Source organism: Syngnathus floridae, chromosome 9 (genome assembly GCF_059516105.1).
Source record: "Syngnathus floridae isolate MCC-2025c chromosome 9, RoL_Sflo_1.0, whole genome shotgun sequence".
Classification (NCBI taxonomy): Eukaryota; Metazoa; Chordata; class Actinopteri; order Syngnathiformes; family Syngnathidae; genus Syngnathus; species Syngnathus floridae.
In genome coordinates this window covers 11,842,103-11,913,560 of record NC_142421.1, presented here as the reverse complement: position 1 = coordinate 11,913,560, position 71,458 = coordinate 11,842,103, and the positions used below count along the sequence as shown (strand labels likewise).

Here is a 71,458-nt window from a genome sequence, read left to right as displayed (position 1 = left end):
ACATCCAGAACTGACTGGAACACTTTAGTTAGAAAAGCTTGTTTGGTTTTGGGGACTAACTTCACATGATTTCACTCTACAGGTCTTGAGTCTGTCATTTGTGGTGTCTGTATGATGTTGGTAAGTTATTTGTGGTTTTAATTCCAGGTGACAGGCTCTCAGGCTCCTGTTGACGGTGCGCTGCCTGAACCAGCCAGAACTTGGCAGGACTTTGACCCTGATGATAACATCAAACAAGATGCCAGCCAACAGGTAACATTCAGTTAGACTTTGTTGTAAGAACTAAACTTTGTAGACCTTTTCTTGTTCTCTTAGTTTACAGCTTTTAGTTGGAAAGCTGTTCTTTAGTCAGAAGGTACCTTAAACAGCATTCAGCCAACCATTGGATCACACGGTTTTAGTGGTTCTCCTCATAGAGCCCAAACGAACCAGTGGCACACACACCTATAGATGGCTTGTTGAAACATGCGCCCATGGGTGTCCAACCAAGCCAATCATTCACACACACATAACAGATTTCTGATGGCTACTTGTGAGGCCCTCCGTATGGATCTAAAGTTGTCTTGGTTATTCCAACCAAGCCAATCATTCACACACACATAATAACAGATTTCTGATGGCTACTTGTGGGGCCCTCCGTATGGATCGAAGGTTGTCTCATGTTTTTAGATCATATTTTGGTTATGGACATTATGGAGGCTGATTATATTACAGCTATAGTTCCACACATCCTCAACAGCTAAAAGGCTGAAGTGTCATGCTTAATGATGCTCCACTACATCCATAAAGATGCTGTTATAGGACCTGATTAGACATCCAGAACTGACTGAAACACTTTAGTTAGAAAAGCTTGTTTGGTTTTGGGGACTAACTTCACATGATTTAACTCTACAGGTCTTGAGTCTGTCATTTGTGGTGTCTGTATGATGTTGGTAAGTTATTTGTGGTTTTAATTCCAGGTGACAGGCTCTCAGGCTCCTGTTGACGGTGCGCTGCCTGAACCAGGCAGAACTTGGCAGGACTCTGACCCTGATGATAACATCAAACAAGATGCCAGCCAACAGGTAACATTCAGTTAGACTTTGTTGTAAGAAATAAACTTTGTAGACCTTTTCTTGTTCTCTTAGTTTACAGCTTTTAGTTGGAAAGCTGTTCTTTAGTCAGAAGGTACGTTAAACAGCATTCAGCCAACCATTGGATCGCACGGTTTTTGTGGTTCTCCTCATAGAGCCCAAACGAACCAGTGGCACACACACCCATAGATGGATTGTTGAAACATGCGCCCATGGGTGTCCAACCAAGCCAATCATTCACACACACGTAACAGATTTCTGATGGCTACTTGTGGGGCCCTCCGTATGGATCTAAAGTTGTCTTGGTTATTCCAACCAAGCCAATCATTCACACACACATAATAACAGATTTCTGATGGCTACTTGTGGGGCCCTCCGTATGGATCGAAGGTTGTCTCATGTTTTTAGATCATATTTTGATTATGGACATCATGGAGGCTGATTATATTACAGCTATAGTTCCACACATCCTCAACAGTTAAACGGCTAAAGTGTCATGCTGAAGGATGCTCCACTACATCCATAAAGATGCTGTTATAGGACCTTATTAGACATCCAGAACTGACTGGAACACTTCAGTTAGAAAAGCTTGTTTGGTTTGGGGGACTAACTTCACATGATTTAACTCTACAGGTCTTGAGTCTGTCATTTGTGGTGTCTGTATGATGTTGGTAAGTTATTTGTGGTTTTAATTCCAGGTGACAGGCTCTCAGGCTCCTGTTGACGGTGCGCTGCCTGAACCAGGCAGAACTTGGCAGGACTCTGACCCTGATGATAACATCAAACAAGATGCCAGCCAACAGGTAACATTCAGTTAGACTTTGTTGTAAGAAATAAACTTTGTAGACCTTTTCTTGTTCTCTTAGTTTACAGCTTTTAGTTGGAAAGCTGTTCTTTAGTCAGAAGGTACCTTAAACAGCATTCAGCCAACCATTGGATCTCACGGTTTTAGTGGTTCTCCTCATAGAGCCCAAACGAACCAGTGGCACACACACCCATAGATGGATTGTTGAAACATGCGCCCATGGGTGTCCAACCAAGCCAATCATTCACACACACATAACAGATTTCTGATGGCTACTTGTGGGGCCCTCCGTATGGATCTAAAGTTGTCTTGGTTATTCCAACCAAGCCAATCATTCACACACACATAATAACAGATTTCTGATGGCTACTTGTGGGGCCCTCCGTATGGATCGAAGGTTGTCTCATGTTTTTAGATCATATTTTGGTTATGGACATTATGGAGGCTGATTATATTACAGCTATAGTTCCACACATCCTCAACAGCTAAACAGCTAAAGTGTCATGCTGAAGGATGCTCCACTACATCCATAAAGATGCTGTTATAAGACCTTATTAGACATCCAGAACTGACTGGAACACTTTAGTTAGAAAAGCTTGTTTGGTTTTGGGGACTAACTTCACATGATTTAACTCTACAGGTCTTCAGTCTGTCATTTGTGGTGTCTGTATGATGTTGGTAAGTTATTTGTGGTTTTAATTCCAGGTGACAGGCTCTCAGGCTCCTGTTGACGGTGCGCTGCCTGAACCAGCCAGAACTTGGCAGGACTCTGACCCTAATGATAACATCAAACAAGATGCCAGCCAACAGGTAACATTCAGTTAGACTTTGTTGTAAGAAATAAACTTCGTAGACCTTTTCTTGTTCTTTTAGTTGGAAAGCTGTTCTTTAGTCAGAAGGTACCTTAAACAGCATTCAGCCAACCATTGGATCACACGGTTTTAGTGGTTCTCCTCATAGAGCCCAAACGAACCAGTGGCACACACACCCATAGATGGCTTGTTGAAACATGCGCCCATGGGTGTCCAACCAAGCCAATCATTCACACACACATAACAGATTTCTGATGGCTACTTGTGAGGCCCTCCGTATGGATCTAAAGTTGTCTTGGTTATTCCAACCAAGCCAATCATTCACACACACATAATGACAGATTTCTGATGGCTACTTGTGGGGCCCTCCGTATGGATCGAAGGTTGTCTCATGTTTTTAGATCATATTTTGATCATGGACATTATGGAGGCTGATTTATATTACAGCTATAGTTCCACACATCCTCAACAGTTAAACGGCTAAAGTGTCATGCTGAAGGATGCTCCACTACATCCATAAAGATGCTGTTATAGGACCTGATTAGACATCCAGAACTGACTGGAACACTTTAGTTAGAAAAGCTTGTTTGGTTTTGGGGACTAACTTCACATGATTTAACTCTACAGGTCTTGAGTCTGTCATTTGTGGTGTCTGTATGATGTTGGTAAGTTATTTGTGGTTTTAATTCCAGGTGACAGGCTCTCAGGCTCCTGTTGACGGTGCGCTGCCTGAACCAGCCAGAACTTGGCAGGACTCTGACCCTGATGATAACATCAAACAAGATGCCAGCCAACAGGTAACATTCAGTTAGACTTTGTTGTAAGAAATAAACTTTGTAGACCTTTTCTTGTTCTCTTAGTTTACAGCTTTTAGTTGGAAAGCTGTTCTTTAGTCAGAAGGTACCTTAAACAGCATTCAGCCAACCATTGGATCACACGGTTTTAGTGGTTCTCCTCATAGAGCCCAAACGAACCAGTGGCACACACACCCATAGATGGATTGTTGAAACATGCGCCCATGGGTGTCCAACCAAACCAATCATTCACACACACATAACAGATTTCTGATGGCTACTTGTGGGGCCCTCCGTATGGATCTAAAGTTGTCTTGGTTATTCCAACCAAGCCAATCATTCACACACACATAATAACAGATTTCTGATGGCTACTTGTGGGGCCCTCCGTATGGATCGAAGGTTGTCTCATGTTTTTAGATCATATTTTGGTTATGGACATTATGGAGGCTGATTACGTATATTACAGCTATAGTTCCACACATCCGCAACAGCTAAACAGCTAAAGTGTCATGCTGAAGGATGCTCCACTACATCCATAAAGATGCTGTTATAGGACCTTATTAGACATCCAGAACTGACTGGAACACTTTAGTTAGAAAAGCTTGTTTGGTTTTGGGGACTAACTTCACATGATTTAACTCTACAGGTCTTCAGTCTGTCATTTGTGGTGTCTGTATGATGTTGGTAAGTTATTTGTGGTTTTAATTCCAGGTGACAGGCTCTCAGGCTCCTGTTGACGGTGCGCTGCCTGAACCAGCCAGAACTTGGCAGGACTCTGACCCTAATGATAACATCAAACAAGATGCCAGCCAACAGGTAACATTCAGTTAGACTTTGTTGTAAGAAATAAACTTCGTAGACCTTTTCTTGTTCTTTTAGTTGGAAAGCTGTTCTTTAGTCAGAAGGTACCTTAAACAGCATTCAGGCAACCATTGGATCACACGGTTTTAGTGGTTCTCCTCATAGAGCCCAAACGAACCAGTGGCACACACACCCATAGATGGATTGTTGAAACATGCGCCCATGGGTGTCCAACCAAGCCAATCATTCACACACACATAACAGATTTCTGATGGCTACTTGTGGGGCCCTCCGTATGGATCTAAAGTTGTCTTGGTTATTCCAACCAAGCCAATCATTCACACACACATAATAGATTTCTGATGGCTACTTGTGGGGCCCTCCGTATGGATCGAAGGTTGTCTCATGTTTTTAGATCATATTTTGGTTATGGACATTATGGAGGCTGATTATATTACAGCTATAGTTCCACACATCCTCAACAGCTAAACAGCTAAAGTGTCATGCTGAAGGATGCTCCACTACATCCATAAAGATGCTGTTATAGGACCTTATTAGACATCCAGAACTGACTGGAACACTTTAGTTAGAAAAGCTTGTTTGGTTTTGGGGACTAACTTCACATGATTTAACTCTACAGGTCTTCAGTCTGTCATTTGTGGTGTCTGTATGATGTTGGTAAGTTATTTGTGGTTTTAATTCCAGGTGACAGGCTCTCAGGCTCCTGTTGACGGTGCGCTGCCTGAACCAGCCAGAACTTGGCAGGACTCTGACCCTAATGATAACATCAAACAAGATGCCAGCCAACAGGTAACATTCAGTTAGACTTTGTTGTAAGAAATAAACTTCGTAGACCTTTTCTTGTTCTTTTAGTTGGAAAGCTGTTCTTTAGTCAGAAGGTACCTTAAACAGCATTCAGCCAACCATTGGATCACACGGTTTTAGTGGTTCTCCTCATAGAGCCCAAACGAACCAGTGGCACACACACCCATAGATGGATTGTTGAAACATGCGCCCATGGGTGTCCAACCAAGCCAATCATGCACACACACATAACAGATTTCTGATGGCTACTTGTGGGGCCCTCCGTATGGATCTAAAGTTGTCTTGGTTATTCCAACCAAGCCAATCATTCACACACACATAATAACAGATTTCTGATGGCTACTTGTGGGGCCCTCCGTATGGATCGAAGGTTGTCTCATGTTTTTAGATCATATTTTGGTTATGGACATTATGGAGGCTGATTATATTACAGCTATAGTTCCACACATCCTCAACAGCTAAATGGCTGAAGTGTCATGCTTAATGATGCTCCACTACATCCATAAAGATGCTGTCATAGGACCTGATTAGACATCCAGTACTGACTGGAACACTTTAGTTAGAAAAGCTTGTTTGGTTTTGGGGACTAACTTCACATGATTTAACTCTACAGGTCTTGAGTCTGTCATTTGTGGTGTCTGTATGATGTTGGTAAGTTATTTGTGGTTTTAATTCCAGGTGACAGGCTCTCAGGCTCCTGTTGATGGTGTGCTGCCTGAACCAGCCAGAACTTGGCAGGACTCTGACCCTGATGATAACATCAAACAAGATGCCAGCCAACAGGTACCATTCAGTTAGACTTTGCTGTAAGAAATAAACTTTGTAGACCTTTTCTTGTTCTCTTAGTTTACAGCTTTTATTTGGAAAGCTGTTCTTTAGTCAGAAGGTACCTTAAACAGCATTCAGCCAACCATTGGATCACACGGTTTTAGTGGTTCTCCTCATAGGGCCCAAACGAACCAGTGGCGCACACACTTATAGATGGATTGTTGAAACATGCGTCCATGGGGGTCCAACCAAGCCAATCATTCAAACACACACATAATAGATTTCTTAAATATGGCTACTTATGCGGCCCTCCGTATGGATTTAAGGTTGTCATGGTTATTCCAACAAAGCCAATCATTCACACACACATAACAGATTTCTGAAATATGGTTTCTTGTGGCTTCTTTGTTGTAAATTTTGGAGCCTTTTCCATGTTTTATATGTAAAATTTCCTGTGCATTGAATGTGATATAAGGTTTTGGCATATTTCAGAGGATGTGTACAGCACCGGTCATCTACCAGTTAAGATATTGGACAGAAATTTTAATTATTTTGAGCAAAGAAATTCTAGTCTTTATATTAATACAGCATATAAGAGTAGCTTGCAGAAACTAACAACACATTTCTTTTAATTCCCTCCATAGAGCTATCAATTACCAAAGGAGTTTCTCAAAGTGGACTACTCAGACAGTGATGATACTGACAATGATTCCCAAAAGGACTGCTCTGTACCTCTGCAAATCAATCTGCTCAAAACAAGAGTATATTAAATTTGACCAAGCATTCTTATACAGGTGCAGTTAATTTTTGTTTTAGAATATTGCTATACTGTATGTATTTTTTCTGTACTTTAAAATCATCATTTCAGATGGGCTGATCCCAGAAGTCATAGAAGTGACCTCTTGTACCTCCGCATCTCGTGGCCCAAGTAATGAAAAGTCTGCCAAAAAGAGAGGTGAGTTGAGAGTAATCCTTTTCAATATATAACTTTATCACAGTTGCTTTTAAATTGCCCAATTGTTACTACTGTATCAGTATCTAATTATCCTCACATATGCTGCTTACTAAGATTTAGATGACCCAAGCAAGATATATTAAACACCACTTGACTTTTTTTCTTAGACATGTAAGGTCTAAACTTTTGAATTTTGTTATAAAATGAAAATTGACCCATCCTTTCTCATGTGAGCTACAGGTCATTGCTAACCTTGATTATATGTGAGATGTTTGTTTACATCTATTTTTAAATAGGGGTAATGTATACATGACAAATTTAATTTTTTACACACTATATATTTCCAAATTTACTTTTATCATCTTTGTTTGTCTATGTGTAGCACGTTATCAAAGCAAATTCCCCATACATGTAAAACACTGTCTGAAAAAAGTTTTTCACAGATTTTTATTTTTTATTTTCCCTGATTTTGCAACAACTTGTATCTGTTCTTAATGGTTTTGTCAGAGAAATGGTGCATCCCAATGTGCTGCCATGGTGGAGTTTGACTGCCTGTGCAACCTCTGTAGGGTCCAGGAATTGCTTCATCTACCAGCAGTGACATTCTGATCAAATGCAAAACTGCTTAAAAGTAGTCAAGAAAATGAGAGACCTCTTTCCCCCACCACCAAAACTGGGGCCATTCTAATGTTACCCTTTTGTGCATCTATTTTTAATTTTGTTAATATCAAAACAGCTGACACTGAAGACCACCTAGCAACTTAAATGACCGGATTAATATCTCAGATATTAACTGATTTACTTATGTCTATTGTAGGCTCATCACTGTTGACAAAGATAGTTGACGTTATAAAATATCTCATTTAAATTATATTGTCGGATAATTGTACATAAAGTGAATGTATTCTTTATGCAATTTTGTTCTAATTAAATTGTAAACTAAAAAGTGCTCTTCTTATGCCCTTAGGTAACGGAAAAGTTGTGAAAAGAAGCTGGACCCCAGAGGAATGTGCTGCAGTAAATAAACATTCAAGGAAGTATATATTGACAAATCAGGTTCCTGGTAAGCTTGACTGCGAGAAATGCATTGCTGCAGAACCACAAGCACTGAGCTGTTAAGTACTTTGTCAAAAAGAGAATAACCACCATGAGGAGAAAATATGAGTGAAACAGCTTCCCTTAACAGAGATAGAAACACATGGCTGGTTCTGTTTCACCATTTGTTCACTATTTGTTTGTGATTTTTTTTATGCTCCACTTCTCCTGTTCATAAATGTTAGATTAAATAAGTTCCTTTATTCATTGGCTACATTTGTAATGTGTCCATTTAAAATTTTGACTCAAGACAATTATTACTTGTAAATCCTGTGTACTTTATAGTTAGCTAAAATGCAGAATTTAAATATTATTTTAAAATGTACCAATATGACTGAACAAATTGAAGAATATTAAGACTGTGACCAAGGAAAATGGACCAGAATCTGAATAAAGACTTTAGAATGTATTTTAGAATGCACATTTCAATGTATATCTAGTATATTTAGCCAGATGAAAGTATTCACACTAACAAAATTTTTAGGTTTTCTGAAATGATCAAGTCCACACAAATGCATGTTTGGGTTAGATTAGGGTTGGGGTTGAACTTGATAGATCCTCTTTATAAAGGCAGACCTAACAAGTCTTAAATCTTAACAGCAAGCTCTATAACTGGCTAAAAAAATAATGTGTGTATAGGTGGACCTCTTAAGGTTGAAATATTAAAAGCGAGCCCCATAACTGACTAAAAATCTTATGTGTGTAAATGTGGACCCCGCAAAGCCGGAATGTTAGAAACAGGCCCCTCATGTGACTGAAAAACTGACATGAAAAAAAAAGTTTCGAATTGTGTTCATTGAAAGTGATTTTTAATATCAAGATTTTTTTTGGGACTTGCCTGATTTTTTTCATAGTTCTTGGACCACTAGAAAGGGTGGACCCCACTACTCAGTAAAGTACTTTGGGTCCTGCAGAGGGAGGTTAACAAGGATGTGTGTGTGTGTGTGTGTGTGTGTGTGTGTGTGTGTGTGTGTGTGTGTGTGTGTGTCTATTAATGAGTATTAATTGACTGAATCAGTTTTTATATTTTTAAAATTACTAAATTGGAGAAAAAGAAATTATGCAACAACACATTAAAACGTATGTTCGTTACTATTTCTTGTTTTGATCTTGAGTTGAAAATATATTCCAACTGGTATTAAATTTTGGGATTATATCAATATTATTGATTGTAAAAAAAAAAATAGTAGTATCAATTACTTTTTTAAACAAAAATTCACAATATTTGCAACAATATATTTCCTATATATTCAAAGGACTAAAAATAACTTTTCTTCAATTTTAAATTTATGGTCTTTTATCCAGAAAATAATCTGTGGATATTGTGTCCAAGATCTCATGCATCACTTTATTCTTCCAATTTCTACATTAGTAACCGGTTCAAATATTGAAAAATTCCCTTAATCTCAAGCACTTCTCCTCCCTTCCCCTCCTGTTCTGAATCCACCATCCAAGTTGTTTCCTTCTCTTTTTGCAGTTAGACTTCATCTTGGCTTGTTTATCGATCGTCATGGTCGTCCCCTTTTTGCCGCCGTCGCTTAACAACCCTAACCAGGCTTTTGGCGACGTCGGGCCCACAGAGTGTCCAACACGGTCGCAGTGAGTCGTGCTTCTATTCTAAAGCGATTTGCTCGTTCGTCTTGGGTTACCGGACAAACAAACTTTTGGCCGGCAGAAAATCCATTAGCGCTATCGATCAACACAGGCGCACGCATTAATGTGCCCACACACTTTATTACAAACAGATGTCCAGAAAGGTGCACCAAGTGATGGCCACGCTCGGCTGGATCATTCTATTAGTTATGCTAATAAATACAGATTTTCAAATTCTTCAACAGCCCACACAACGTCAAAGTGTCTCAATATCGTCCCCTGAAATTCTATTTCACGTAGAATTGTGAGATGAAAACATGTTTTTAAATTTTTAGTAGACAAAATGCTTAGTCATTATCAACTTGATCAAGTTGATAATGTGTGTTGGGACGTTAAAAAGCCTCACGATAGGTGTCTGGCGTGTCAAATTGACCTGTGTTAAGATTGAAACAAAAAGCTATGACAAAATTAGCTTTGTTTTCTTTTTACCTTTTTTTTTTCAAGGTTACACATGTAGTGGGTCTCCCATCTCTATTTTTGATGTACCAAAGAAACAAACAGGATAGGTTTTATTTTATGACATAAAATAAATAATTTTTAAGGTCTTTATAACAACACACTAAACAATTGGAATTTGAAATATCACCAATCGCCATGAACATTGTTCAAAATTGTGAAGTAAATGAAAAATGAAATGGAAGAATTCTTAAAATATTGTCACGTAATTGCTTTAGATTTTGCTACTTTTATCACTTTATGGTCAGTATACTCTATTTAATATACTATGTAGATTTTAAAATATTAAAAAAGAACAACAACATATCCAGGCTTTTTTTTCCCCATTGCTGTTTTAATTTGACCTGCAACGTAAGCTTGGGAATATTTCTGTGTATTTCTGCTGACACCCGGGGTACAGCATATGTAATCATTAACATGACTATCATAAAATGATGTAACTGTAACCATATGCCCTGTGCCTATATTAATCATCATTCATTGGGAGTTGGGGACAGTTCTTAATCTAGCAAAAGAGAAAAAGAAAATGGGCCTTAGTAGAGAACCTTGTGGTACACCGCTGTGTGGCAAGTTATTGCATTAGAATTTCACCCCTAATGTAAAGAAAACGAGAGAGCAAATGTCGTTTGACAAACGCTGTGTGCCAATGACACACGGTGGCACCTTTCCACCACCTCTTTTGCGCCACCCGCGGTCGCGACGGCTGCGCGTTAGCACCTCATCATTAGCATTCTTCTCCGCATAGTAGCGCGAGCTCCTCCGACTTATCGGGTTTCGGTCCTCAGGCGTGCGGCAACCCGACACCAGCCGGCTCCAACCCCTAACACAATTTCTGCACAAGGCCTCCCAACAACGCATAGTTGGGATAAAAATATTTGACGTCGGTTGGGCACAAGCGAGGGCATGTGATCGGTGTCGGCCAATCGGAGGCGTGTTGGGTGGGAGGTCTTGAGTGTTGGGTTACCTGTATGTGTGTTAAAGTGTTATTTATATCTGGAGTGAAAGTGTCAAAGCAAGAAGGTCAGGACTTTTGCTGTGTGTCTCACTGCAGCACCTTGTTAAATCTGTGCTCAGGAGTGGAGTTATTATTGCATTTGCACATTTCTGCCAGGAGGGGCAGCACTGTCACCTCGCCAAATCTTTGGTCAAACTCTGACCTTATGGAGTTGAGCTATTGAATTGTTTGTCGGCCCCCTGAAAATTGACTCTGCAATGGCCGCTTCAAAAGCCAAGTGGCAGACTTTTTTATCTTTTCAGCCATTCTTGCTTATTGTGCGTGTCGACCAATGATGCATGTTTCCTAGCTTTTGTAGGAAGATTAGAACTCAATTTTAACCAACAGCTTTTGAGAACGGTCCTTTCTATTGGGCACCACAACAGGTGCGCAATCCGCTACAGCCAGCAAATGAGCGCTGACTCGTCGCTTACGCGCCGCGCTGTTACTATTTCGAGACACAGTTCACACTGGCGGTCAGGCCTCCGCAATGGAAGAGCCACATGTTGCTTTGCCATTTAGAACGGCAGAAAATCTGGAATTGCATTCACAATCACAAGCGCTCAAAGTATTTGCATATTCCTGCCAAAAAGTGACAGCAGGAAATGGTTAACATGCATCGTGTTGGCCGCCGTTCATCCTCAATGGCACATGACCGCAATTGTGCCCTCTTCCCGAGTGATCAGACACTGCAACGTGTTTTTATGGGCTGTCGGGAGAGCAAGTGAGGCTGCAGATGTAGAAAAAGCAGACGGACGAGGCGGGAGGACTGAAGAGAGATGGAGTGGGCGGACTGGAAAGGCTCCCTCGAGAGTCGTCCTGGTCCGCAACTCCTTGACGGCGGCGCGACCGTATATAAATGCTCAGACCTGAAAGCAACGCTGCGGGGTCAGAGGTTAACGTCACGGGAAAGCCCCATTGTGCGCTTGGTTAGGCACGGGACAATTACAAGGAGAAATTCACAAATCTAGTACAGTGGGCCGGATAGCAACATTTGAAGTGAGTCGCCCCGACGTATCTCCTTTCACTAGCTGTCATTTATACAAGCGGGCCGAGTCCCTTTAGGAGCCCCGAGCAGACTTCAAACAAAGCCCAGTGGGGAGAGCAAGAAAAGACGCTTCTGAGGCAAACAACGGGATGGTTGAACGAGCAGGCAGATGAACCGACACGGGATGTGGGAACCTTCCGCTTGACTTTCGTCTTGGCAGCTCCTTTGCGTCGAACAATCGCTACTATGTCAACGAGATTTTCAAAAGCCATCGTGTGGAAATCAAGACGGGCATGATTTGATGAATGAATGGAGAAACAATTGAGTGAAATCCGGTAAACGTGCTTTTGGACGTCCCGGACGAGAGCCCGTCTGGCATTTTTAGGACGATGAATACAAAGTGCCATCTTCACTTTGTGACTTTCCTTCTGCAACTGTCAGCGCATTCACTCAGCCGCTTGCGTTCTCTGGGGGAGCGCCTCACTTGCGGTCGTAATCGGCTGAATTTATAAACATGGCGGTTCCCGACCGGACTCTGTCCCGAAACGTTCATTTCATTTGGAGATAAATAAACCGGTGGCAGCGCTTGGCTGCTTGCAGCGTTTGCAAATGGAAGCGCGTCTGAAAAAACACACAGGCACAAACAGCACACACACACGTCCAAGTGAGCGTGGCATTTGATTTGACGCAAAAACAAACACACACACACACTCGCCTAAATGGCTCATGTCAATGTCAAGAGTGAAGTGTAAAGAAAATTCAGTCACACGTCAATGCACACGCAGGAAAAATAGACTCACGCCTGTCACGTCTGTTTCAAGTGCGGCCAACATGCGTGGCCGCAAGTCGCACTTTCCAACATGGAAGGTAAACACTAGAAATTGCCCACTGCGCCAAAAGTTTATTTTTAGTTGAATTCAAAGAGCAACTGAAATAAGTCGTGTGCGATATTGACCTTTTTTTGCGCTTGTCACAGAAAATGTGAACGTTGAAATCGTGCGTGTCGGTGTTCAATGAAAAGCGTGGAACTTGCTCCAGATCGCTTTGTCTGAGCTTGATTTCACGAAGATATGTGTTCAAATTATTTTTGCAGTGTGCTTCAATTTTGACTTATTTTGGGGGTGGGGGGGACATTGCCAGAAATTTGTCAGCAATTACAAAGAGTAAAGCTCCCCGACACGACGGGCTCTCTGCTTTCTGTCTGTCCTCACTTGCACTTTTGTGTACATGCAAGCGAGCCAAAAGCAAACGCAAGCAAGCAAAGCAATCAAAGAGTGACGGTGGCCGAGCCGAGCTGAGGCCTCTTGTGTGTTTGTGCCTCGTTATGCAGATGAGCCACAACCCGATAGCCCGCGCGAGCAAAACCCCACTGCGGCCCCAAGCGGTGTATTGATGAACTATGGAGCCATTGATTAAATCATCCATTGCCTATTCAATTCTAAAAGGATTCTTTCGTACCAGCTGTAGAAGCGCGTGAACGGTGATGATTTATTTTCCGTTCAATTTCACCCGCTCGCTCTCGGATGGTCATCTGAGCGGCGCGCTTCTCTGCGAATCGAAAGCGTGACAACCGTGCGCGTCTGTTTCGAAGCCTCGCGTATCCCGATTCCATCCGCTGCGAATTCTAATGAAATGTTTACACCAGTCGGCCCATTCCCTTCCCAGACCAATCTAATTGATTTGAGTGGATTATTTTCATCAGTGGCCATCCCTCCCTTAAGACCCCGCGCCGCAGCATGTAAAAAAATATGGCGGCAGAAGGTTTGCCAAAAGGCAGCTTGGCTTAGATGAGCGGCGGCCGGGTCGGGCTGGGCCGGGGGCACGAGCTGCGTAATTCGATCTACGAGACCCTCTCGCTCGCCTCCGTGACTTACAATTTAAGCCTCTTCCAACCAAATCAAAGTGGCACTTATGAAAAATGATGTTTTGGGGCTTGGGCTAAGAAGGAAAACAACAATTAACGGCGCAAGCTTTCTCTTTTTCACCCTGTCGGCCTTGGAGCCACCGTGAGTGTGTACGTGAGCACGTGTGTGCGTTTGCCTCGATAGCTCGGGGAAGTATCTGTTTACTTTGTGATTACAGACAATTTGAGTGTCGCGGCCTAGTAAATTCAAACCATTCACTTGGCCATATTGGCTCAGACAGCATCATCAAGCCCACAATGTGGCACACGCACACATAGAGGGAGCTTCACCCACCCCCCACCCCGTGCATTGGCCAGCTTCCCCTCCAAGGCAAATAAACGTTCACATGTAATTAGGGCCAATTGTGTATATTTTCACGTCCATTTCCTGGACGAGCACGGGCCCCTCTTAAGAGCGCTGCAAGTGCGCCCTTGATGAGCCCGCGCGCGCTCGGCTGAAAGAACGCCATTTATTGGTTCAAAGGGTGAAAGGCGACGGCAACATAAGTCGTTCTGTCCCGGGCCGGGCTGGGCCGAGGCGCCGCGTGTTTGGTCTGCGCGGGAACACGGGCGGCCCATCACCAAAACATGATCAGAAAGTCAATATTATGGCTGTGAAGAAGGCCAAAGTGCTGAAATGACGGCGGCAGCACTACAGGGATGAAGCATTTTCAAAAATCGACTCAATTGTTCATTTCAAATTCTAGTGAAATTTATCAGGACAGTAGAAAGTCGTTTCAAATCCTTTTCAGGCCACTTTCCAGGAAAACAAAACTAAGCAGCCATGTTTGTATCTTCAAATTATAACAGATAAAAATATTAAGGACGGTACAATCCATACCATTGACGAAGCGTTTTATTTATTTAGTTATTTATTTATTTATTTATTTATTTTTTAACTAAACATAAAACTGGATAAACGTTATCCATCAACATACTAAGTGTTAAAAATGCTCTTGCAAGACCAGTTGCCATCTTTATGCAAAGTGCATCATTGGCGTTATCACTCAAAAAAGTGTTGCTTTTAAAATTGCCATCAGTCAAGTAACCTGGCTACTTTTTCAAAGTAACTTTGGCAACACCGACTGCCACATTGCTTCGCTGCACCTAGCGTTCTTTTGGCCATTTGCGCTCTTGCTTGTTCCAAACGTGTCTTTTGGGAAGGCTGACGGAAAAGTTCAACCTTTGTCTCATCATTTTGAACATTTTGTTTCCGTCTGTCTGTCCTTGTTGATTGGCAGCGCGGCCCAAGCGTGTTTGACTGCCTTTCACGGCTGTGTTTACGTCCTGTGTGTGTACGCGTGCGTACGTGTGTGTGTGTGTGTGTGTGTGTGTGTGTGTGTGTGTGCGCATGTGTGTGTGTGTGTGTGTGTGTGTGTGTATGTGTGTGGTGGCAAAGTGGAGCGAGATCTGGATAGTGTCAATGTTGCCAGAAAGGGATGTGAGTAATTACCAAGACTCCAAACATGACTTTGGCCCGTTTCAAATGATATGACATTCTCCACCCCCAAAACAACTACAACCTGTCAAAAACACATCATCATTCTTCAAGTCATCATCAGTGCTAAAATGATTACCTCTCCCAAACCGGCCGTGTTTACATTTATTTGATATGTAACCGATTTACACCAAACGAGAGAAAGAAATTAAGTTTAAAGGTCTGTCGCAGCACGTGAATCTCATTCATGAGCGTCCACTGCAATTTTTCAGTTGAATTTTGACAGCAATGTATTTGGACGGCTCGGTGGCTCGAACCAAATTCATTGCAGCAAAGCTGTTGACGATCCAACTCCTCCGTCGGCACATTTGTGCGGCCTCACCGTGCAGCACGAAGCGATCCACCTGACCAAAGCAGCAAAAGCAGCAACAGCAGCCGAGCGTATTAGCTCTAATAACGCTCATTACGCCACAACAATGTCCAGAGCGCTTGTCAACCTGATGATTAATGGCTACCTTTCCTTCTTTTTTTTTTTTTGATTCAAGCTGCCTATAAGTGAAGGAGGCGCATAATTGAGGATTATTCACACACTCAAACTTGCGTATTGTCGTGTTCATTTCAAGTTTAGGTTGACTTTGCAGTTATATTTATATTAAGCCTTCCAATCAAATGAAAGACGTCCTTTCCCGGCATTCCCGCGATGTAACGTTATGACTCATAAATTAATAAAAGCAATGTGATTGACACCTAAACCCCCTCATGCTGCGCACACAAAAATGCTGTTTTTTTTTTTTATAAAATGATATAAAATGATTCGAAAGCCTGCTTCACAAAATAATTTGGAACAAAAACAAAAAAATATATACATATATGTTCATATTAAGCCTTCCAATCAAATGAAAGACGTCCTTTCCCGGCATTCCCGCGATGTAACGTTATGACTCATAAATTAATAAAAGCAATGTGATTGAGACACCTAAACCTCCTCATGCTGCGCACACAAAAATGTATAAAAAAGTAGTAAAAGTATAAAATGATTTGAAAGCCAGCTTCACAAAATAATATGGAACAAAAACAAAAATATATACATATATGTTACTTTATCATTGTGAGGTTTGTCTCTAACTTGTGGGGCCATTTGCCAAATATTTTTTTTGGAAAGCTGTGTACGTGTTGAATGTGTCTTCATATTGAAAGGTGTGTGCGTGAAGCCCCCAAATGTGCCTGCAACAAATTCTCGATCTTCTGCTCCGGGCCCGATGCATTTTCGTTGCTTGTCAGTCATCATGTGGAGCCAGTTTACCTCACACAGCCATACCACACACACGCACGCACGCACGCACGCACACACACACTCACACACACGTTTTGAGTGGCAGTTGGTGCGGCCTGCGCTCGGGGTCATGACCCTGTCCATCTGTTCCTGATCGCAAACCGACTTTGAGAGGCGCTCCCATAGTGGCGGCTCGTAAACACCCCAAAAAAAGATGTGGGCGGAAAAATAAGTGTTTGGATTTTTTGGGTTAAACACTTTGCCAGTGTGAAAGTTGACTGCAAGGGGCTCCCGGCGGGACACATGCGGGTTTGGTGGTGGTGGAGGGGTATGTTGGAGGGGACATTGAACTATATTGAAATAAGTGAGGGCTGTTGCTAATATTTTGACCAACGGTTATATTTTAAGCTTATTGTGTAGCTTGTGGGGCGTTCCTAATAAATCTACTTTGAATTTGTCTTTTTTTTTCTAATAATATGCGTATTTGACTTTTTGTCAGGCAGGCAAGCAAGCAAGTTCAGCCCTTTGCAAGCGTGCCGGAGGCTTTTGCCGCCTTATTGCCACCGAGGCGCGCTAATAGAGTGCGCTAATGAATTTAGTCCCCGTCGTCAAAGCACTTTTTAATCAAGCGTCTCACTTATTGCCTGCAGCGTCAACGCCGGCGTCTCTGAAATGCCCAATTAGGCCCCGATGGCATTACGCCGTCACATTAGCAGTCAAGCCCCAAATCAAACAATAATGACTTTGCATTGTTTTCAATTTAGACACGTTGACACCACATTCATACAAAATGTTTATTTTAGGCAATCTGACTTTCTTTCTGTTAATCCCTGCCTGAGTTTAAAAGCATACAAACGGATTACAGTGCATGTCGAGAGGTGGAGAAGGAGGCTTTTGACTGTGTCAATAAATGATGAAATGCACCGAATGCTTTTTTGGGAAAGGAAATGGAATGATTTCATTTTCCGTGCGTTTGCGGGAACACTGCGTGTGCGCCGAGAAGAGAGGAGAGGAGAGGAGGTTGGTTAGATGGAGTCGATGCCGCTCATTCACACCGGGCAGCAAACGAGCCGCTTCCTCGTTGAATTCAAGCCCTGAACTGAAAAAAAGAATCTTTCAAGCGTACTCGTCATCACAAGTCTCCTCTTTTGCTCTTTTGTCACAATCCTGACAAACACTCCTGTCAGTGTGATGATGTGCAGGTGAACCTACTGTTGTGGCCAGGCGCGTGCGTGTATACAGTAGAGACGAGAACCCCTCACTCCCCCCCGCGGGGCCGAGTGTCAGGATTGTTTTGCTGAGCAAGTGTCACACTGTTTGGATCATCTCTCAGTGTTCCCTGGGGGGCGTATCTGGTCGGGACCTCCACAGGTGTCCAAACAGCAGCTAATGGAAGGTCCGCTACGGGCCTCGGCCGCCGCTTAATGGAGACGAGCCGTAAACACTGACGGCCTTTTGCAAATCTCCTGCAGCTCGTCTGCTGTGCGCTTGATGAATCCTCCCGACCTTTGACCCATCCGTGACGGAAATGGACTCTGTATATTTTGGGAATGTATCTTTGTCAAAGTTGAAATATTCTCGTTTTATTTTATAATTGTTGAATATTGGTCGTTTTTTTGTTGGTCAGATATGATGTTTACGGCAATAATTTTCTGGCTGTGTTTTTGATTTCTTACTGTTAATGCAATGATCATAATTCAAAATTAGAATAAAATAAAATTCTACTCCGTGTCCTGGCATAGATGGGTCTTTGATCATGATAATTGAACTTTCTTTATATTTGAGCTAATTAGGTCAGAATTACAAATTCCTTCAGCAATTTTTGGAGGAGGGAGGGAGAGACCCCAAACAAAATGACTTCTGTTTGGTCGCTTGCGCGTGCCGGCGCATCGGAGCCACGAGCTCGCGCCGGTCACGTCTGCTCGCACAAACCTCGTTTGTGAAGCCCGCTTCGGAAAGTGTGAGCCACGGGCTCGGGCGCTGGCCTCCGTTTGCCGGCTCGGCGCGTTTGATTTGTTTGACAGGGGAGAAAATGAGAACATCACAACACGACGGGGAAAGAAATGCGACGACGGGGCAAGGGGTCACGCGCAAGTGCCGTCTGAGCACCGCTTGTTTACCCCGGCGCCTCGTTGGCGACTCATCTCCTGGGACGACGCAGCACGCTAATGCTTTGTCTACATTGTTGCAGCTTTGTTTCCATCGCTGCGGGCTTTCCTGTGCTAAGCAGTGCTCCGTCCCGCCCGCGTCTATTTATTTATCTTCTCCCTTGTTGAGATTGTCTTCTCCGAGCCGCGGGTTATTTTGTTGTCCCGAAACGCGCCTCGATGTTGGGCCTGCGCACGTGAGCGCACTTTGTAGCATAAACGTCCCGGTCGGAGCTGATGGTTCACTTGAAGGCAGTAAAACACACGCTGGCCCCCAATGCGCCACAATTTGCCAGATGAGGGAGGAAGCTCTACAACGATCCATCTCAAATCTCACCAATTCAGTCTAGATTCCCTTAAGAGATGTTTCCATCACAACAAAATCCATAACAAATTTTGAACTTGTACAGAAGGCAATGTTGCCCAATATGAGCACCAAACTTTGAGAACCTTTTAGTCAATCATCACAAAAATGGAAAAGCGACAGTAAAATAGGCCAAAATTCCCTTGCCTTCACTCTGCTAAGCCAAACAAACGGCCACGACGGGCGAATATTGTTTTAGGCTGCTGTTTGCATTGGAGTGGCGGCTCATCACTCATCGGCGCTCGGCCGGATGACCTTCAAAGCGTTTAATTGGCCTGGCGGCGAAAAACGCAACAGATACATTCGCCCGCGTCACCGGGTTATTTGCCGAGGCATAACCGTGCCCGCTCACACAGAAACCATTTCATGATTTTTTTTAAATGTTTTATTTATCTAAGGGAATGCCGAGCTATATTATTAATGAATAAATCGTCGGAGGCCCACAAGTTGCCATTTCTGCCCGCTCAGCGCGCGGCGTCTTTATTGGAGCAGGCAGCGCCGGCTAATATATCAGACGCAGATGGAAGGAGCGCCCCGTGCTTGAGTGTCGGCCGCGGCCCCCGAGCCAGAAGCGAACTTAAGTCGCGCAGGAGCGAAAAAGCAGACAACACTGATGCTTTTGTGCGGCTGACACATTGAGGATGGAGCCAACAGGCCATCGCATCGCGTGGAAAAAAACGCCAGCCGGCCGGACAGCCGGACGGCCATTGGCAGTGAGGCAAGTCGTCACGTACAAATACTTTGCAACTCCACCGAGTGGACTTGAATGGAGCCCAGCCGTACCTTGCAAGACTTTGGATTTATTCCGTGGCCCAGCTTGTGACTCACTTTACTCTCGAATCAAAAGTCCCCATTGAAATATAAACATTTGCTCAAAGTCCATCAAAAGAAAAATAATGCCGTTTGTATGATCAGGCTCAGCTGGTTTGCAGAATAGCTTCAAAAACAATTCTCATCTGATAACCAGAGTTTTTCTTTGGTCCGGGGCATGAGTACTTATGCCACCTCTGGCTTTGGGAAAGACGACGAGAAACACATCAAATTGGGTAAAATGGATGCGGAGCCTCTCGGCGAACAGCGTGTCGATTTTCCTGTCGATGGCTGATGCATTAGTGCGCCGCTTTGGGTTCGGACAGACGCGCTTTTTCTCGATACAACGCCAGACCCCCTTGAGTATGGCCTCCCCCCCTCCTCATTAATCATGTAACCTGATGAGGTCTGGAGGTGGGAGACCTGCCTGCGCTCCTCGTGTCCTTCCATTTCGCAGCAAAAAGTCGACACGTGCAGCGGCTCATTCTTCATGTTGCCATTTGTACTTTTGTATTGAGCAAACTGAGCTTCCCAGCAGGGACATTATCATGATCGTCATTATGTTGAAAGAAAAGGGGGTAGTGGGGGGAGGGGGGGGCATCACGGCAATCAAGCAAGCGTGCACAAGCTGGAAGGAAAGTGCCCTCCCAGCAGAAGCTGTCGTTTGCGGTCGTGGCCCTGCGGCTTGTCCGCCGCCGCCGTTCAGAAGAAGCGAGGCGTCGACACGTGCGTGTTTTGACTCGGGCTAATTTCAGGGCGCTAGTGAGGACGCCGGCTGTGAAAAACGGCCCGACAGAACGCCTTTGAATGTCAAAGCGCTCCGCTAAAGAACAATCGGCTCTTCATGGCCAGAGTGTCGGCTGCAATCATCGATTTGTTCGGACGCCCGCGGTCGCCGAGCTCGGCACATTATCTTGTAACACCGCACACACACGCGCATACACGCACCTTCTCGTACTTTTATTGCTGCCACGACCGATGATTTCACGACACTTAGCAAAAATAAACATTTCATTAGGCTGCGCTGGGCCAGGTCACAGAAGCGTCTTTATTTGGGATGAGTGTCAAATGTTCCGCTGTGATTTCACACGTGGACGTCACCTGATGCCTGCTGCTTGTTTTGAAAAGTGCCTTCAGGAATAAACACACAAAGTCCTCCCCGCGCATGAAGTCAGCGAGCGCCGTAAATATGTCCCACAACAGCTCGCTCCAAACACACTGCACTTGTTGTCCAGGGAGATTTGCAAATCACCCAAAAAGCAAATTCCACTGCCCTGTTACGGTCCCATAAAGTTGTCCGAGAGCCCGTTTACTGGGCTGCCATCAAACAACACTCGCACGCATGTCCATCTTCAAGTTCAGAAAATCTAGGCCAGGGCGAAGAGTGAAACATTAAATGTTTAAAAAGTACTTTGACTACGGCAGGAAGTCCTGCTTGACAAGATGAAGATAGCGATGCTAACCTTCCACGTGCGCTAATGAGTTCCCCATCGCAGTGAGGGAGGACTCCTTCATGGCCTTAAGTGGCTCCGCAATGTAAACAATCCACAAGCACTTGAGTTCAAGAGGTGCACACTACAAGCAAAGCTTTTCATTAGCATACGGAAGTAAACAAAAATAAATGTTGTCACTAGCATGCTAGCCAGCTCGTCAGCTAACAGGATGAGGGTGGCAAGGATTTGTTGCTGTTGTTGTTGTTTGAAGCAAAACCACCACTTGATTTACATGTGACGCCAATCCCCCGCATGCTTTATTAAAGACTCCAAAATAAAACAATGTTGTTCGCAGAAGTAGTAAATGTACAAGTGAGCATTTTTACAGATGAATTTCAGCGGTTAGTCTTTCCATTTCTCAAAGCTCAGTGAAATATTTGTGTTTTTTATGCTCCAAAATGTTCGTATAAAATGAAAAACAAATGGCGGCGGTCAAGACTTCTATCCATCCATTACAAGCAATAGCTAAAAGTCAGAATGCACTCGCCTCCACCCCACATGATTGACTGTCGGCCCATCTCCGAACTGTCATCACTCCATCAGGATCGGACCAACTCCATCTTTTCAACAAGTCACATTTGAGTACCCTACGCCTCCGACCCGCATCCTAGCAACACACACGTACGCGCGCAGTCTCAAGTTTGAGGGCCAGCTCGCAAATTCCTGAGGGCTATCGGGTTTCCGGTTGCCTTGGCGACTGAGCGCAGAGGCACATCCATTAATCATTGAGAAGCGTTCACTCCAGAGCGGAGGTCAGACTGATTGCTGGATAGGGTATCATGTGAACACGCACGCACACACACACACAGTCCATACTTGCGTCTTTGTGAGGACAGTTCATTTAGCCAAATCAATAAAATCCCTCTTCCTTAAAATGAACTTCAGCCTGATTCTAAACTATACCCATCTTACAGCAATTGCCCCTCTTCTTCATACATTTGGAGGAAGGATGAGGAGACAAAAGCATTTTGTCATATAATAATACCCAAGCTAAGCTAATTTAGACCTAAATCTGATTCTTAAGGTAAGCTGCCCTCGTGTGCAAGCAGTCTCTTGAATTGTTCATGTTTGTACTTGTGCAAGACAGAATCTTACAAAGAAAAAAAACAATCAAGATCGTCTGAATCCAATTCAATGACAACAATCGCTCATGTTGTGTTTTTCAAAAGAAAAACATTCAGGTTGTTGTTTTCTGTTTATTTGATGAATCTTAACGACTTTTCTGCAGACAAATGGATCCCCGGCGAGGCTAAATTTGAAGCTAAACCTGAATAAAATCTTCACCTGTCCTACGCGTGACAACAATCTCCTGGATTGTGTCATGGTTACCACACGGCAGCAAATTTGCTTGAGTTTTGGCCCTCAAACATCTCTCCCCGAATGTCATCCAGGCATCGGGACGGCGGCCGCGATGGCCACGTTGGTGTCATGTGACGTGGCCGCATGGAGCCAAAAGGATTAAGAGATTGAAGCGCCGCATTTATTTTTCAGGGCCGCGGGTGAAACCCGAGACTCGCGCAGGTGTCTGGGAAAAGCCAGGGAGAAAAAGACCAGACAGATGCCGAGCGAGTAAATCAAAATGAATGCCCGCCCCCCTACCCCACACGGCTGGGCTCTGGTTTTTACGAGCGACTCAAAACACTTTGCTTTGTGAGATGATTATCGCACTGGAATGGCAACCGCCGTGCGGCAGGTGATTGCGCCGCCGAGGTTATCAGTTGGGAGGTTGAGAAGGCCCAAAGTGGAAGCGGACCACAATAATCTCCCTGCCTTTGATCCGCAGTACACATCAGTGTCCAACTGAATTGGACCCAAACCAACACTTGCAACAGTTCAGGCCTTCCCTTGTGTCGATTTTCCCCTATCAAGATTGTCCTCCATCTTTGTGAACGACTCGCTGTTCTGTAAATGTGACGGAAACGCCCACAGTTCTGCTCTCTCCAATCTTCTTGGACTCTGACTTGGATGAAGTCCGGAAGGAGCTTTTTCTTGGAGTTTTCGAAGGCGGCAAATTTGGATGAGAAGCACTGAAGCCAAAATGCAACTTTGCGAGGTAGCATTAGCACCGCGTGTGTTTCTGCTCTGACGAGTCCTGTGGCGGAGGAGCGGCCCTCCTGATTTTAGTCTGTATGAGAAGAAAGTCACTTTCCAGGCGGTCATGTCCCGTAGCAACACGGTGAGTAGACACCATTGGCTGCTTTGACTTGGAATTTGTTGAACCTAACCCTGCTTTAAATTGGAATTCTTTGAACCTCACACGCTTTGTGTTGCAGTCCCGAATGCGCCGCCCTCTGTGCACTTCCGCCAATTCTCCATCACATGTCCTCAAAGTTTTTTTGTTTTTTTTTGTTTTGTTTTTTTTACTTTTACTTGGCAACCCTCCTGATGTTACAAAAAAAGTGAAGACAGTGTGAATAGACTGTTTACGTTTGTGCCGATGCAGACAATTTGAAAAGAGGCAAAATGAACAATTTATGATGCCGTAAACAACTGGAAGTCCTTTTTAATAACTGTTAAGAAATGATTTTCAGATAGTTGATATAATAGCATCCATTACATTCTGCTTTAAGCAGTTTAAATTCTCTATCTCTCTCTCTCTCTCTCTCACACACACATGCACACACACACACACACACACACACACACACACTTAGACCGAGTGAAACAAGATCGTGCACATCCATCATGAATGTAGTTTGTCTGGAGAGATTTAGTGTGTCCCTGAGAAACTTGATGTCAAAGGCAGCAAATAAGCGTGACTATGAAATGGGGATTTGCTTGAAGCTCCACACACGCACACACCTGCGCACACACAAGCACACACATGATGTATTGCAATGGCCACTGCAGCGGTGAGCAGGCTCCCAAAGGTGCCCCCCAAATTTACTGGCCCTTGCAGCCACTTGAAACGCGCTTCATAAATTAGCAGCGTGACCACTTTATTGTTTGGTGGAAGAAAAAACGTTGACGGAATTGTCCTTTTGTCTCGCTCGCACGGTCAAGATACTGCACAGCCTTGAGATACAAGTTGCATTTGCTCAGAACTGAAAGCATCTCTCACCATTGAAATGAATGGCAATTCCAACAATTCGTTTCAACCTCCCCAAAAAGCCATCAAAAAATGTTTGTCATGTGTTTTTTAATCACGAAAATAGCACTCGAGAATGTTACACTTCCTTCAAGCATATTGCTCACAACATTCAACAAAATGTTTTTGTGTTGATGCAATCTCGTAGCGCTCACACGTTTGCCGCCTCTTCTGCATGAGGTTCTTGTAGCCCTTTTTTTTTTTATCAGTAATCAAATACGTTCAGTGCAGCTACACGGCTAAACCTTACAAAATGTGTATGCACACACCAAAGATGGCGTTAGATGAGACTTATGTATTGAGCAAACTGAGCTTCCCAGCAGGTGGTCCGCCGAATGTTATCTTAATGACCTCTGTCCTGTGACACACGCATATGTGCACGCACACACGCACGCACGCACACACAGAAAATATGATATATGAAAATTAAAAAAAATCGTATAGTTTGCGTAATGTTATACTAATATTGCCTCAGTTGCTAGGCCACGCCCCTCAAAGGCCCAAATGCAGCACAGAATACTAATTAGACTTTAGAAGTTCTTTACATTTACATATGTTTTTATTCAATACAGAGCTATTTTTACTTTGAGGCATTTTTATTCATCTCAGTGGGTAAAAATTATGATGATGATGATTACTGTTTGCAGAATGAATGAATCTCATAAGCCATAGTCCCTCTAAATCAGGGGTGTCAAACTAATTTTTTTCGCGGGCTGCATTGTAGACATAGCTTCTTTTGGAGGGCCATTATGACTATCAATCCAAATAAATGTATGAGCACCTCATATTCTATACAGTAAAAGCTACAAAACAAACTGACAACTTGTTTTCAAATCAGACAAGTAAAAACTGGTCAAATATTTAAAAAAAAGATATTATTAAAAGTGAAGACAATTTGCAATTTTAGTAATGACACACGAATTTGATGCACGATTTGTCTTCGCGGGCCACATAGAATGATGTGGCGGGCCGTATCTGGCCCCCGGGCCTTGAGTTTGACACGTGCTCTAAGTGCTAAACAAGTGAAGCCCGTTTGCTGTTCTATGAAAAAGTATAGCCTAGCCTAGCACGGCCTCGCCTCACGCTTCATTTTCTTCAGCTTCATCTGCTTCTTGTGCTGTTTCTTAGCTCACTCCTGTTCAAAATTGGTCACGGGCGTCACTTGTGCCAACAGCAGCTCATGTACACTTGGTGGTCTTGGCTTCAGCCACCCAGTGCATTGTCGCCAGTATTTGCATATATTGTAAGTCTGCGTGTGTGTTTGTGTGTATGCGTGTGTGCGTGCGTGCGTGTGTGCGTGTGTGTGTGTGTGTGTGTGTGTGTGTGTGTGTGTGTGTGTGTGTGTGTGTGTGTGTGTGTGTGTGTGTGTGTGTGTGTGTGAGAGCCCACCGACGCAGAAAGCCCAGATGGGATGAGGGATCATATTCTCGATTAAAAACGACACGAGCCGCAGAGAAATTCTCTTTGCGTGCATGCGTGTGCGCAAAGTGCCACATGTTGGTTTTGTCGCAGCGCACGCACACACACACACACACACACACGCGCGCACACACACGCACACGCCCAGTTAGGTAAAGCTCAGCTCTCATTTCCTGAACAAGTTGATAAATTCCAGATCTCCTCAGCTGGTCCGCCTGCACATATGCACGCACGCACAATCTGCTGCTGTTGCTGCTTCTTGTGGGCCAGAGAGAGAAACGTGTGTACATTGGTCGCAATTAACCTTTAATGAAGAAGGCAGGCAAGGGGCGGAGCCATAGACGAACAATCCTCCGTGTGTCTCGGCCATTGGAGGGCTCGCTGGAGGCCAACATGTCATTCTTTCTTATTGAATCATTATTATTACTGTCCATCTGTCGGTTGGTCGGTCCGTCAGTCCGTCCATCCTTCCATCCATCCATCCGTCCGTCCATCCATCCATCCATCCATCCATCCATCCATCCATCCATCCATCCATCCATCCATCCATCCATCCATCCATCCATCCATCCATCCATCCATCCATCCATCCATCCATCCATCCATCCACCTCAGGGAAGCCACCAAATCAGCAACTTGTTGTCATCTTTGCATTTTCCTGGACAGCTTTTGGTGACATTTTGTGTTCTTAGTCTCCAGCCCCGCCTCACGCAGCCCGCAGCCACTAAACGGGCTTTATTGTAGCGTGACTTTTCTTTTGATTACAGGAAGGTCTCACTTTACTCGTCACTCGGTAGCGTGGCGGATCGCGTTACCCACCGGGAGTGCATCTGAGTGCAAATGCGTGCTCAGAGACAAGCTTGCCTATTACCCACTAGAAGACGTTTGGACTTGAAACCGAGGCCTTGTCTGCAGTTTTCACTTTGCATTCACTTGATTCATTTAGGCTTCATTTGTAAATACTCTGAAAAGTTTGTTGACTCAGAGTCTCACTCTGCACCACTGCCAAATGGTGTTCCACGGGGTTCAGTTTAGGGGCCCCTGTTGTTTTCGTTGTTTTTGCTAAACCTGGATTCCATCTTAAGGAACCTTAGTATTTCCTTTCACTGTCATACAGATGGCTAAAAAAAAGACGTTTTCTCCTTAACGTTACTTTTGCTCTGTCTGCCGGAAATCAAACACTGGATGGCATTAAACGCCTTAAGCCAAATGGTAATATAGCAGGTCAGTAGCAGCTTGTTGGTCAGTGGCTGCCTCTAACATCAACTGAGTAGATGTGTCCGCTATCCACTTCCTCTTCTGCCTAGCTGACCTTGTTCCTCGCCAACTTCTCCCGACGGTCTCCAATGCTCTTCGTCCGTCTTTGCAGCTTTACATTTCCCTCCACCCGCATCCTCGCCAGTTGTGCCTCCGCAGCTGGCCACGTTTGAAACGTTGCGGTCCCGGCCGGCGCAGGTATGTTTGAACCAAAATCCCCCTCCTCTTCTCTCCGGGCGACAAGCCAGCGGCCGCGTCTCACTCGACACCCTTTTTTTTGTTGACCACACATGGGAGAGCGAGTGTTTTCTGTTACTCTTGGACGCAGCTTTTCTTTTTGCCCCGTCTGTCTGCGCCGCACGTCTGACGAAAACGGCGACCCCATTTTTCCGAGGCGAAGTGCAAGTTCTGGCAAGGCCGCTGCGCACCGCGCGCCTCAGTGCAGCGGCAAATATTTCACTTTGTCTGTTTGCCCAAACAAACTGCTCGACAAGAAGCGGCGTTTTACAGTGCGGCGGCAGGTAAATGTGAGCCTTGATTACATTAGCATCGACACCCGCGCCGCTCGCCTGCTTCCTTAAAAGCTCCAAAGTCGGCTTTCTTGTGATTGCGCGCACACAGCTCGGGGAATTGCCTCAATTACCTGAAATGATCCCGCCGAAAGAAAAAATGTGCTGAGGTGCACAGGGATAAGCTTTCAGGGTTATCAACCGAACTCGCCAAAGGTGCTCTAAAATGTCAAAAGTGCCTCCAAGATGCTTTTTATTTTCTGCTGACTGCTGCAAAAGCTCGCGCATACTTTGACGGCCAGGAAAATGTTGCATTCCACGTGCCCGATGAGGCCAAGTTGTTGTGTCTTTATCTTGTCAACAAAATGTTTTGCTACCAATTTAAAATTCGACCATTGCGCCCAAAGCGGACTGTTCACAAGTGTGTGTTTGCACTAGTGGGTGTCCCATACGAGTGAATTTTGAGCAGTTGTGGATTCAAGTCATTTATGTCAGCACTGCAATGACATTTATTGATGTAAAGCAACACCATACCGCCCCTTGCCCCCCCCCCCCACTACACACACACACACACACACACTGTACTCTACAGAGGCCTCACTGCTGTGAACATGTGCTCTCACATGAAAGCATTAAAAAGTGAGAAGGTGGATTCTCAACATGCATCCGACCCCCCGTTCCACTTTACCCAAGTTGGCCATCTTTACAGCATCACCAGAAACTGAAGGGAAGCCATCATCATCTTTTTTTTTTTTTTTTTAGAAAGCCATCATACACATGTTGACCAGGAAGGAAATAGGCTGTAAATTGTCAGGAGCTTACTCGTCTGCTTCTCTTTATCATTTGTGGGGCTAAAGCCGTTATTTATGCGAAAACCTGTGCTCAATTCCCGTTGAGATGCGGAAGGTTTAACTGGCTCTTTTCTGTCTTTTAGACCTTTTTTTTTTTTTTGCTTAGCTCAGGCACAAAAAGAACATTTGTGCTGGAGAATGTTTAGTATTTTTATACGCCGTTCCATTCCAGTTGCCTCCACAGAGCTGAGGGCTTATAAAAGGCATGTTGAGGTTAATATGTGTGTCCTATCTTCTCTTTGCATGTGTGTGTGTGTGCGTGTGTGTGTGTGAGTGTGTGCGTGCGTGCATGTGTGTGTGTGTGTGTGTGTGTGTTCATTAGGCAGAACTTTAGCAGAGTTCGTTTACTTGCTGCAATTTTAGTTTTTTGTGAGGCTGAGCAGCGTAACGAACATCCTGACTTTATTGGCCATTAGAGATCTTTAGAACTGTGTGTGTGTGTGTGTGTGTGTGTGTGTGTGTGTGTGTGTGTGTGTGTGTGTGTGTGTGTGTGTGTGTGTGTGTGTGTGTGTGTGTGTGTGTGTGTGTGTGTGTGTGTGTGTGTGTGTGTGTCAAAGCCAATTTTGGTCTTTAAGTATCTGATTTCACTTCCTCTGTTTGGCAATTGATACGCAAGTGTGCTCCAGTCTTAACTTTGCACACACACACACGTACACAATTGACAGTATGCAACCCCCTCAAGTCGTTTGTTGAGTTTAATATCGACCATTTCCTAAATCAATAATGATGCATTTGACCTAATCTGAATTTGATGAATGAATTTGAATTGATGAATGTATACATACAGCACGATGACTGCTGGGATAGGCTCCTGCCCGCCCGCGACCCCCGTGGGGACAAGCAGTAAAAAAGTGGATGGATGGATGGATGGATGGATGGATGGATGGATGGATGGATGGATGGATGGATGGATGGATGGATGGATGGATGGATGGATGGATGGATGGATGGATGGATGGATGGATGGATGGATGGATGGATGGATGGACGGACGGACGGGCAGACGGACGGGCAGACGGACGGGCAGACGGATGGACAGACGGATGTGAACGTTTCAAGTCTTTTGAGCTAAATGTCGATTTGGAAGGCACATCAAGCCAAATTGTAGGTTTGTGTTATTAATCACAAAAGTGAGTTTTTGTGGTGGAATTTAATGCATATTTGTGTCTACAATTGTGATTTCTGCTCGAAATAGTCTGCGTCAAAGCGCTTGATGATACTGAATGGCTGCTCTAATACATTTGTCAGGCACTCTGTAATGATATCAAATATGAGGTTATTTATATCGCCCCACCAAAATATGAGAATGAATGTCTGATCAAAGTATTCCATTGATGTGTGCAGCCTGCCTGAGGAACTCCCACTTGGCCTGTTTCCCCTTAAGGGCCATGCGAGCTGATTGGCCGCTGGTCACGGTGGTCCCCTGATGAAGCCGATCAGCAGCCCACTTTGATGTCACCCCGCAAAGGTCGGCCCGAGTGAAGTCGAGATCGCTGATCGATGAAACACGACACCTGCTTTGAGCCAACGTCATCGGTGGCAGGCTCGGGAGAAATCTGACCTTTTGCCTCACGCGCCCCAAGTAAGTTCAATTTTCTCAAATAAATTGAGCGTGCTTTTGGATGACTTGTTTGCAAACAAGTTTGTACTGTTTTTACTCAGTTCAACACAGTTTGACACCACGACCACCGTCATTGTTGGCGTGTCCTTGCATTGGCTCTCATTACATAAAACCAATTTTTGTTTGGAATTATATCAGGCCCATTCAAGATTTTGGTTTCATTCCCCCTTTGTGTGTTGAGTTACGGTGGGCCGTTGTGCCTTTGGCTTTTATTGATCATACAACACAGGCTCATGTGAATTTGATTGCAACATCCTCGACGACTTGCCCAACCCTGCCCCCCCCCCCCCATCCCCCACCCTTCTTCAACCTGCTACACCACTTTGTGCATTTGTGTGTCATATTAACTTCCTGACCCTGAGGCAGGAAACTGCATGAGGATGAGAACTGACTTGATAAATGGTTCCAAACTTCAAGAAGGTCCTTTTTAAAAAAAAAAAAAAAAAAAAAAAAAACTTCCACATATATAGATGTATATTTTGTTGAAGGCTGGACTGCAACTGCCCGCTGAGCAGTAAATAATTGTATCTTTGCACAGACGGGCCGTGTCCCCATGTGGTCGGCTACCACATTTTTACGGCGGTGTCCCAGAATTTACGAGCGTTACGTTTTCATCTCCCTCTCTTCTGGTCGTGGGCCTCTTCATCATGGAGACAAAGGAAAGGTGGGAATGAAAAGTGAACGTCTGGAGGGAAACAGCTGTGTGTGGACTGCAGCTGCATGGGGAGCCGCCATTAGCTTTGACCTGACCCAAAGGTGTAAATTCTCCATTAATGACGCGTCAATTAGCTTGGCTGAGCCTCGCTGGCACACACACAAGCGAGAAGCAAACGTGTCTATTATTACGGTGGCCTGTTTCCAAGCTGTGATGAATTTCCGAGCCCCTCTTATGAAATTATTCTCTCGTTAGGAACCGGATTAGCCATCTGCCGGCCTCGCTGGCACGAGGCGCATCAAAAAGAATTAGCGCGCGTCGAAAAAGGCCTTGAGTGTCCAAAGTATGTATTCGTTTAGACAAGGCTGAACAATGGAATTAGATTCACATCGTCAACTCTCATTGACATCTCGAGTTAATTTCTTATAACCTGCATAAATCATGCACTGGGTTGAGTTCGACTCGAAATATTTTGAACACATGAATGCCTTAAATCGATTTGATATGGGCAAGAATTCCGATCCCGATCTTGTATTGGAACGCAGGTGTATCTAATGATTGATTGAATTTTTGCGCGGGCGGTCGCACACTTGAGCAACTCCCGACGACGTGCAGCAAATGCGCAGCCGGCCGCCTCGGCAACACACGTGCGGGTGGCCTAGTCAGAGGAGGGAGTCGGGCTATTATTGCAATTTGGAAGCAACTAGACAGTAATCCCTTCTGTTTGCTGGAGAGGAAAGATCGTCTTACTCCTGCCCGGCCCCTCTTTGCACGGCAGCTTTGGCTGGAGGTGACCTCCACAACTGATCCAAAAAGTCTGGACGGCCCAGAGCTGGTCGTATACGTCATTATCGGCTCATGCTCTGCCTGTTCATGGTGGTCTTCTTCAGATTAAGGAACACGCTTCTTTTTGTTAGCAAAAATTGCTACGGCTAGCTGGAACTTGCTTGCTATCTGCACAGCATTGTCCTCACCACGGGTCCAAAACTTTCAACTCAAACTTGCCTGTAAACCGTAAGAACCCATATTTAAAATGGTCGCTTACAAATCTGCGCAAGAAGTTGTTGTAGCAGAAGTTCCTTGTTAATGCATCACAGTGGCTTCAGGACTCTGGAAGCGAGTTTTCTCCTTAAGTTATCAAAGTGGCATCCTTGCCATGAAGCAAGAGCAAACATCTGCCACTTTCTCCAAGAATGCCGCGTGTGGTGATGAACCTCCAAAGTTTCCCCACAGCAGTGTCAGAAACTATTTACAGCCATATGGCCCATGACACCGGGTCGCGGCTGCGTTTCAAGTAAAACCACCAGCAGGCCCTAAAAAATCCTTGCACACAGGCATGGTACAAATTCTAGCATTAGCACCTTGCTAATTACTGCCACTCGTTTTTTCAAATAAATTCCTTCCCGATGTACGACTTCCAGCACTTGAAAAAAAAAAGACTTATTGCAAGCCACAGCGTAGAAAATATCGACAATTCACACCCAAAGTCGTCGGAGACACTTTCATGACCCCTGAAAACATTTTTAATGCAAGCCACCCCCAAAAATGTCAATAAATAGACATTTCTCCATTCTTGCATGCACGAGTTGTCATTAGCAGCAGCAGGGAAGTCTTCACGCCGCATTTGCTGAGGGGAAATAACTGGCGGCGAAAAACCACATACCAAATCGGCACTCCTCACCGGCCGCGTTAACTTTCCAAAACGAGTTCCTGCGCCCGGCTCGTAGCCACCGCATATCGCGGCCAACGGCAGCGGCTCGTCTCTTACTGCTCCTTCAAAGGCAGCGGCGACCTAACTGGTCCCGCGTGCCCCCAAGAGCCATTTGAGAGCTGCTTTCAATGGAGCCAGATCAGAAGCAATTGGTGATCGTGATCCAGTTACGCACAGCGGCAACGGCGGCCTTCTGCTCACTATGAGCAAGCAGGACTTTTCTCTGATACGCTCGATGCAAAAGCAACGCAAAACAAAAAGCGACGTATACTTTGTAGCATGACTAACAAGACTGGCATGCGGTTCCTAGTTTGGCCAGCCCTCAAATGACATACAATAAAGACGGTTTTCAAATGATGCCGCACTGCAAAGCGCATGTCCGTCCGTCCGTCCGCACCGCAGCTTTTGACGAAAGGCAGTGCTGAGGTCACGTTTCACCATTAAGGTTTAGCTAGCGTGAAATGTGTGGATGAGAAGTGCTCCGAATTGCAGCCCGGGGCAAAAGAAAAAAAATAACGTCTGGGCTCACGCACGCATATAAGGAGTGTAGTGTGGAGGGCTGCAAACGCGCATAAGCAAACACGCATCAAGATGGGGGGGGATTGACCACAACAACAATCTCACACACGCACACGCACACGCACACGCACGCACACACACGTCAGAAAACTTTTTGCTGTCAGCAAGATGCCCTTTTGGCAACACATCCACTCGATTGTCTCATGAATGTATGATGTGCCTTGAAATCCGAGAGCCCACCTACTGTTGATTTAAAAAATAAACAATTGCCAGCCTCTTGCTTTCCAATCGAAGATAATCGTTCACTAATTCAGTTTTGTTTTCCTGATTTTCTGTAAAGGTTCATGAGTATTCAAGGCATCCAAAGTGAAAGACGCCTGGATGAGTCTGGAAGTGGCTTCATCTCCGCTTCTTTCTCTGAGGTAACAGGATAGATGTAAACAAGCAATTATTGGCCGGGTCGTCATTGGCGTCCGGCTAAGCGCTGCGGACGGCCAGCTTCTGGCTTTAATAACGGAGCGCCCGTCCTTCATCAGCCCCTCGTGGTGCTCGTATCAGGTGGAACGCTCGCTGCAGGTCTTCCAGCGTCGCTCGAGTCCCTCGATGGAGCATAGGCTTCGGCGACATCTTGCAGCAATCAGCCGAATCGGCGAAAGGTCGCGGCGGAGGGCCGAGCGGCGGGAGGTTGTGAAAACAGGCGGCGGGACTATTAAGGGAAAGGCGAGCTGCATTCATCAGTGCTGGCAATAATTCCTCCTCAAGAGTTTTGATCAGGCTTCGTTTGTGGCCAAGAGATGTTTACAAACACTGTCAGGGGCCCCGGCACGCCACCCTGGGGTCCTCCGTTGCACTCGCCCCACCATCTTTGTCGGTGTCCCCACTATTCATTTGCAATATTTTTTGATTGGTTACGGTTTTTGTTGCGACAACTAAATAGGTTTAGGCCAATGAATTTGGAAAATGATGCCATGTGGAGACATTTTAATTTTCAACAGTGTGGACAGGAGAGCCTTTTTGAAAAAGTGATTTCATGTTATATTATTATTGTGTGCACTGTTGTCCCCATTAATATTATTGTTAGCTGTATTTGATCACTAAACATGTTTCAAAATGTGCTCTTCTACTTTAAGCTTGAAATGATTTCCAAGTACGACTTTCTTCTTGCCTTTGATTGGCTAAAATGGATAGTTTTGTTTGTCACAAGACAACCTGCTCTTTTGTTTTTTGCTTGTGTTCGAGTTTGAATTCCGTTGGTAAGGATGGATTACCAAATTTTGTATAATTAAATGAAACTTTTGGATTTATCTTAGATTTTATTTTTCATGTTTGCAATGCTGTGTGGACACGGCCTTGTTTTTCTCGCTCAGGATTTAATTAATTTATTTACGCTCATTCTGTTATCTGTGCCTCTGCGTGGCTAAGTCACTTTAACACAAAAATATAACACAAAAAGCTCCTCTTGTAGAAACGCCCAAACAATGAACTAGTTCAAATGCTTGGAAAGCAACAAATTTGCCACAGCAATGTAGGAACACAATTATTTTTAAACTGGCTTGATAATTTTTTTTATAACACCGCAAATTTTATTCAGAAATAGTTTTATCTGTCCCTAAATGTATTTTCAACAGGGGGTTCTAAAAAGGTTTTTGAGATATTTTCTTTTTTTTTTTACAGTGTTTGTACAGTGTCCTATGACGTTTCAGATAAATCACCTGTTGCTGAACCCTAAATTCAGAAATACAATTACATTTATTATTATTATTATTAATATATATATATATATATATATATATATATATATATATATATATATATATATATATATATATATATATATATTACATATATAAATTTGTTTACCATGCTATTCGTGTATCATGTAGTCATTCTAATTTCTGACATGCTATTCGTGTATCATGTAGTCATTCTAATTTCTGACTGTAATAGATTCGGGCAGCGGTAAATTATTTCAATCCGTCAATCATTCTGACCTAAAAAAATAAAAAAAAATAAAGACAATAGATTAGAATCTTTTTTTTTTTTAAAGAAAAATCCGAGTGAAGTGTTTATCTGAGTGACGTGAAATGATTGAAGTGTTGATGAGACAGTTTCCCAACTTTCTGGTCTGAACTTCCATATTGGAAATGCACTTAAAAAAGAAAAAGCAACAGGAGTTTTCCAAATCCAAGCAAACTTTAAAGCGCTTGACTGCATCCCACTTTCATAGGAAAAAATGTTTTTTTAAGTGAAGAGTTGCGCGAGTACTGAAGTTTTCTTTTTTAGGTGAGCGCAGCACCTCGTCCTTTTGCGCGCTCCTAAGAGAGACGTGCGCGCCCCCGTCACCAGACGCTCTTTGGCTCCTCCAGGTGTCCGTCAAGGGTGAACATTTCAAAAAAGCGTTTTGGATGGTAGGCGTGTCGACCGGGAAGAATGCTACCTCCACCTCCACACGCGTCAGGTTACTTTTTTTTTTTTGAGTGACAGCGTCACCATGGCGAATAATTCCACGCCGGGCTATTGTCTAGTGCGCGCCGTCCCTGGGCTCGGGTGACCGACCAATCAGGCTCCGCGTCCACGCGTGTTTGCCTGCTTGGAATAATATTTTTAAAAGGGAGCTCCGCCACGAGCGCTGCATGAGAAGCAGGAGGCGCAGGAGGACGAGAAGAGCAAGAGCGGCAACTTTTTCTTCAGCTCTTTCCTGCATGCAACAACTCTGGAGCAAGGACTGACTTTGTTGTTTATTTCATTTTTTCCTCACTCGCCAGTCGCCACTCGCGCACACCCCCGCCCCATGGCCGGAGCGGAGCGTGACCTGATCGCGGACTTTGGGCGTTGAGCGAGCGGGGTCCCCCCCGCGGGCACAACTCGCGCCGCTATGTCCATGCTGCCGACTTTCGGCTTCACGCAGGAGCAAGTGGCGTGCGTGTGCGAGGTGCTGCAGCAGGGCGGCAACATCGAGCGCCTGGGCCGCTTCCTGTGGTCGCTGCCGGCGTGCGAGCACCTGCACAAGAACGAGAGCGTCCTGAAGGCCAAGGCGGTGGTGGCCTTCCACCGCGGCAACTTCCGCGAGCTATACAAGATCTTGGAGAGCCACCAGTTTTCGGCACACAACCACCCGAAGCTGCAGCAGCTGTGGCTCAAGGCGCACTACATCGAGGCGGAGAAGTTGCGCGGGCGGCCGCTGGGTGCCGTGGGCAAGTACCGGGTGCGCCGCAAGTTCCCGTTGCCGCGCTCCATCTGGGACGGCGAGGAGACCAGCTACTGCTTCAAGGAGAAGAGCCGCAGCGTGCTGCGCGAGTGGTACACGCACAACCCCTACCCGTCCCCGCGCGAGAAGCGCGAGCTCGCCGAGGCCACCGGACTCACCACCACGCAGGTCAGCAACTGGTTCAAGAACCGACGCCAGCGAGACCGCGCCGCCGAGGCCAAGGAGAGGTGAGCGAGCCAGCGATCCAGCGAACCAGCGAGCGAGGACGCTCGCCAGTCGACGCCTAAAAATCCTCATACGATTATTTATACATCAATGCCTGACTGACCATTTTACTCCCCGAAGTCCCTGTCAAAATCATTTGGAGGACGCGCCGTCAACACGAGAAACTCTCCTTCCCAGCCTCGCTAAAATCAGCAATCAATTGCCAGTCGACGCCTAAAAATCCTCATACGATTATTTATACATCAATGCCTGACTGACCATTTTACTCCCCGAAGTCCCTGTCAAAATCATTTGGAGCCCCAAGCTAACTCAAAAGACCCTTGCTTGTTACAAATTTGTAAGACTATACCTGGGCAAGAACACACTGTTAACATCAACAACAACAACAACAACAACAACAACAATAATAATAATAATAATAATAATAATAATAATAATAATAATAATAATAATAATAATAATAATAATAATAATAGCATCGTTGTGGACATTATGGATACTTTTTTTTTGCATATATTACCTATATGAAATTATAGCCATAAAGGTGGAAAGATCAACACAACCAAAATGTTCACAGAAGACACTGATTGTAAAAAAATATTTTACTCTTGACGAGCCATTCCAACCACTACTGGGGCCCTGGCTGAACTTTGAGACCCCACAGCCAGTCCAGTTGTCATTGAAAGAGTGCTCGTTATAAGCACCCAAGCGCTCCATAAATTTAAGATACCGAGTGGGGGGTGCTTTTTTATTCTTGTCCGAACCAAAACGAGTCCATAAAAAGAGCATTATAGCAACCTGAGACATTTTGTATGCGTGGCTGTGTCCCCAAAAGTTAACTTTCGTGTAAGAAGTTGCAGTGAAGCTCTTCTTTGACCAAGTCGACATACACTTGAGATCTTCTTGAAGTGCTTGGAATGGATTAAAGCAACGAAAATGAGAGGCCAGCCAAGCTCTCCGCTGCTGCTCAAAGTAGAATTGACTTGATTTTTTTAAGTGAAATAACGTCACGCGTGGCATTCAGAAAAGTCCAACCTCTTGCCGAAGATGGAGCACACAGAAAACACCTCCAGTTGTGTGTGCCAAGCGGAAGAAGACATGTTGCTGTCAGGTGTTTGCTGCATGCATGCTTGCTGGGTGTCTTCTTTCACCCTCAGGCCACTAATTCGAGGCTGAAAGCTGCAAATCAATCACGTCTTCCCAGAGACAGAAAGGGAAAGAGAGAGAGCAACAATTTGCTCCTATAGGAGTTTTCACAGCGGATAGATACCCTAAATTAAAACTGCATTCAAGAAAATAATGCAAACATCCTCAAAGCAATTCCCTGTCACGTACGTGTTTTGCTATAATACGTAGCATAATATAATCAATATAATGCACGCCCAAAAAAATTTTGGGCAACAAATATGAACCCATACACTTGGACCAATAAGTTCCTACGCAGAATTGGTGAAAAATTGGGCTTTTTTTTAAATAGAACCGATTAGGGCTATATAAATTACAGAGCCATCACATTATTTTCTTTTTGTTTAATAATTGTGCTTTTCTAAACGCCTTCAGTATGTAATTGTTTATAACGTAATTATTATTATTATTTATTGTACAATTCTGCACAAATTTTACATACGGTACAATTTGTAAGACGTGTAAAATAATTACAAAATAATTTTAGTAAGATTCAAATACAATACAATACACTGTAAATTATATTGCCTTGAAAGTTTGAGTTGACAGTGGAAGGGGGGAGGTGAGTACTTTGATCGTGTACATTAGTTGCGCATGATTGAAATGTAAAGTGATTTGCAAATCTACACCTCCAAAATAATAAAATCATACGAGCTGACCACATTTTGTTCATATGCGTGCAACCGGTTCGAATTCATATATTCTAAAGAGGCCTACTTTTCCCCAGAAAAAAAACATTTTAGTAAAAAACATTAAGAACGCTAAGTTTCATTTGTTTTGGTTAAAAAAAAACTATACTAGGAAAGCTTACTCACAATAGCTAGGGTGTATTATTATTATTATTATTATTATTATTATTATTATTATTATTAATCCGTTTATTTATTTGTTTGTCTATTTATTTTATTTGTACTATTATTAGTAATAGCGCTCGCGATGTTTTGAATGTAATTTGAAGTGCGTCATGACCAAAAGAAATGTGCCAAATATTCAGCGCCCTTCTGTGTTTACAGGGAGAACAACGAGAACTCAAACAACAATAACAACAACAGCAGCAACAACAGCAGCAGCAGTAACGCACTGACTTCGTCGCTGAACGGAAATAAAACTCTTTTGGGCAGCTCGGACGAGGACAAAACGCCCGCGGGCACGCCGGACCACCACACGTCGCCCAGCCCTGCACTTCTGCTTGGCTCGGCCGGCGGCCAGCTGGCCCCCTTGCACGGCCTCCCGCCCCCTCCCGGACCCAGCGCCGTCCTGGTGTCCGGAGGTGGCGGCGGCGACTCGGCCCACCAGCACCACCAGCACCACCAGCACCACCACCACCATCATGCTCCTCCTCATCATCATCTTCCTCACCACCACGGGTTACACCATGACACCATCCTCAACCCCATGTCGTCCAACTTGGTGGACCTGGGTTCGTAGAGGAAGGCAAAGGAGGACACATGTTTACTCTTTTTTTATTTTTGAATATAGAATATGCAGAAATGTGCCAGTGGGATTTTTGGGGGCGACAGAAAAGCACTTAAAAAAGGAAGCCGTTTTCTCTTCAATTGGCTACAAAGGTGAGGCGGGTCCATTTCGGTGGAAAAAGACCGAAGAGCAAAATGTAACTCGCCAAATTGTTCAAAACAATTCAAATCGTACAAAATGTCTTAATTGTTGCTAATTCTTTTGGTAGGTGGATTAGTTTTGTTTTTCTTCGTTTACAGGGTTTTCCAAGAGAGCCCAACTTTTTTTTTTTTTTTTCATGCAGGGAGTGAAATGCGAGTCGTACGTCCTCCTCAAGTGTCTTATAAATAGAGCCGAAATATCTTTGAGTAATCTCTTGATACTATGATGGTGATTATTATTATTATTGTTGGACGAAAAAAAAAAAGACTGCATGTGAAGTTGACATGATGAAGCCTCAAAGGGGTCGCCTATAGTTTCTTATAGCCTTTACAATAAAAACACAAGAAATGTGCATTAACTTGGACCATTTCTTTCATTTGACCCCCCCCCCCCCCCCCCCCTTGTTTGATCAATCTCAGCAAAGCTTGCAAACAAACCACGCGGGAAATTATTGGATTTTCTATTTGATTTTACGATATTTTGTCCCTTTTGTATGTTGTCTTATCTTGTAAAAGAAAAACTAAACAGAGATCAGTTCAACCTTAGTTTGAAAGTTTTCAACTCATTTTCATTCAGCCTAACTGAAAGATGTTAACTATATTTTGTATGTTCTATTCAAATGTGAAATTTCTCAAATGTTGTTTGAAAGTAACACAGATATTTGATACAAATTAATTAAATGTAAACTGAACGAATTAAGTGAAGCCTAGCTAATGTTCTATTTTACTTATTCCAATTGGAGGAATTAGTTGAAGGAAAACAAGTGCTTTCCTTGAGTTGAATTAAAAAACATTTTTTTTAATCAAAATTGTTCACTTGAAAAATATATATACATATGTAGGTAATCACGATGACGTCGCCGCTGTCCCATTTTGGTGTAAATGTTAATCTTGTGTTTTGTAGAGGCTCAAAGTAATAAAAAAAAAGAAGCATTGTCAGTAACACGCTGACGTCAACAGCGTCACCATGGCAGCGTGTTGTAAACGCGATGTTCTCCCACGCAAATGAACGTGTAAAAACTCTCGTAAAAGCCACAAAACGCTTCTCGTGTGCATGGGAAGAATCACCATGCAGGAACACTTTGACACTTTTTAATCTTTCAATCATGTCTCCCTGTGAAACAGCAAATGTTTATCAATAGAGGGGAAATGCATCTTCCGGGAAAACACTAAATATCTGTGTGGGTTGTGCGTGCGTGTGTGTGTGCGACACGGCTTTCGTTGATTTAAAAGTCTTTACTGTGTTTGACTTGAAAGCTGCCATTCAAATATCATTTTGTGTTGTTGTTGACTTGAGCTATTTTGTCCGGTGTCAGCTTCAACTTCCCGCCTGCGTCCAAGATAACTTCAGCGGCAATTAGATCGCTTGAGTAGACTTTTTTTTTTTTTTTTTTTGTCGTTGTTGTTGTTGTTGTTGTTTTTGTCTGGTCGGTGTCAGGTGCAGCACGTCAACATTTGAGTGTGACACATTTCTGGTCCCGCTGGGGAAACTCTTCACTTCGCTCCCCATCACAGGGGTCAGCGGTCAAACGTTTATAGCATCCTAGCAGCTAAAAATGAGACGGAGAGGACTTCACACAGACTGACGATTAATGGCCTCATGGTAGAAGCATCAAAGGTGTGCATGTCTGTGTGTGGAGGGGCAAAACTTTAAGTTATCAATTTGTGACGTTTATGGCAACATTGTTAGCACAAGAAAAAAAGCAAGTAGTTTGCTCCAAAACAATTTGTCTTTCTATTTTTTAGTTGGGCAACAGTAAAGAAACTTTTTTTGTGTTGAAAATGCACAAAAGTCTATTTTCACACAACAAAATATTTTATCAAATTGCCCAACAACTTTGTTGCCAACTTTTTTTCTTTACAATTCAGTTATAGGAATAACTAAGATTAGTTGAATAATTTCAAAGGACATCATTCCAAATTTAAAATTGGTAACTTTTTGTACATTCACTGATTAAAAGATAATTGTTATTTTGTAGTTGTAGAGCCCCTGAAGTGGCGGAAATAAAAATCAAATGTTTCTTGTGCGTACCAGAAAGTTTCTCCTATGCACAATAAACTTTGACATCACACGACATCAAATTAAAACCATCATTTGCTCAAAACTGATTGCTGGTTATTCCAGTTTTGTTACGTTTCATGCGTGGTATCAATTAACCAAATTAAATGAAACTAAATTAAGCATATTCTAATCACATTTGGCTCATTATTTTCATCCTGAAATGATATTCCTCTGCACATGAATGTGTTAATTAGCTGACAGCAGCTAAGCCAAAACATCAGAAAAAATCCTACCATTACTTTTATACACGTGTTGTGTATAATAATTAATTCTGTACAAAATGTAGTAAATGTTTTTCCCGCCGAGAAGTATTTGCAGCAATACACTTGGTGTAAAGATTTTAAATCATTTTGTGTCCCTTTTCACTTGTATGAAGAAAGCAACATTTGTCAGGGAATATCTGGACATGGTGGTGGTCTCCCGTCTCCTTGTCCTCCTTATCCACCTTTACGTTGAGGTGCACATGCAACACCTTAATAGAGCTGCACAACGAGTTCCATATCTTCTGCTGCTGCCTGGAGACATTTTCGACTGCAGGCTATAAAACAGCTGTGTGTGTGTGTGCATGCGTGTGTGTGTGTGTGTGTATGTATGTATGTGTGTGTGTGTGTGTGTGTGTGTGTGTGTGTGTGTGGTGATATATTGTGTTACAGTCAAAAAGTGGAGCAAGATGGCGGTGGCTGCTGAATGTTGCAGGAAAAAAAAAGTGGCGGTGCTTTCCCTCGTGGTAGCCATGCACGTCTGACCTCCATTTGGATGCCGTTCAAGCCGTCTGATGACTTTTACAGCCATTGTCACTCGATAGCGTCCCACGAAACGAGTCGGCCGTGACGATTACCGCCACCTTTCTGGAGTGTCGGCTCACTCGAGGAGGCCTGTTAAAGGCTGCAGCGTCGGCACCGGCGCCTCGAGAGAGGCCCAAGCTCGGCAAGAACTTTACGAGCGTGGAGTTCCGCTAGTTTGCGGCGGTGTTCCCAACAACAAAGCAGACGATCCGGTCGGCAAATTCTTCTTCAGGACAAAATGCTCTTGCAGTAGATGGCAGAAGGTACAAATGAGCTACTTGTTGCTACTCATGCAAGAGAATTTTTCTGTTTAACATTCATCACCCAAAATTACAGTACGATAAGCAACTCCACTTCAAATATGGAGCCACTTGATTCCCGCTGGTGATTTCGAATGGGACTCGGCGAAGGAAAAGACCTGCTGCCAAAGTGAGAAGCAAGAAAGGCTGGCGATTTCAAAAAGCTCTTGTCTCTTAAGGGACTTCTGTCCTCTGAGCTGCTTTTTCCTCTGCGCCCCACTGTGGCCCTATCTCTTGTATTTCTCGCATTTCCTTCAGCTTTGCGAAAAATGTCATCAGGTCAAGGCAAGGCAAAAAGACGAGGAAAGACGGCACTGCTTCAAATGACTTCCACTCCACTTTTCCTGAGCGACTCCATCGATAGCCTTTGTCGGTTGCCAGTTGCTTGAAATTTTGTTCCCAGACCGGAAATACATCACAAACGTCTCGTCACTCATTATATTCACCTGGCTCATCTGAAAATAGATATCTCACAATCGTGATATTGTAGGATTATTTTACCCATGTTGTCTGTGTGTGTCTTGGCAGCGCCCAGGCAGCCTCTGTTGGCCTGCAGCCATCCCCACTTATTCCTTCTACAAAGTCCATTTCTTTTGTGTGTGAGTGTGTAATCCTGCTATTATTTTTTACTTTACCTAAAGTATCTGACATGAAAAATACATGGGGGGGTGGGGCAACAATAACAACCAATAAGACAGCAATAAATAACTGTTTTTCTTATTCAAGTGTGAATTCAAATGACTCCTACAGGACGTGAATTTTACTTCTATCTAGTGGCCAGAGTGTGAACCTCATGGAACACTGAGGGGAAACATGTTCAGTGCAGGTAAGTTGATCGTTTTTATTTTATTTTAACAGTAATTTTCTTAAACATTCAAATAAACAGATTTGCATTCCCTTTTCTACTTTGGTTTATTGAACAACAACAACAAACACAATAATCCAATTGCCATCAATGCTCCGGCAGATTTTGTTAGTTGCACGTTTTCATAAAAAAGTCAATCCGTTTCTCGTGCTTACTTTCCCCTCTTTAGGCCTTTGAAAATTTACTGCGTACATGTGCGGGCGGCTTGGTGTCGCACTGATTAGCACGTCCGCCTCACGGTTAGGAGGATGCGGGGTCGATTCCACCTCCGGCCCTCCCTGGATGGAGTTTGCATGTTCTCCCCGTGTCCGCGTGGGTTTTCCCCGGCACTCCGGTTTCCTCCCACATCCCAAAAACCTGCTTGGTAGGCAGATTGAACACTCCAAATTGCCCCTAGATGTGAGTGCAAGTGCGGATTGTTGTTCGTCTCTGTGTGCCCTGCGATTGGCTGGCAACCAGTTCAGAGTGTCCTCCGCCTACTGCCCGATGACAGCTGGGATAGGCTCCAAGCACACCCGCGACCCCCGTGGGGACCAAGCGGTACAGAAAATGTGCGAGTTAATTAGTCACTCTCAAGCGTGAGATGCTGCAGGTCTCCTTTTTGCCTTCACTTGGTTAACTTCTCCGTTTTTGCACTTGCCATGCTTGTGGGCTTGATCCAAAAGTAATTGTGAGGCATTTAGTGCCATGCAGAAAAAATGCCACTAGCTATAGCTAATTACCCTGCAAAACATTGCATTGAACATAGCAAAAAAGTGAATGTCAGTGACCTTCAAGATTCCTTATCTACCCTTTAAGCGTTGTTGCACACTTGACTTGACACGCATACACACTCATGCAAATGAAAGTCCACGTAGAGGTGAGCTGCATTTTGGCAGACCTTGTGTTAAGCTACTCTTCGTGTTAAAAACATCTTTGCGAACCGTACTCACGTCTTTTCGAATTCCAATGCTGCCCTCTGCTGGTTTACTTGGTCGTTGCATGTCATCGAGAATTGTTTTACAGGTCAATTTCTGGAGCCGTTAACGTTTTTTTTCCACGCATGCAACCGGCCACTTTAGTAGGTACACTTTATTAGGTCTTAGAGGAGCTCTTATTTTAACCTTCTGTTCTCCCAGTTGAGTTTGTTTTATATTGTTTGTTGTGTTTGAATGTATTGTCATCGATATGGAATTTAATATGAAAATTCCGTTACCGCTAGATGGCAGTATAAAGTTGTGAGTATCCATAAAATAGACAGGCAACTCTGTGTGGTGTGTGTAGGTACGATTATATCTTCCTGTGTGTGCGTGCTTTCATGCACTTTGCAAGTTTGTACGTGCATGCACACGCGCACGCGCTCCTGACATTTAACTGAATGAATCAATGTGTGAGGAGGTGACATGTTAATCCCCCTCATACAAGCGCGCACACAACATCTGCGGGTTTTAAAGGCCACCGGGCATGTTGGGCAGCCGCATTACAAGTTGCAAATCAAAAGAGAGTTCAGAGAGACAGATCGGAGCTCATCCACATCACCATTTATGCGACGCAATTTTGTCTGTGAAATTCAGTTTGGTACACTTTTACGGTATTTGGGCTGTCAGACGTTGTGAAATCCATTAAATGTTCCAACGTGGTTTGACTATTATTTATTTGTAACTTCCGTTATGTTGGTCTTTGGTGGATTTTTAGCTGGCTCTGCAAGTGTACCTAATGATGTGTCCAGTGAGGGCAAAATCGGTCAGTCAATTGGCAAACTTGAAGACATCTCCGCTAGATGGCAGTCAAGGAACACGTTTGGCTGTTCTCTCGTTTACCAAAGGGCCCTCACGGTGTCCGAGCGTGTGTACGCGCGTGCGTGTGCGTGTAAACTGGGAGTGTCAGCCACCCATATCCATCCCATCTCGCCTCGAAAATGGGAACTGAATTGGTAAGGGCAAGTGAGCATTGGTCAATCCCTGACCTTTTGTTTGGGCTTAGTGCACAAAAAGGCTGCGTCACACCAGGGGAAGCTTTTGGCCTGGCTTGAAATGAATTCAATCTCTGCTATTGATGCCATAAATGTGCCGCTCTGTAATATCGGGCAATGTGTATTCTACAGATTAGCTTCCTAATCAAGCGTTTTAAGCAGATTGTTCGTGCAGGTCCACGCCTGACATATACGAAGCAATATGTTGGCTCAAAATGACTTGGTCCACTATGTTGGTTTTAGTGTGTTTAGCGTGAAACGTGTGCACACAAAAGGCCCGTTTTGTCATTTTAGCTTGCAGGAAAGGTTGAGTGGGGAAACAGTTTGAACCCTGCAGTCAAAATGTTGCCGTTGTTGGCATCGATGACTGATTCACAGAAGCACTTTAATTGCATTTTTTTTGTGCTGTATAATTTACATTTACCATGAGATGACTTCATTTGGTGAAGTTACAATTTATTTGTATTTTAAGTTATGTATAACCCAATTTACTCAAGAATCATTTCGAATTCCTAGTGAAGGTGTAGAAGGTGTGAAACCAACTTGACACTTGAAGTTTGAAGTACAATTTTTTTCTAAAACTTGGAGTATGGCTACAGAATGTCTTGAACGTCGGGCTTTCCAGTGCAGACTTGTTTGGCTTATGTGACGTCATAAACACGCTCCTTGAAAAATGTGCAATATGGTTTAACACTAAGCTAATTTGCATGTTTTGTGCGAGAAACTCAACAGAGCCGCAAAGCAGATGGCGGCGGCAGGAAAACACACTCAACATGTTTTGCCATCCAATGCTAAACATATGCTTGTGTTACAGCAGGCGTGCGCGTATGCGTGCATCTGTGCGCGTACACGTTGGCTAAGAAGCCCTGAGAACGGCGGGAGAAAACACAGGTGCTCGCTCGGGCTGCATTTAAGCTGCTCAGCCCTCTGTCCAGTCGGTGTGCACAGGGCGAGAGATCACAGCTTGCACCCACTGGCCTCCCACAACAACGCATGCGCGCGTGCACACACACGCAAAAGCCGGGCGCGTACACGCCACATGCAGCTCAACACATGCACTCGCTCGAGTAAACCTGCTGCTGCTGCTGCTGTGCTGGGATGCTTTCATGTTCTGCTTGTTTTTTTTAAAGATGAGCCTCGTGTGTGCCATGAGCACACTCACGCGCATACGCACACTTTGAGAGTAAATACCGTCAAGTCTGAGCATCAAATTAATAGGAGAGGATCTTCAAACTGTAGATGGAGGCGGGTGCGCGTCATGTTGGAGGTCTGTGGAGGGGCGATAGGTGGACGGCAGCAGGTGCACGGCGCGTGTAATTTACTCATGATCGTGAATTAACTTGCCAAGTGTAACATGCATGAATGAAATCACTGGTCACATCTAAATGAAAGAATAATAACAAATATTTTATATTGTATTTAAAGCAATTGAACAGTTGAGTTCCAAATGGTACTTTTTTGCAGATGTATGAGACAGCTGACAGTCTGAGACGACTCGTTAGACAGGCGTCAATCAAAGCTTTTCGTCGCTCGAATGGCTTGTTCCGGTGTGCGTGATGCGTTTGTGCGTTGATGTTGTTAAAAACGAAACCGAAATGCACGCTACCTGTTGAGAAGTAACGAGTCCCGTTTGCTTTTGTTTACTGCATGCATGCACACCAACTTATATGCAGTTAAGCGACGAAACGAGAGGTCGAGAAAAACAGGGCAGAGCAAGTATTTCTCCGCGCCAGACTTTGGCCTACCTCATAATAATACCTCCCTCCCTCCGTCCCTCCCTCCCTTCCTCCCTCATTGCATGCAACCCCCCCTCACCCCCACTGTTAACTTTGGCGAAAATGTCTCACACAGGATCCACATAAACACACACGCAGAAGCCCGAATCGTCACTTAGATGTCTCGTGACAAGTTGAAGTGGCAGGAATTCAAGGCAAAGGTGTAAAAGGTGTGCTTGCGCGCCGTGTGATCGTCTCACATTCTTGCCTTCTAAGTATCACACACACAGATTACTCCTCGCTAAGTTCTTTTGTGTGCTGATCCATATTTGACTTGACACATCACGAACACGAGCGCCCCCCCCCCCGCCACACACACACACATACACGTATGCACGCATGCACGCGCGCGCACACACACTGTGCGTGACCCCATGCAGAGACGCACCCACGTATGCTTTGCACTGACACGCCCCAAACCTCCAAGGCCTAATTGGAATTCAGTATGATGTCGAACGAATCATGAATATATCTGAGCAATATTTTAGAAAGACCTGCACGAATGCACGTCAAAAAATATATAAAAAATCTTACGTATATAGCAATGAACTGGCGGGGTCCCCTCGCACCTGTTTTCTTAATGCTTCTCAAAAATTTAACAACAAAACTTTTAACTTTTCTAAATTGTCAAGTTAATGTAACATTTTCCGCATGCCTTTAAGTAGCCTCCTAGAAAATATTTTTGCGTACACAGCGGCCTAACTTCACAACAACTCATTGAATTGAGTAACACTGTGAGGAAGTTTTCTTTCTATATAGAGAACACTTTCTTGGTTTAAGATTATTTTTGTTATAATGACTTCACCTACGTGTGACGAAAAAAAGTGACGTGTGTCATGTTTATTCCAAAAAAGGCTGCTTAATTCGGACAGAACAGTTGTTATTTTTATTCTAATCCTAACAATAGATGAAATTATTTTAAAAGATTTGGGATAGTAAAACATTAAATAATACGTGCATGCACTCAAAAAACTCTTAATTGTACATGAGGAATATAACGCATTAGGAGCTAAATTATTATTATTATTATTGTTACAATTTCTATTAATAATAATAATATTGTTATAAAATAATTTCTTATTGTTATGATGATGATTATCATTATTATTATACTATTATTACTATTCTCTTGCGTTCCCCAAACTAACTGACCCAAGAGGACCACTTTTTATCTCTTCAGAGCAGAGTGCGTGCATGTGTTTTTTGCATTTTGGACCCCAACCCCCCATAAAAAGCTGTAGAACCAGGACAGTAGGCTCTTCAAGCCACACGTGCAACTCCCCCAAATCCTAAAAATGTCCTGTGACACATGTTGAAGATTTGGCTAAGAGAGTGAGAGGGAGAGACTTGCTGGGCAGAAATCCCCCTCTTTTTTGTTTCTTTTTTTTTGGGGGGGGGGGGGGGGGGGCGAGGGGCAGGGGTGCTTGTGGTTCCGGGAAGAAAAGATCTTTTGAGAGGTCCACAATAGCAGATTGGAGCAGGGGAGGAGCCCCATCGCGATTAGGCCATTTAATGGCGCGTTTACTTAATTTCGGCATTCAGTCACAACGGTAAACAAAAGGTGCAAATCGCACTCAGAGCTTTTGGTTTTGTTTTGGGGCTTTGCGGCGGCCGTTTACATTGAAGGCGCGGTGTACCTATTTTAACGGCAGCAAACATGACTTTTTTTTTTTTTTGCTCGTGTGCGAGGAAAAGCTTTAGGTGAGTTTTGTAACCTGCTGCAAGCAACCCTAAGCCTACTGAGATGAGCCTTAACGCCCCCGTGCACAATCCAATCATCGTCCACTATGAGCAGAAGTTGAGCCACTTATGGACACACTCACTCCAAAAGCATTTCAATTAAATATTATATTTGATTATTTAAAAAAAAAACAACAACATAAGATCCTATGATATTCACATATAAAAACATGATTTGAAGGTGAGGAGGAGGAGAAAGGTCCACGTAGTGATATGCGCAAATGTCACATACAGAACAGACAGGCTGAACTTGAGCACGCGTGAGTGTTTTCGGTCTGGGGACAAATTGGAGGAGGAACACCAAGTGAGTGAGGGATGAAGGGTTCGTTATGTACAAGCATGTTTCTACACTTTTTATAATACAGCGCGGGAGAAAGATTGCCTTTGTTTTGTTTTGTGTTTCTTCCTTCTTTTTCTTCTTCCGATATACATCCTCCCGTATATATAAAAATTGAAAATAAAAAAAACAATACATTGTTTTGACCCCACACAGGCAGTGACAAAGTAATATTATTTTTCTTTTTTTTTAGGAACGACAACAAAAAAGGTGCTTACGACTTGAAATGATTGTCTGATGAACAAGACCGAAATAATGCATCTGGTCTGCGTGACGTCGTCACAAAAATAACCGGTCCAAATGTGTTTATTCCCTCTGCAGCTCGATGCTCCTCTGGATGCAAAATAATAATTAAAAAAAAAAAAAAAAAAAGGACTTTTCATGCAAGTCTAGTATTGTTGGCGTATGATGAAGAGGAGGAGGAAAGGCGTATATAGCCAGGCTCTTTTTTCTTTTTTTTTGAAAGCGCCTTGAATTAAAAAAAAAGCACGTGCTTTATCTCTTTTTATGTCATATTTATAACGGTCCTTTGCACTCCTCCATCCGAGTCTTTTTTCCCCCTCTCGGGTCCATTTTCCCTGCCAACAATTCTCTTGTTTTGTTGCATGGTGGTGGTTATCATACGTCGCACTCGGAGTCACTGGAGGTGACGGACAGGATGGAGGTGCCGGTGTCCACGCGCTCCGTCATGCTCGACACGCTGGTGGTGGGACTGGCCGCCGTCGACGGCGACTCCGCCGAGCTGTGAGGGGTCAGGCCGGCCTCGGACAGGGAGCGCATGCCGCCCGCTCCCATGGCTTGGTGCTGCAGCCTGAAAAAGCAGAAACGGCAATTAGCGTTTAGCAAAAAGAAGCCGCTTTCACCAGCAGCACCCCTCCTCACCGAGCTCCCTTTTTGAAAAATAAGGGCGCAAAGCTTTTTCTTTGCCCCCCCCGCCCATGCAACCCCGCAGCCGGCCCCATGCAGGGCAAGGAAAGGAAAGGCTGCCTCAGTAAAGCGCTTTTCGGGCACAAAACACGGCAGCAAATGTGGTGAGATTTGCCTGCCTGCCTGGCTGCAGTGATTGTCCACCACTTACTCTCGTTTGCCCCGTGTGCGTGTCCACGAATGAGTGACGTGGAGGTGGTCGCAATCATCCTAAAATGTTGCCCTGCAATCCACTCACCATAATAACTCCGGCCGGCGTGCTGGATGAAAATATCAGCCTGGAAAATAATAACTGTATGGACGCTTGTGTGTGCGGCATGAAAACTGCCTCCAGCTCATCTGCTCGTAGATTTGTTGTCGTTGTTTTTTTTAATCAATTACGAATACAGTGATAGCACACTTAACGTTATGAATACTGCCTAGTCTGCCATTGCTTTGAAATCTCGCAAATATATTTTCGCTGATCCCCAGCACGAGATCGTGTGGCTTGACAACGAGGCAAAGTAACGAAAATGGAAAGCTTTCATAAACACAACAATATGATGTGGTGTAAACGGATTTAATATTTGAACGGGTTTTGTTGTTTTAAAGTGCTCTATAAATAAAATTCAGTAGAACAATTGTGTTCGATTTCCCCAACAATTTGCTTAAAAAAGACCTCTGCACATTGAAGTATTTGTGAACTTCTTTCGACACATTGCAAATATACTTTAAAAAAAGTAGTATAGGCTAATATAAATAATCTCACGTAATTTAGGTTACTGAGCAAAAATGTCGAATTACAGATTAAAGAAAAAACTAACGTAATTCCATATTTGATCGTTTCATCCAAACAAGGGTAAAACGCAACAATAATTGCATTTTTAGTGCAAAGCCGATCATAAATTCCAGTTTGAAAATTTGTACTGTCCTCTGAATTGTTTCTATTTAATTAAAGCAAACGTAGTTATAGTTGAAGCGAAATGAAAAATCTGCGTTTTGTCGACTGTGCGTTTTGGGCCACTTTAGGACATTTGCAGGCGAGCAAAGGCGACCTGCCTGCACGGTCGTCAGCAAATCGGCGGCCGCCCGCCCCGAGCCGCACTCGCGCCGGGGACTTGCCGACACCGGCCCGGCCGGTTCGGAGGAGCGGCTCGAAGTCAAATCTCAACGCGTGTCGGTCCTTGGCACCAACCTGTTTTTGGCCGCCGCGGCTCTGTCTCGTTGCCTTCGGTTCTTAAACCAGTTTCCGACCTGCGTGGGAGTGAGTCCGGTGGCTTGCGCCAGTTCCCTTTTCTTGCTGGGGTTGGGGTAGGGGTCCTGCAGGTACCATTCCCGCAGCAGGCTCCGCGTCCGCTCCTTGAAACAGTGCGTCTTCTGCTCACCGTCCCAGATGGTCCGAGGCAGCGGGAACTTCTTGCGCACGCGGTACTTGTCCACGGGACCCAGCGGGCGTCCGCGCAGCTTCTCGGCCTCCTGGTAGTGCGCCTCCAGCCACATGGCCTGCAGCTTGCCGTGCGAGTCTTTGGTGAACTTGTGGTTCTCCAGGATGTGGTAGAGGTCACGGAAGTTGCCCGTGTGGAAAGCCACCACGGCGCGGGCGCGCAGGATGGACTCATGCTTGTTGATGGCCTCGCAGGCTCCGGGCGCCACGGGCAGGGACCAGAGGAAGCGGCCCAGCCGCTCGATGTCGCCGGTCTCCTCCAGCGTCTCGCAGACGCTCGCCACCTGCTCCGGGGAGAAGTTGAGCGTGGGTAGCTGGAACATGGACAAGTCTTCCGGGGACCTGGCGGCGGGTGCGCTGTTCGCCAGGAGCAGGGGGCGATCAGCGAAGTTGGGCAGGAAGAAATGGGAGGGATAAAGCTCTAAGGGCGATCGGAAAACCATGGAAATGACCTGAGAGGGAAAGCCAAATTACCGAGAAAAAAGAGGGGGCGACGAGCCCGACGCCGGCAGCCGCCGCCTGCACGGCCGAGTTGCGCGCCTGCCTGACGAGAAAAAAAAAAAAAGCAGATCGAATGATTCAATGGCTATCGCCTAATGACACCAGCCTCATAATATCTCCCCCCTAAATCCGCCGTTGAGTGTAGCATTGAAACATTTTGTTTCCCTTTTCTATTGGTCTTCTTGGTGTCGCCGCGCCGTTGCCATGGCAGCGCTGCCAATCACTGTCAAGCGTGCCAATCATTAGCCAGTACGTAGCGCGAGGCTTTCACCACCGGTGCCGCGCGCACGGGGGGTTATCAGAGTCTTCCATCGCCACGGCAACTCCCCCCCCCCCCCCCCCCGCATAAACGCCCCTCCCCCTCGTCCGCCCCTCCCTCCCTTTTATACATCCCAGCCTGCATCGCAGCCTATCTGCTACACGGAATGAGCAATTAGAGCTCGGCTGCCAATATTATTGCCATCTTTGACGAAGCTCGTTAAAGCACCCCTTCAAAAATGGAACGACTTGCATGTGGACAGGCTGCAAGGGCGGCTGGCGAGGCGGGATGCACAAGACTTTCAGCGAGGGGGACGAGTGGAGTAATTCGGGAAGACTAGTTTTGTCAACAAATCCAAATTATTTCACCTAATATTTATTTATTGTTAGTTTGTTTGTTTGTGTGTGTTCCGCCCCCCCTCTGAATTTGTCACGCTAGGTGCTCCGGATCGGCTGTGGTGGTGGTGGTGGTGGTCCCGGTGCAGGCTTCGATGTGATGCCGCTTCCCTCGTTCGTCCCGCCTCCTTCAACTTACTCCTCCCAAGAAACGGCAAATCAATATCAACAAGAAAGCTCCCTGCTCGCGTATAACTTTTTCTGCCAACACCGATCCCCCTCCCCCTTTTTTTTTCTTTCTTGCAGCGTGATCCAAAGCTTTAAGGACACGATCCATGTCCACATCTACGGTCACAGGGATCGGCTTAGTGCGGTAGCCGCGGCCGGCGGTGTGATTTTCATGTTTGCGGCTCATATGTGACCGAGGGTGTTAAAATCGCGCCGATGGAGGCATAGTGACGCGCATTGTGAGCCGCCGCCGCCGCCACCGCCGCACGACTGGAGACGCCTAATATGACCTGCAGAAAGTTGACATAATGATCTTAAGCCGCCTTTGCTGCAAATCGTTGTGGAATTCAAAACTTTTCCTTCGCTCTCTCTGTCTAGATGTGCACATTCTTCGGCACTCATGAGCGCCGAGCTTGGACTGGACGGCGTGCGTAAAAGCACCACTTTAGCGCATGCACCGACTTTTACGCACTGAACTTCAGGCCGTGCACGGGAACATTTGGGTGAGTTCCTCGTCGCAGGAAGTAATTCAAAGTGGTTTGAAAGGAGGGGGGGGGGGGGGGGCAATGGCGACTCCGTGTAGTGGAAGTAAAATGCTGGTATTTTCACGCTGGGGTTAAAGCCCGCAAGCCTTCAATGCCCCTCGCCCAAACCAAGTTACAAGTGAAGAGCTTAGCAGTGTCGCATAATGCAAAGCCGAGCTCCTTACCTGACCGGCTCTCCTGGCGCACCAATTTAAGAGTGCGCTATTCAAAGTCAAGCTGCAGGTGTTATCTAAGCTTGAGGTTTTAATGGGGACTGTGGGGAGGGAGGGATGGGGGTCGTTGTGTTCAGCCCTCGCAGGCAATTCGGAAATCGCTGCGAGAACGGACAAGAGGTGAAATGTAAAACCTGAATGGAGAAGGCTGGCTTTGGTGGTGGTGGGGGTGAGGGGGGGGGGGGGGGGTCTTAGCGCTAATTCACATTCTTCTACGCGCCTTTTGTTTACGTTAAGCATGTAATTAACACTCCCCCTCCAAACAAGTTTATTCACCTGCCGCTAATTGTGTGTTTATCCGAGGGCTTGCTCAATGTTCCGAGCAGCGGGGAGGTGCAGATTGGCGGGTGTGTGTGTGTGTGGGGGGGGGGGGGGGGGGGGGGGGGGGGGGTCTTGTTAGTCCTCTGTGCGCACGCACCGCGTGAGTATGGCGAGGAACACAAACACTGCACACGCGCTCGGGACAGAAGCTAACCACGTTATACGACGTTACGATATTGCTCGTGGGACGTGGATGAGATGGGCCTTGTGACGTCATGAGGCACGCGAGAGAGAGCGTTAGGAAGAAAAAAAAGAAGGTAGCAGAGAGTTGTATTTGTGACCGCTCACATTGTGTGTGTGTGTGTGTGTGTGTGTGTGCGTGCACGCGTGTGTGTGATTGTGCGTGCGCGTGCGTATGTTGTCCTTATGCACACATGCAGGAGCAAGAGGTCTGCTTGACCACTGGAGCACCACGCATGCAGGGACGGTAAGACACATTTCGCCAAAATTTGGGGGACATACTTGGATTTTTTTTAAGGGGGGGCATCCAAGTATATGTTTCTTGTGCAAGTTTGAATTTAAATGTCACATTTTGTTTGTTTATATTGTTAGTTATTATGAATGAAATTTAATTCGTTTAATTGAGTTTTTTCGGTTGTGCTTCAGTGTTTGCGAATGGACAAAGTCGAAATTCAACAGCGGCAATTTGTGAGTATCACCTAAAATGTCAAAAAAAGTGATTGATTGCTTGAATGAAATTAATTCCGCAAATTTACGAATGATGACAAGAAATAACACGTAATTAAATGTTATGGTAATAGTTACGGTTTGCAATACGATTTTGTAACGTTTTATTTTGTCTTTTATGCCATGCAAATTTACAAGTAAACTTTTAGGATATAATTTTAAATTTTTGAATTGCCGCTGTTAACATAGTCGAAATTTCACTTTTTATTCAAATTAATATTATATATTATTGTCGTTATAATGGTGTCTGCATATTTAATATTTTAAATTATCCGACGAATAATTTACATTTTATGCTTTTTAATTAACAAGTGCGTGTCTATTTTTTTATGTCAGATTTATTAACCCTATATAAGAATATCGTTGACGGTTTAACGCCCAACAATAATATGAGACTTAAAAAAAAAACAAAAAACTGCAGTGTGTAACAGCAGAACTGGCCCAAAAAGTCTCTAACATGCCTCTTATTCTTGACCCCCTCCCACCCCCCAGCCCCTTCTCTTCTTCTGTCTGGTTTGCATTGTGCGCTCTCATTAGGGGCACTTCCTGGCAGAGCTGCGCGCTTGTATCGGAGCTGTCCAATCAGTGTATTTACACGGCTTGTTAGAGATAGTTAATGAGGGGACAGCCACCCCCCACCCCTCACCACCAAACTCCCCTCCTTAACATTAGGATATACCTTGTGTCAACTTCTAATGAAGCTCCTTGGAAAATTGTCTCCAAGTTGTGCTCAATGGAAGGATGAAGACGCACACACATACACACACACACACACACACACACACACACACACACACACACACACACACACACACACACACACACACACACACACACACACACGCACACACACAGACACGCGCGCGCGCACACACACACACACGCACACACAGGCACACACACACACACACACACACTGAACAAATTAAACATCTGACAGAAATAGAAAACTAGTATCCCAACATCTAATATTTTAGCTTCGACCCATGTAAATAATACTTAGTGCATCATGGAATTTGTAACTTCATGTAAACAAAGGCGAAGCAAAGCAAATATTTGAAGTGTTCTAAATTAAAATAATTGGATTTAATACTTCATGCAAATAAGCATAAATGAGTTTATGATTTTCAAAGCACTGAAACTGAATTTGAATAGGCCTCCAAATGTGTTTTGCTCACAATTCATGAGGAACGATGAGCTGAGCTGCAAGTAACAGGTGCAGTCCAAGTCTCCAAATACATTCAAATGTCTTTTGTAAGAGCAGCCAATCAGAAGCGAGGTCATGGCAATCACTAGCCAATCGGAAGCTTACCCGGTCCTGCGATCAATAACAGACAAAAATCTTGAATTACGATGAGGGAATATTCTAACAATATTTTGGGTGCCAAAATGTAAGGTCACAAAATTAGGAACCCTCGCCCCCATGCATGCAAACACCAAATGCCGTAATATATATATATATATATATATATATATATATATATATATATATATATATATATATATATATATATATATACATAGTGATACAGCACATAATAATAATAATAGTAATAATTTATTTGATGTTTTAAATCACAATACCCATGTTGAAATGGATAGGTACATTTTAATGCTGTTAAAAGTATTTTCCATGACTGTCTAATCATCTGGGCAACTTTTGCTACAGGTTGCGTCCAATCATCTATCCACTCGAAACAAAACATTATTTATTAAAAATAATAATTAATATAAAACCATTAATAATTTAGATTATTTTAGCTGCTAACTCCAATTTATTAACAATGATGGCTTAATTTAACAGACTTTGCAGCACTTAAACAGATCTTACTGTTTTTAGGTAATAATAACACAAATCAAATTCTCTATAATAATATTTTTGAAATATTCCTGTTGTGTGTCTGAATTGCATAAAGATTGCTTGCGCGTGCGCATGCGTATGTTTCTTGTCTTTTCTTCTATCAGCATGCACGTGCCATCGTTGAAAGCAAGCATGGCGTTTCCCTCCACATCACGTGAGTCTTGTCCACGCGTGCGCGTGTAGGCCATCCCAGGCCGTGAGTCTCGAAAGGCACCTTAAATGTGGACCAGACATGGACTTGCATCTTTAGGGCTGATTGGCATCTTTGCTAAGCTTGTTCTTGCAGGTCTTCCTCCATCCTGCCTGCCTGCATATGTGTGTGTGTGTGTGTGTGTGTGTGTGTGTGTGTGTGTGTGTGTGTGTGTGTGTGTGTGTGTGTGTGTGCGTGGCAGATGTCACGGCGCGGCCGAGGATGGAGACGTTGATTTGAGAGCGCAAGCAAGCAAGCAAGCTTATCAAACATTCATGCATGGCAGCTGCACTTGTGTGTGTCTCCTGTAGATGGTGAAGCACCTCACCTCATCCCCCACCTCACGTCCACGTCTCATCATCAGGCGCCCTCGACCCCTTTTTAACCCACTTGACACTTGAACACGTAAACAACCTGTCTGTGTGACACGTACACGGACGGATACTTGATTAGGGACACCTGCCCCATCCTATCCGATGCGAAAGCTGCATCCAAACCTCGCCGGTGCAACTGATCGATAATGACAATTTTGGTTAGAAATCAGAAACAACTTGTTCCAGTGTCAATAAGTTAGCCTAAATTCACATGATTATTTCAAACTGAAAGTGAGGGCATCAAATGGATAAATAAAACGAAACAAACAAAATTGGAACGGCTAATTCATTTGCCCCACGAGTCCACACAAGTTTACTTCACGCATAAGAACAACCAGAAATAATCAATCATAATTAGCAAATAAAAATAAATATTTGACTGGACATTGCATTTAAAGTTAATAGTAGCAGTAGGTTTTTAAGAAGCTTGTGTATTTTGGTGGCTCCCCACTTTAAGGCCTCAACACGCATTCTAAACTTATAATAAAACCATCATTCGTAAAATAAGCGCACAAGTGTGACGATCCATTCTTGTAAATTATTATGAAATCATCATTTGTATGATTCGTTATTTATTGAATTGATCATCAATTGTGATTTGGATTTTTGGTTTCTTACTGTAGTGGTCATATTGTGACAATTGTAAAAACAAATCGGTAGTCCGGTAATATTTGATCTTAGCGTGTTGCAGATGTTGTTTTGTGGCATCCTACCCCCGCAACCCTAACCCACATACCTTTCAAGCCCCACCCTTTCTCTTGCGAATGTCGTGCAGGAAGTCGTCGGAAGGTGAGGTCACAGGTTCGCGGTGAGGTTAAAGTGAGATGGCCACGACTCCTATGTGACTCCCCCTCACTACCCCAAAGCACGCAAACAACCCAAACAAGTGGGCTTCCTTCCTATACAGGAGGATGTGCGCACCCCCAGCCCGTCCGTTTGTTTTGCCCGTACCCCACCTCCCTCACCAACCAAAAAAGCCTCCCCCCCCCAACAGACTTGACTTCCTCGAGAAATCGTTAGTATGTTTGCTGCTGCTACTTTTAGCCTGCCTGTCAATTCACAATGGTTGAAAAAATACTCCATTTCATCATGATTAAATCTGCTCTTAATATGAGGGTTGAATGTGAATGTGAGGCGGAATCTGGTCATGATCGCTTTGTGACGATGACACACAGGTCAAGACCAGCACCGGCACCAGGACCAGTCAGGCTTGATAGCTTCATGGATTGAAACAAATGGAAACATGCAACAACAATTCTGAGTGGTGTCATTTTGTCTGAGTGCGCCTGAAGATACCTGAAGCATAAAAGTTGATGGCTTGGAATTTTCATAAAGTGTTTGAAAAAAATTTTCTCTTGAGTAATGTGTAAGATTGCAAAATAGAACAAAGTCCGTACATGGAGCCCTACTCGATGGAATTATGTTTTGAACTGGATTAATCAAAGCCAGCGTATCGCTGCCACATATGAAAAACAAAAAAGTTTGGGATCACATGAGCGAATCATCATCCAGAAAGTTCCAAGAGTTGCCATTTTCAAGCCATGACTGTTTCTGAAACAAACGTTCTTCAAGGCCAAAAACGTTTGTGGATTTTGGGGAATGAAGCTCATGTTCTGGATCTCATGAGTAGTGGCTGCACGCCCTTTTCCTCTTGCCTCAGTCTCGTTTCATTCAAAGTCGTCAAGAACCAAACCTCGGAAATGAGCTCGACCGTAGGCGAATGCTTTAGCGAGCTGCCGCGAGGCAAGAGAACGCAGCACGAAATGTTTGATTGTCAGCAATGCATTGGGGCTAAAGTGACATGTAACGTGCATGGGGCGGAATATTCAGAGAATGAGTGAATCGGTTGTTTTGCTCATCCCAAATAAAATATGGCGTCAGTGTAAAAAAAAAAAAAAAAAAAAGAGATTAGGCCTTTCAGTGTCATAAAAGAAACCACTTACCCGCACCAGAGGTAATTTGTAACCTTAGCAACTGCTTGTGGAAAATGAATGGTGGATTAGAACAACACGCACGCACACACACACGCACACACATGCGCGCACACACACACACTAGGGTTAGGGTTTCAAATTAGAGTTAGGGTTTCAAATTAGGGTATCAAACTGGCGAGGTTGGGAAAAGGCGGGATTATGTCGTCGCTGTGATTTATGAGAACGTAGCCGCGTATCAGGTGGCACAAATGAGCCAGCCTTCGTTCTTCGACATGACTCTCTAACTACGCCTTCTCCCGCCACTGCAAGTGGCCACTGCGAGTGACGGCAAACGTCTTCTTGGCTGACATTTGCTGACATTCAAGGAAATGCATTTACCAGCGTCGTACACTTCACCAGGCGGCCATGATGGACCAGCTGCCCCCACCTGGCCTAAGTGGAGGCCACGTGAATGGGAGGGGGCTGGGGGCGTATTCTTTTATAGCAACCCTCAAATGTCATGGTGGAGAAAGCGAGAGAAAAAAAACCCGACATCTTTAATGGGCTAAGTGTTGTCTTTTCCAGTGGCGACTTGTCAGGTGACGGCAAATCTGAGGCTCCATCCTCAAAGGCCACATTGCTAATCAGCCTGTGAAGCAACCCGAGTTGGAAGACCAAAGTTGCCTCTCACAATCAAGCTCGCAATTTGTTGAGCGAGCTTTATCGTCGAGATTGCCACTGGCAACATCCTTCAAGAAGTGTACCCAAGTTGGATTCTTTCTCAACATGGTCTTTTTTTTTTAAAAGCGTTACTATACTTTATCATTTTCAAAATCAAAGCCTTCCTATAAAGTCCAACGACACGTCCTCAACATGGCACCGTAAGCCGTCAGCTCATCCAAGTCATCAGAAATACTTCCTTGCAAACGCACGTGTCACAATGGCCGCTGTGACAACATAAAGCCAAGATCAGCGTGACATTTTTTCTTGGCCAGCGAGCCGGCAGATGATTGACAGTGAGCCGTGTGACGGGACGGCATGGAAAACAATAACGAAAGATGAGACCGTTAATCGGGCTGATATCCTTTTTCACCTTCCACGCCGTCCACAGCAGGCAATCATGTTTGGACGTGTTGACCTGTGCTGTCACACAGGCAGCCGCTAACAAAGTGTTGGCGCACACATGGCTGCCAGTGTGCAAAAAGTGTGAAAAGCGGGAATAAATAACATGACAAGCCTGCAGGCAAAAAAAAAAACACATTTAAAAAAAATTTTGGTGTGTGATATTTTTATATGGGTTTTTATGTGTGTTTGGGTAAACTGTAAAAGTATCCAGTTTAAATTTTTTGAATGACCAATTTTATACAACATTTAGCCTTTAAAAGAAAGTTGAAATTTCTACCACGATGCAAAACAGCAGACTAGCATGAAATGAGTGCCTTCATGTGCTGTCTTCTTCTTGAGGGAGGAAGCAGTTACTTTATGTAATTGTTCATGATTAGCAGAGCGGGGCCTCACTTCTGGAGGGGTCACGGTGATAAGACGCTTGCACACTGTTTCAAGGACGTCGGGAGCGGCCGCCGCAACAGTCTGAGAAGAAGTCGGCGGAATGGTAATTGTTTCTAGATCAAGAGAGCCGCAATTAATTTACTCTAAGAGCCAGTAGAGGGGAGGGGGGCGGAGTAATCACAAATGCTGCGCGAAAGCAATAAGGTCCGGGAAATGTGATGCAATGCCGCCACGGGGGCCAAGGCAGCGCGTCGCTGCATCTCGCCGCCGTCCCGTGGCCACAGAATTGAAAAGGCACCAAAGCTGCGCTTGGTCTGGCTGTGTCCCTGTACTTAATAGTTCTGCCGGGGTGTTCTTTAATACAAAAGGGGGCCCGGCCTTTTAAAAACTATTTAAAAAGAGCACATGCAAATGACAGTGGTGCGCAAAATGGAGGCCTTAATGAGAATGCCTCTGACAACAGCGGGACATCCGGGAGGCGCTTGGGAATGCGCGGACGGCGGGGGGCTGTATAATGACCGCGGACCCCGGACAGCAAGGCGCACGCTTGTTATGCTAAAAGGCAAGCGCGGTCGCCTCGGGGCGGCAGGAGGGCAGCGACTTGCATAAACACGGCGAGGGGACGCAACGTTGAACTTTAATAAGCTCGGGTAAATGGCCGCCATCAAATCGCTGACCAGAATGCACAATCAAGACAAAGACGTCGGCGACTGAGTTTTGGCATTTTTTGCGCTCCATTCGGGGCTCAGTTGGAAGTCGCATTAGTTTTTGTTGAGTGAACGGCAACGTAAACTGATTTCGGTTTGAAAACAAAAATCATGCCCTGCAGTGCGAGTGTCGCTCACTTTGGACTTGAGACACTCAAATCAGTGCTTTATAACTCAACCCCATCGGAAACACGGCACCGTGGGTCCATAAAGAAGCAGGCCATGCGAAAAAAGCGGAGTCAGCCAGTCACGGCGCATTTCTTGGTTGGACATTATATTGCTGTCAAAAGCCATTTTCAAGATTGTTTTAGCGTTTGAGCAATGAAAAGTGCAAAATATGAGCATCAAAGTTACTGCTTGACACGTTTACTTTAATAAAATACTAATTTGCTCTATCTTTTGGTGTGAAACTGGAGTCTTTGATAAAAAACAGTGTACTTTTGTTTTGTTTAAATTTGGCGGCACGAGAACCGGGTTCACTGGGAAGGTGACAATGACGCCGTTGATGCGTCCTTGGCATGTACGTCTGATTTTCTTGGTCCTCCAGATTGGATTCCACAGCAACAAAAAGGTGTGTTGCTAATCTTTGCAAGAATGTCAGGTGTGTGTGTGAGACGGAGAGCGAGTGAGCGAGCCAGCGTTGATTACACCCTCCTCTTCAACGCGAGAGCCGACATTTCTCAAGTGTGTGTAATTACAGTGAGCAGCAAGCCTCCTAAGCATCCTGTCAATCTGAATCAGATTGGAAGACACGCACGCACACAAAACACAAAGTTGTGCTGAGAGTGTGTGCTGTCAAGTGTGTGCAATCATCATGCTCGCGTCTACATATATGTTTGTGTTTGTGTGTGTGTGTGTGTGTGTGTGTGTGTGCGTGTGTGTGTGCGTGCGCGCTCAACATCAACGTGAGAATTTGGCTGCAGAGACAGCGTGCATGTCAGCACAGAAGCGGCCGGCGTCTCGCTCCACCTCTTGCACAATGGGCAGGTTTGAATTTCACACACTCAAGAAGGAACAATCAGGCGCTAAACAAGAGGTGACGCCGATGAGCTGTTTTAGCTTATGTAGCTCATATAGCTCAATTATGCGGGCAAATGAGGCCCCGGGACAAAGCTGTCAACAGACAAAAGTTCAAGTCGGTGGAAATGGCAGAGAGGCGTGTTCTCTCATCTCACCTGGCGGATGGCTCCGGCTCACCGGCGCCAATGTGGCAACGTGCTGCAGACGTGTGGCGACCCCACGCACTTGCACAAATGGGTCGTGATGAAATGTTTTCCATGACACGTTCCTGGCGCACCTGGCAAGGTAGTCAAGACTTTAGAGCATGGTTTTGGTGGATTTGATCTTAATTGGGTGTTCACACCCCCAACGGTGCAAACATCCTTTTCTAACTGCACCCATTTGAGTATGTACTTCAAAATGAAATACCCGTTGATGTTTTTTTTTTTTGAAATCTCATTCTGTGGTCCGTGCGCTGTTTGGGCGTTAAACATATTCATGACGGAAAGCCTCGCGGCTGCCCGGCCTGGCTCCGAATTAAACGAGGGCTGAGTGGCGCGCTCCGATAGAGACCAGAAGAAGAGGCGGCAAATTACATTGTCAATTCAAATCCGGCCGCTAATGCATCTCATTGAGTCCGTGTCGCCGCCATGCCGCGCGCTCGGTTATCGGTGGGGCGGGGCGGCCATGTTTACTGCAGCGGTCGGCGTGGCTCAGACGCTGCAGATGAAACCAACGTGTAAGATGTGAAAAATTCATCTTTCTTGATGTGCGTGCGCGTTTATGTCTCCAGAGCTGTATGAGTGTAATTACAGCTGGCGCCCCGGCCTCGGCCTCCTTCCTACGTGAATGAAGGAATCCTTCCAGCACACGTACACACACACAATCAACACATAAATAAAGCCGGTAGCCCGCCGCCCTCCTCCTCTCACGAGGTTTCTCATCCTCCAAACTATTTGAAAATCAATTATCTGGACAAAGCAGCTTTAAGAAGTGGCTGCCACTTACTCCTAAAGTGAACAACATAGTTGAAATTCATCATTGTGCGGAGGGCAGCGGCAGAGGCTGAGGTGGGAGCGGATAAGGAGGGGAGGGGTCTCCAATGTGCAGCACTTCCTGTTCCTCCCTCTCCATGGCGCTCGTTGTTGTCTCCTCACGTAAAAAAGGAGGGAAAAAAAACACCTAACTGGACCAATCACAAGTCTCATCTGCATTCATGTCCGCCTCCTGTCATGCAAATTTAACCAGCTCAGGGCCATGACACGCACACGCACGCGCAAGGTAGACTTGATTGGCCAGTTTTATTTATTTATCAGATGCAAATGAGACATCTCTTTGCTGCTTCCACATGCATGAAACTTGATGCGGAGTGGATCGAAAGGAGGCCAAAATGGACACCTAGAACAAAACTATAGTCTTGCTTATTTTCCTATACTCTATTCGGAATTGATTGGTTGTATTGATTGCATTCAGAACAAATTAAAATATTGACATAATTTGACAGTAATGTGCTCTGTGATTCTTGATATTATCGCTGTAATAAATTCTTTATGTCAGCAGCCTTAGATGATTAAAATAATAAATATAGCTGCATTAAAAAAGTCATTCACTTGCCCATGAACGTTGATGGCACATGATTTACGTTTTCCCTCCGCTCGTCATGATAACAGTACACGGACGAACGTTTTGCTCGCAACGTGAAGAAAATATAAGATGTGCTATTGCATTCAGTCAGGGTAAAAAAACAACAAAACAACTGCGGAGACTCAACTCAAAGTGTCCTCTAATCCTCCGGGGCTGGCAAACGGGCATATTTCGCATGTGTACGATTTTTCTCCCCGGTTTAACTTTGTAATGTGGAGGAAATAATCTGAGGCTGAATGGATGCAAATCCTCTGCTGAGAAATGGCATGGAAAGCCCTTGCAGAAAAGTTGGGACTGTTTTCGCAGCAGATTAATGCCTCAAAGATTACAGCGGTGTAGTGTTTGTGTGGGCACGTGACTTGCAGAACAACAGCGGCGACACATAAATCGTGTCACTCGACAATGTGCTGCAGGCTACAGGGCCACAAAAACACAAAACATCTCGTGAGTAAAATTTAAAAAAAAAAAAAAAAAATCCTCCCCAACAGTTGCGACACACAAATGAAACCACGAATCACATTTTCAGCCAAACTGTCCGCGAGTTTAGTGCTAGGTTAATGTAAAACGCGTGCTAACAAAAATTAGCATTGTAAATTTTAATCTGAGACGGTGTCCATAAATGTAGTTTTGATGCTGATTTTAAACAGTCATCACTTTTTAAATCTAGCACATGGGGATTTTGACATTTATTTTTAAATTTATCCGACAAAGGCTTGCACAATAAAAATGTGACCACGTATTGTCATTTATGTTTCTGACCAAAATTTCTTGACGCTAACTCGTCATTCCTAAATATGACTAAAGACCTGTCTTATTTGTATACTTTTCCTCGGCTCTCGGGCTCCTCCGCTCGGTCGGCGATCCAAGTGTTGGGGTGAAACCGAGGATGCTAACAGAGTGTGACAGTGCTGTCATGTATGTTGCAGCACGGGCCGGCCAGAACCCGCTACAGCGAGACAGCAGGCGTCACGCTCGTACGTCTCGCCACCAGCTGGACTCTCACCCTCTTTCCTCTTCTGTCACACTCCATCTTCCTCCCGGCGGAACCGATCGGACAGTCGCTACTTTCGGAGATGCTCGCCATGCCGTAAATGCGAGAAAACGTGTTTTGGGATTTTGACGTCATGTGGACCCGTTTAGCGGGAATTGTGTTGATTTTCAATTAGGTCGTTGAACCAAAATGTCAAAGTTGCAGTTTTGTAAAATTGAATTAAACTCCCCCCCCCACCCCCCATTGACAAATTGTATTACTCACGTAAAAAGTAGGACATGTGGTCAGCCTAATCATCAACTCCATGCAGCACATCAACACAGCGAATGAGACCTGCGTGTGTGTTTATGTCTACAGGTACCACACACACTATGCTGATGTGAGCATCTGTGTCACACACACACCCACACACACACACACACACACACACACGCACGCACACACTAACGAACAGTCAATGTGCGTGTGTGTGCGTGTTTGTGTGTGTGTGCGCGCGCTTGCGTGACCGCAGGCGACCGCCGGCAGGAAATCGGTCAGGCCAGTGAAAACGGGGTCAAATTGGCCACTCAACTGGGGCTTTATCTTCCAGTCAGTATCAAAAAGCCGGCTGCCACTCAGCGGCACCGCTCGGGAAACACAAAAGATGCGGCGAGCGCACAAACCAAGTGATGAACCGCCGTCCCGGCACACCTTGGTGCATGTCCAAGCGGCGTCCTTTTTGCCTTCGCCGGGGTTTGTTTGCGTGGGGAAGCGCGCCGGGACAAGGCGCGATCAATGGCAAAGCCATTACGCCGCGCGCTTTAAGCGCAACAGCCCCATTTTAGCAATTTGGCCCGCATATGGAATTATTTGATCAATAGCATTGTGGCTTGATAGAGGGGAGTAAATTATATGATCAATGGTGACTTTTTCAAGAGTTGCGCGCCAGCCCCGCGGCGTTGTTGGCGGCTCGCTTATTGGAAGAAAAGAGACACACTTCCTCCGGGGGGACGTTAACGGAGGTGGAAGCCAGCCGGGCTATCAAATGGCACGGATTGAAATAAGAGGTGGCGGGCGGCACCGAGCAGATCCGTTATTGAGGCGGCGTATACGTAGTAATGGCGCTGAGCGCACCACACAAAACAACACGCCGCTTCCTGCCAGAGCACATGCGCGCACGTGTAGGAACAGTTAGCGGCGGGTTATCAATAAGGTCAAGGTCGGGGAATTAAATCTATGTTACGTTCATATCCAGGTTTGTCATTGCGCTTTCCTGGCGTGAAAAAAAGTAAAAAAAAAAAGAGAGAGGCGGACACTTGGAAATGCAGCCGAGTTTGAGTTTTCCTCACAAAGAAAATGTGTTCAAATTTCAATAACTGTTGGCAACAAGTAAAAAGTGCCTGTGAAGATTTTTATAAACCCAAACAAATTCCGACAAGGAAAGTAGTAGTATAAGGAAGTATAAAACGTCCATTTTTGCGACCTTTCACAAACACTGATGAAATTTGCTACTTTCGCAAGCATTGGTGTCTGAGTGACACGTCAGCTTTTTGTGTTCAGAAGAAATGCAAAAAAGTGGACACGCTTAATTTGCTCAAAACAATGCGGTGGCCCCCAAGCGTTGACAGCTCAGAAATGCTACGCGCGTTGTCAAAGCAGCCGTCGTCCCATCCTTCAGGATCCACGTATCTGACTTGGCTGACTCTGCGTTTTTGGTGTATTTGCAGTCTTTTGAGCACAAGTGTCTCAGGGCCGGGAGGCGACTGGCGCACGCACACACACCTCCTCCTCCCCACCGAATGCGTGTCTGTCTCTCCGGATGAGATCACTTGACGGGCTGTCACGGGCGAGCGCTGTCCGTGCGCACTGGAGCGGCATCCGCCATTACCTGGCGCTGCTCATTGCGGGCTCGTTGTCGTGTTTGTGTCGCGAGGAAAGGGAGAGACAGGCTGATAGCTCGGCTTTGAGCCTGATTTGTTTTTACCCTCTTCCCCCGCCCTCGTCCTCCAAACCCACTTGTCTTGTCACACGGTAAAAGTTGAGGCACTGGGCGAATGATAAGAAAGCGACACGAGGAGGTTGGGCGGTGTGGACGAGGCGGCGGCAAGCGAGCGAGCGAGGGGGTGACACAAAGAAGAGCCTGTCACACTCACTTAGATGCTGAAATATTAAAGCGAGCAGTCAGGTTGTAATTTTCCCCAGAAAGCCGAGGGGAGCGGAGGATAAGTGAAGTGAGAGCGGGGGAGGCGGGCGGGAGGAGAGGAAAGGTATCACCACTGATCTCTCTTTCCTCCCAAGCCGGATGAGACAGCGGCGCACTTTGAATACGGACACTTTAATGAGCTCGGCCGTCTCGGGCCCGGATCACTCGGCTCCCCACCATTGCATGCCGTGAATAATTCACACGGCCACTCTCCAATCGGATGGACACTTTGACGTCCTTGCCGTGTGTCCTTCCAGAACCAGACGGGATTTGGAGCGCTTTTGCATCCCTCAGCTGCCCAAAATTTACAACTTTGGACTCACAATTGACAATTTCCCACTGACAGTAGCTGTGGATTAGAGATCATAGTTTGCGTTACTGGGTCAGGTGACAATTTCTGCAAATTAGAGGTTAGATTTCTCGGCAGGAGAGTCATGTCTGGATTAAAAACGACAAACACATGGTCTGCACCTTCCTAAGCACTTGTTACACAAAACAAATGGAACTTTGAAAATGGATAATCAGGCATGAAATCCTCGTGGCGGTAACCGTAAGTCTGTTGCCATGACTACTGTTCTACTTTTGTATTTCTGGTATAAGTTGCTCTTGTTTCTCTTCCAGTCCGAAGAAGAAGAAGAAGCAGAAGAAGAAGGGCAGTCATAGCAATTAGCTTTGGGTTCCCACAACAAGGTTTTACATGAACCTATGTGGCTACCATGCGACGCGCAATCCAGGTTAAGGTAAGCCATTTTTAACTCAAAAGAAAGCCTTTCAGGTAGTTATTAAGCAAACATTTCATTGTCCCCATGTGCTGCCGGATCATTTCTGAACGCAGCTTCAAAACTAACGACGACTCACTGAATTAATGACAAATGTCAAACGGTTATTAATAACCCTGATACAGATATGTGAAGAACAAAAGTCTACAACAGTTGAGTATCCAAGTATTTTAGTCGTCACTCTCACTGCACGGACAGACGTCCAAGCCCACCCTTGTCCTTTTGTCTCCATTCCAATCCACTGAGTCACATTTGAAAGTGGACCGACAAGAAAGCCAGAGTCAGCCGGGATGCAGATGAGTCATTTTGGTCCAGGGACGGTGACACATCTATGAAACGCAAGCAGAGCGCTGTGAGGGGGCTCGTCTGTCCGCCTCGGCCACCGAGCTGGAGTGTCCGGCCGAACAAAGACATGACGTCAGCAGGAAAATCACGGCACAGTGACTCCTTTATTGTCGGGCCGACGTGAGCTCCTTTGTGGGAAAACATCTTAGTCAAGCGTTTTCTCCGTCCACCACAGTCGTGTCATCTCCCAGATAGGTGAAAGTGTGCCTAATGAAGTGTCTCGTAGGTGTGATGTTTACGCAACAACCATTCATCCATCCCTCAAGGGGCGGCCGGTAAGCCGGTCGTGTTGTAAGCCTGTTTTGATGTTTCAAAGCAACACACGCACGCACACGCACGCAGGCACACACACACACGGCTTAAACACTGATCACGTGATTGGCGACCAAAACACGCATCATGACGTGACATCTAAATTCATACTGCCTCCGATGTAATCTCTTTTTAACCACCAATTAGAGAAAAATCAAAGGGGGCGTGGCATTTGAACAACAATCTTACTTTAATATGCAGGTGTAAAGTCTAGAATAACATTCAACACCATCCAGCCATTAAAACAATTCTCACTTTGCACACTCAGCACTTTACTTCCTTCCAGATAAGACTATAATGGGCTAATAATTGATTTCTTTTTCATTTCATTTGTGGAAACACAGTAACAGGATCTTGGTCTCTCATTCATATCTCATTTCACATCGTCTCCACTTTTCACTCCTAATAAGGAAACATGGGGAAATTTGTATTTGTAGTTGTAACTTCTCGTCAGTAACAGGCTAACAAATAGCATCGATAATCGCGGCGAGAAATGGAGACTATTCTAACTAACTGAACTTGACTGTGTCACTTGTTTAAGTCGTCTTTGTTTGAGACTTCATGACTGGATTAGACTGCCCCCGGTGGCCATTGCACTGAATTAATCATGGAGTGCTGTACACATTGAATTTGTTCAATTCAGAGTTTCTTGTCCCTTCTTGGTCTGACACAAAGAAGGCAGAGTCAAACTAATGAGTAAGTGGATGAGGAGCTGCTTGTTGGACAGTTTCCCCTGGAAACGGACGGCCTCAGCGCCGCCGTTTGTCTTGCGACAACAATAGAAATGTTGCGGCTCATTTGGCCACTCCTGACTGAGTGGACGCCGTTGAAGGTGTCACTCTGAAACACTCGCACAGTCACACATTTGGCGCTGTGGTCAGTCGGTCAACTTTTATTTCGAATCCTCCTCAGGCCATACCACACCTAGTTAGCCACACATCAGGTCCGGGTCCATTTGCGACACGAGCTGGTGTCAAAATCAATGTGGGCGTCGTGCGACAAATATGTTAGCTATACGGTAAGTTTTTCTTTTTAGTTTAAAACGGCTTGTCTGATATCCTGCGTCGCATTGTAACCAAAGGTGCAATCCTGGTGGCTAAATGCGCCTTTTAAATCCTTGTTGTTAGTCGCCATGACAACAAAGATGACGAAGAACCATTTCTGCTGCACATAGAGACTGAAGGCGTACCTCATCCAAAGTACAAAAAAATGCAAGCGATGCAAAAGGCAACTTCAATCAGGTCGCCACGCTACCAGTTTGCAGCCGCATCTTTGCCGTCCTCTCCCTCCCCCTCTTCCTCCTTGGCGGCGGTGAAATATCGGTATTGTTTACGCAGAAGATTAGGGCCGAATTGGCTAGCAGGCGTTTGTCCTGCGATGACAGCGATAAAGATCGCGGGGACGGCCTTATCTGGGCCGCAGCCAGATCAAGTCATTCATTGTAATTACTGGTGGCGAGAGTAGATTTCACAAGCAGATTGGCGGGGAAAGAGAGAAGCCAGGCCACAAAAAAGGAAGAAAAAACCCCCCACAAACTTAATTTCCACCCCCGCCGCGCATTTGAGCTCTCATCTTAATGCTGCCATATCTTAATGACCTTTAGTGGGTCTCACGTAATCACGGGCATCGTGGTGACTCATTGCCATCTTGCCGCTGTTATTCAATCAGTGATCTTTTCTCGAGCCGCCCGCTGCTGCCGCCGCTCACTCTCAGCTGTATTGTAATTAGCGCCTCGCATGAGAATGTCAAGTACGGCCAAAGGCAAGTGGAAACTGACACAAAAACTTTTGGCTTTTATCGTGCAGACACTTGAAGCAACTTGCGAGGAAAACATCATTACCTGTCAGTGAGCGACGATCTTTTCCGGCCGTCTTTTCACTCGTGGAAGCAGCACTTCATACACTTGCCAATCAGATAGCAAAACCACGCCTGCGGAGATCATAAAGTCAAATAACTTCACCTAGCAATTGCTAATCGGCAGTCAACGCCAGTCTTTGCATCCGACCAAACTCAATGCAGCTCTGCTTACCTTTTGGCTTTGAGGCAATTGCGCCCCCAAGGACCACCCGAGTAGCCCAGGAATGGGGCAATTACCGTTGAGGAGACGTTGTGCCCGTTGTTCCTTCTTTTGACGAGCACGACACAGATTGTCGTTGACAGGAAGAATGACATATGGGAGCATTTCTTTCTTGGATTCCAGCCTCGCTTGTACTTTTTTTTCAGCTTCCATTAGCTTTGACGATCTCGGTCTCTGCTTTAAATGTCACGGCGCAAAAAATCACAGCGGTTGTCTGCATGAATTCATACAAGACGTCAGATTCTCGCCACGTCGGCGGGGGATAATGGTTTCTATGTGAGCGCGTAATCCCACACCTTGTCACGGATGTTTCCAAGATGTCTCCGCATTTGCCGCTCAAGTTATCAGAGCTCATTTCTTTCCAGGAATAAAAATAACAAGTGCTTAAGCAAGCACTTTAAAATGTCGCCAGAAAGAATCATGAACCATATTTCTGTTCTTTCAAGATCGAATGCAGGGCGAGTGTCGAAAATCTCGGTCACGTTTGGGTCAACTGTGAGATGGAGTTGACTGCTTTTTTTGTGTGTGTTGTTTTTCGAGGCTGCAGTGGCGGGCTGGTAATGCTCCACTCATCAATCATTCATCGGCGCTGACGATATGATCCAGATCAGACAAACCACGTTTGCCCCCCACCCGCGCGAGGCGCACTTCAGCGACAACCTTTTGGTTTTAGCTTCCTTGTTGTTGACATCGGTGGCTTCTCGTCGCTCTCGTTACAAGCTTTGCTTCCTTCCTTCCGCTTGAGCGATTTCTTCTTGATTCAAAGGCCGATGGGGCGGGGGTGGTGGGGGGGTCTCGGCCAATCAGCTATTGGCTTCTGCTTGACAGACAGCTGTGGTGTCTAATTACACAGGAATGTAAACTAGCTAATCCTTTAAATGCCAATCCACAAGTACAACTTTGGAGAACCAACGAGAACAAGTCATTATGGCTCCAGCCGGATGGGATTTAGGATCGCGGGAATCCCCTCTTAGCCAATTTGGGAATATTTTCCGATGTGAACTACTAT

General features: G+C 44.9%; 2 protein-coding genes and 4 long non-coding RNA genes across 16 annotated transcripts; 5 read left to right on the top strand and 1 right to left on the bottom strand.

The window, feature by feature from the left end:
* The first annotated feature begins 5,083 nt into the window (after window positions 1-5,083).
* Window positions 5,084-8,340, top strand: LOC148393534 (uncharacterized). The gene is made up of 5 exons (XR_015860511.1): window positions 5,084-5,098; window positions 5,792-5,896; window positions 6,526-6,675; window positions 6,750-6,836; window positions 7,804-8,340. It is a non-coding gene; the product is annotated as an uncharacterized LOC148393534 (long non-coding RNA).
* An 18,139-nt stretch (window positions 8,341-26,479) lies between these two features.
* Window positions 26,480-34,384, top strand: LOC148393533 (uncharacterized). Of its 3 annotated transcripts, none has more exons than XR_015860402.1 (4): window positions 26,480-27,412; window positions 29,919-30,156; window positions 33,421-33,502; window positions 33,617-34,384. It is a non-coding gene; the product is annotated as an uncharacterized LOC148393533 (long non-coding RNA). The 3 variants fall into 3 exon arrangements; XR_015860403.1 differs by lacking the exon at window positions 26,480-27,412 and adding an exon at window positions 27,434-27,735; XR_015860404.1 differs by lacking the exon at window positions 26,480-27,412 and adding an exon at window positions 29,615-29,678.
* Window positions 34,385-35,609: 1,225 nt separating this feature from the next.
* On the top strand, window positions 35,610-39,673 carry six2a (SIX homeobox 2a). Its single transcript, XM_088384803.1, has 2 exons — window positions 35,610-36,515; window positions 38,712-39,673. The coding sequence occupies exons 1-2, from the start codon at window positions 35,956-35,958 to the stop codon at window positions 39,124-39,126; spliced, it is 975 nt and encodes a 324-aa protein (XP_088240929.1). The 5' UTR covers window positions 35,610-35,955; the 3' UTR covers window positions 39,127-39,673.
* A 1,120-nt stretch (window positions 39,674-40,793) lies between these two features.
* LOC148393531 (uncharacterized) lies at window positions 40,794-43,103 on the top strand. Its single transcript, XR_015860563.1, has 3 exons — window positions 40,794-40,932; window positions 42,030-42,424; window positions 42,498-43,103. It is a non-coding gene; the product is annotated as an uncharacterized LOC148393531 (long non-coding RNA).
* Window positions 43,104-45,146: 2,043 nt separating this feature from the next.
* LOC148393529 (uncharacterized) lies at window positions 45,147-60,196 on the top strand. Of its 9 annotated transcripts, XR_015860501.1 has the most exons (6): window positions 45,147-45,237; window positions 53,180-53,304; window positions 54,260-54,306; window positions 54,486-54,527; window positions 56,532-56,581; window positions 58,167-60,196. It is a non-coding gene; the product is annotated as an uncharacterized LOC148393529 (long non-coding RNA). The 9 variants fall into 9 exon arrangements; XR_015860503.1 differs by lacking the exons at window positions 45,147-45,237; window positions 58,167-60,196 and adding an exon at window positions 56,929-58,160 and having other exon boundaries at window positions 52,368-53,304; XR_015860509.1 differs by lacking the exons at window positions 45,147-45,237; window positions 54,486-54,527 and having other exon boundaries at window positions 52,368-53,304.
* On the bottom strand, window positions 48,885-52,267 carry six3a (SIX homeobox 3a). The gene is made up of 2 exons (XM_088385577.1): window positions 51,230-52,267; window positions 48,885-49,939 (listed from the first exon to the last, which is right to left on the bottom strand). The coding sequence occupies exons 1-2, from the start codon at window positions 51,919-51,921 to the stop codon at window positions 49,747-49,749; spliced, it is 885 nt and encodes a 294-aa protein (XP_088241703.1). The 5' UTR covers window positions 51,922-52,267; the 3' UTR covers window positions 48,885-49,746.
* Window positions 60,197-71,458: the final 11,262 nt, after the last annotated feature.

What these genes read in the sequence shown, in the direction of transcription:
- six2a (XM_088384803.1), top strand. Translation starts at nt 35,956, where the DNA reads ATGTCCATGCTGCCGACTTTCGGCTTCACGCAGGAGCAAGTGGCGTGC. An exon ending in GCCGCCGAGGCCAAGGAGAG is followed by an intron (nt 36,516 to 38,711) that starts GTGAGCGAGCCA and finishes CTGTGTTTACAG; the next exon opens with GGAGAACAACGAGAACTCAA.
- six3a (XM_088385577.1), bottom strand. Translation starts at nt 51,921, where the DNA reads ATGGTTTTCCGATCGCCCTTAGAGCTTTATCCCTCCCATTTCTTCCTG. An exon ending in GCCGCGGCGGCCAAAAACAG is followed by an intron (nt 49,940 to 51,229) that starts GTTGGTGCCAAG and finishes CTGCTTTTTCAG; the next exon opens with GCTGCAGCACCAAGCCATGG.